This window comes from Zosterops lateralis, assembly GCF_965231275.1.
Source record: "Zosterops lateralis genome assembly, chromosome: 2".
Lineage (NCBI taxonomy): Eukaryota > Metazoa > Chordata > Aves > Passeriformes > Zosteropidae > Zosterops > Zosterops lateralis.
This window is the reverse complement of record NC_139763.1, coordinates 64,833,842-64,905,100: the sequence shown is the minus strand read 5'-3', so window position 1 is coordinate 64,905,100 and position 71,259 is coordinate 64,833,842. Positions and strand designations below refer to the sequence as shown.

The following is a 71,259-nucleotide window of genomic DNA, read 5'->3' as shown; positions in this document are numbered from 1 at the left end:
AAGAGGGGACAAGCCCACAGATCATGAAAGCACAAAGGAGAGAACCAGCACACAAACTCCTTGACAATGACACCAAATGATACATATCCAAAGCAAGGCAAAAGAAATACAGACAGAAAAATGAATTATAGAAACTGAAGATATATCTGCTGATCAAAGAAATGAAAGCAAATTTTCCTGATTTACTTTAATAATAATAAAATACCTTTATATTTTCAAATGTGCTTCTGAGAAAGCCTCATTTGTGGCATCAGCCCTAATCAGGAAATCATCTATTTAATGTCAAGCATTGCTGAATAGAAGGTTATTACTTGAATCAAAGTCTCTCTTGTGCATGGATTTTCCTAAATAGAGAAATGTAGAAGCAGGTTGTAGTTTTGTTTCTAAATTTAGTCCGAAGGCCCTTATTTAAGAAAACATGCATATTGGAAGTTAAATATATGTTTGAAAGCTGTACTGGGCCAAGGATAAAGGACAAACCCTTGTGCTTATTTATTATGCAAGTTTCTTCATACCATGTTTCTTTCACCACGTGTCCTTCATCTTTTTTCTCTTTTTTTTTCCTTTTGTTTTTGGTTCCTGGATCACATTCTAGGTGGTATACAATAGTGGAAAATACTACAACACTACAGCGGGGTGGTATGACTACAAATACTACAGCTGGGTGGTATGACTTCCATCACTGAGGATTAAGAAGACACTTGCCAATTCTCTCTTAGTTATTTCCATTCCCTCACTTCTTAAAAAATGTCTATTATTATAACTCTCCTTTGGCATGATTTTTCAGTCCTTGTTCAAGTGCATGCCCTGGCACAGTTAGGGAAAACTTGATGGGGATAAATGAAGTAGGGTAGGTATCTATTTCTGTTTAGTTTAGTGATAGCTCTAATTGGAAAGGAAAAATCTAAGGCATTGACTTTAAAAATACCCTTTTTACTGCTTTACATTGTATATGTTCTATATATTTTAGATTTTCTTGTTGCCTTTATTTTATATATTTCAGCAAGATGCCCCATTAGAGTCACATAAATTCATAGGTATCTGTTCTCTGTAACTTTCATTGCAGATTCTCAGTTGGTTTGTGCAGATCTCCTTGGGCTTGAAGCATATTCATGACAAGAAGATTTTACACAGAGATGTAAAAGCACAGGTAATAAAACTGGTACTGGAGAGGGGGTTATTTTGTCCTGTGAAACATATGCTTAAGAAGTTCTGCATATATTTAATTATCACATACTATTTTTGGGTCTATTTGCAGAATGTTTTTCTTAGCAATAATGGAAAGGTAGCAAAGCTTGGAGACTTTGGCATAGCAAGACAGCTGAACAGGTAAGCACGGTTTTTAGTCAGTCTGTGACCTGCACTGAACAGGAATGTTTGTGGATGTCCAGAATGCAGCCTGAACAAGCAGTTTATGGCTTGTGCCACAAGAGGCACAAGAGGTCTGGGATACAAAGGCTCTGACGCTACATTTTCTCCTGTTATCCTAAAACATGCTATCCTGCATGGAACCACAGATGTATCTAGCCTAGTAACTGGATTTTTGCTAGGTATAGGACATAGAGTGGAGAAGCTACAGCCTTTGCCTATTCTCTGGAACTGACATAAGAGATTCTGGAGGCACAGTTGCTGCCCATTCAGCTATTGGTAATAACTTCTGTTAGCAAAAGTGAAGAGCATTTAAAACTAAAGAGAAAGTAAAGGAAGAGAGTTTGTACAGATGTTGTGTGTCCTCCAAGAGTGAGCCTATGTTAATTTTTTTTAAAGACACAGAATGATGACCTGGGCCTGAGAACATGTCATGGCTGGCCTTGCATCTGTATTGTTCTCCCAAAAAGAGAGGCCTTATCTTTAAGGACTTTGGGGACAAGGTTGGCCTATCCTGGGCAGTGGCCAGGTGTGGCCAAAACATGTCAGGGGGCATGATAACAACAGGAAAATGCTTAGATTTGATCTCTTTTTGTGCTTTGTTTATTATCTTTGACAGATCATCTCATCATGTAAACAAGTGATACCCAAAGTGCCTTCCTTTAGAAGTGTTCAGGGCATAGTTGCTGTAAGGGTTGCTTCTACACAGCAGAACAGTGCCTAGCAGAGAGAAAGTAAACCTCACAATTTGAATGTCCAAGTATAGACATTTTAAAAAGTATATAATAGGCTTATACAACAATATAATTGGAGCGTGACAATACATTTCCTCCTCTAATTAGTGAATTAAGTTTCTGTGGTGAGTTGACACTGTCTGGATGCCAGGTGTGCATAAAAGCTGTCTCACTACTCAGCTATACAGAAGAGAGAAAATACAATGCAAGGCTCATAGGCCAAGACAAGGACAGGGAATTCTTGTGCTTTCTGTTGAAGTGTAAACACTTTCCACTATTAAAATAGTGGGACACTTGACACACAACTGGGAAATGCTGTAGTTTTTCATGGGATGTTCCATTATTCAACTGTTTGGAGAGCAGAAGTAATGTCCCCCATAGGCTTTTAATCTGAGGCAGAGAAGTCTCTAGTTCAGTTATGTGTAAACTTTTTCAGTGTGTAAGCTTTTCTGTTCATTGTGTTTCCTTAGTACTACAGAGTTTGCCCATACCTGTGTAGGGACCCCCTATTACCTTTCACCTGAGATATGTGAAAATCGACCATACAACAACAAAACGTAAGTCTCTGTCTTTCCTTTCTGTGTGTGAGGATGTGCAGGTGTGAAAGAACTCGTTTTAGTAATATGGTTTAAATCAGTATTTGTGCAGAGCGTGGGAATTTCTCATGGTCACCCTTTGTGAAGTTTTGTGTTATTGTGTACAATAATTGGGTGCATCATTGTACACAACAACTACCTTATACAACTATACATAATGTCAGTTATATTTTGACTTACAATGTCGAAAATATAGCATTCAGGACTTTGCTATGATTAATCTACAGGCTTAATATAATTATATGTTTTGGATTTGTAAAATTACTTATACTTTAAACTTTAATACTTTTTGTTAGTAGTGGTGGGAAATGTAAACCAGTATTTTTCCCTTTGCTTATCTGCTTCTTCATCAATTACTAAATTTCTCTCATTTCCAAGATGTAATAATCAATGCATCTTTACAATTCCAAGTTTGTGAATTTTTGATGCACTCATTTACAATTTATAAAAATACACTAAAATGAAAGCTGCTAGTTTGGCTACTTTAGAAATTTCCAGTAGCCACTTGCAGGAAAGACAAATAGGTCTGAGGTTTACCACAAAATACCACATGAGAAGCACTGCAAAGCCAGGAGGTGAGTGGGCCTAGACTTCCTTCTCTGTATGAGGAATATGATCAACACCAAATGGTCTGAAACTCAGAGTAGCATCTCAGCTCTGAGGTGCTATTCAGACAAGTTTATTCCCTTATTGTCTCCTCATCTATTAAATCAGCTTTGTCCTTCATCCTGCTAGAAATATTTAAGCAGACTTCCTGTATCATGTGCCTTTTCCAATTATAATGATAAAACTTAATTAGATACCATAGAAACATTGGTTCCACAACTAAAAATAAATTTCTAGTTGTTCTTTTTAGTGCATCTTAAGAAAAAATAAAATTTGCACCAGTCTGTGACAGAATAATGGTAATAAATGTGGGAGCTGAGAAGAGGTAGTGATTACATGGATGAAAATATTATAGACTTTTCACTGAAACTTTAATTACTTCTTATTCACAGAGATATTTGGTCTCTTGGCTGTGTGCTTTATGAGCTGTGTGCACTAAAGCATCCTGTAAGTACTGTACAATCAACTCATTACCATATTATTAGAAAATATAATGGTCACTTTGCAAAGCCTGTAGTAATAATAGTATTTGCAGTCAGCTACAAGAGTTATTTTCATCTTATTTATTGGTATTAAAGAATTACTTTTAGTGGTTAACTTTTCATGTTATATCTGTTTTGTGTGTAATAAAATAAAAAGTATTATGTTGTATTCCTATAACTTACATGTATGCATGTGTGTGTACTTATTTTGAACATATATTTGCTCTTTAAAAACTACTAAATTTTTTCAAGACTGATGAACAGTGCAAAGAATTAAAGACAGGCTTCAAGGTTAGGCTTAGGTATATAATTTCACTAATTTCTGTTTGAAATTACCAGTCTATATTTACTAATGAACCTAAACCCCACATTTCCCCAGAAAGTGATTTGAATCCCTGGAAGAATTTTCCTAAAAGAAATATATGTTTGAAAGCACATTTATGTCAGAAAATAACTGAGATAGTGTCTTCAGGAAGTTGTATTGTCCTCAGCCTGGTCTGAGCCTCAAGTAATCCTCAGCCTGTGACTGTTACATGGAGAAGGGAACACAGCAGAAACTAATCTTGACAACAGGAAAAAGATCAGATTCCTGGGACCAGCAGATGTTGACTTTTTGCTGAGCTCAGATGTGGGAGAAGGTAGAGCAGCACTAATAGAGCAGTTGTGCTGAGCTGGGAGCAAGGGGGACACTGCTCAGGAAAACTGCTGATTTCACAAAGTGGCAAAACATGAAATATTACTTTGTATGAATATTAGGTGTTTTGTTCTGTATTCAGTGTGAGGGCAGTGACTCAAAGCAGATGTAGACAGGAAATGCAAGTGAAGCTAAGGTACATTCAATTCTACCACCTTCAAAAAAGCCACAAAAATAAAAGGGTGATTTTAGAAAGAACTTGATGAGAGAGGATTTGCCTAAGGCCCTAAAAACTATATTGATACTGGCCTCTTAAGAGATCTAGTGAACTGAAGGGACTGAATTATCTGACTGGTATCACTTGTTAAAAAATCAGGATTGTGTCTTCATTCTGGAGGGAGCATAGAATGCAGAGGCTGTAGGGTGAAGTGATGATTTGAAAGTGAACCCTGTGAAGACAATGTGTATGTTCAACAGGTCTCTTTGAACAGCTTTTGGCAAATCATATAATGTTTCCTTCTGGAAAGAGGGGCTTCTGTGTTACTGTCTGACAGCAGAGGGTGAACAAAACTCTTCCAGATACAGAAGTCATTACACCTTTTAGTTGTGCAGCTGAAACTAGGAGAAGCAACCAGAAAACACAGTCCAAGAGTGGTTATAATAATTTTCCACAGCAAACCGTGGTTAGCAAGGAAGGATTTGTGGAGGGATTCCACAGCACAGGGCTTCTCCCCCCTACTCTGCTCTGTGAGACCCCACCTGGAGTGCTGCATCCAGCTCCACAAAGGAAGGACATGGACCTATTGGAATGAGCCCAGAGGAGGGCCACAAAATGGTCAGAGGGCTGTAGCACCTCTCCTGCAAAGACAGGCTGAGGGAGCTGGGGCTGTTCAGTGTGGAGAAGAGAAGGGTTCAGGGAGACTTTGGGCAGTTTTCCTGTGCCTAAAGGAGGGCTGAAAGAGATGAAGAAGGATTTTTGACAAGGGTATGTAGTGATAGGACAAGGGAGAATGACTTTAAACTGAAAGATGGTAAATGTAGATATTAGGAAGAAGTTCTTTACTGTGAGGATGGTGAGGCACTGGCACAGGTTGCCCAGAGAAGCTCTGGGTGCCTCATCCCTGACGTGTTCACAGCCAGGTTGGATGGGGCTCTGAGCAACTTGGTCTAGTGGAAGGTATCCTTGCCCATGGCAGGGAGGTTTGAATGAGATGATCTTTGAGGTCCCTTCCAACACAAACCATTCTATGACTGTGTCAACAATTACCTATTTTCAAGTTTGAAAAGTCCATCATTCTGAACTAGAATTACTTACTGTCCTCTATTTATTGTTTTCCCTAATTAAGTTTCAAGGCAATAGTCTGCATGAACTAGTGCTGAAGATTTGCAGAGGACGTTTTCCACCAGTGTCTCCTAACTACTCCTATGATCTGAGGATATTAATTTCCCAGTTGTTTAAAATATCTCCGAGAGATCGACCATCCATCAATTCTATTCTAAGGAAGCCCTTCTTGCAGAAAATTATTCTCAGGTATCTGCCCCCCGAGGTGAGTGACTGTACTGCTGCCTGCTGAGAGAAAATAAGTATGAAAGTAGTATAAACAGTTCTATCAGAAACTGCTTTTTCTGATAGGTAGCACAGGAGGAAGTCAGACACACTGTGATACATAGAAAAAGACCTTCAGCTTCTCACTCTGCAGCCAAGCAGATACAAGGTAATGATGATAATAATATTATGTATCATTACTGGTACAGTAACATTTGTTACATATGATACAACTGTTGGCTGTAACTTTCTCCAGCAGTCTTTACTGCACATTTGGATGAAGGGTTTCACCCAAAACTAAAAGTAAATAGATAACTGCAACAGCAGAAACATTCACCCTGGCACTCCACTGCTGTCCTATTCAGGGAAAGACAACTTTAAAACTTTAAAACTTTTAAAAAAAAGGTCATTAGCTATGGTCATCTAGAGGAGCTGCCATAGGAGAGTGATGAAACATTAATCTTAGTTCTTTAGAAACCAGAATTTCCAAAAGTGAGACTTTGGTCTAGTTTATTCCTGTCACATGAAAAACATCCTTACTGTGTGAAAAAAGCAAAAATCTTGGCAAAACACGCTCCACAGTATTTTACAAAGCAATAGAAAAGTATTTTACAAAATCTTATAAATTTTACTCATTTGTGAGACAGTGAACTCTATTTTGATTTAGTACCTACTGATAGACCAGATTATGTATGCAGTTTCTAAGAAAACATGAATGAGACTAAATGTATGTCTGTGAGCTGTTGAATATCTGGTGTGTTTCTGGCAGTGTAACTTTGTTCTAATTCTGTATTCTTCATTATATCACGAGTCCTCAAATTTATCTTTGGAATATCAAAACAGTTCTGTGAAAATAACCTATGTAGTTACTGCACTTGGGACTCCTCTCCCCTACCCCACTCTCCTTTCAAAAATATTCATTAGAATTGTAGGAACCTTTGTTATTTTGAAAATGACTTTCAATGAGATTTATCTGCCCACACAACAATGCAATTTGGACAGAAACCTGAGCAACTAAATAACTTAGGCACTTAAAAAATATCTCTGGTCATTTAATCACAATTTTAATACATTTTATCTCCCAAACATGGTACTCTAACAGTCAATACTCATGAAAGATTTAAAACTCACTTAGAAACTACTTAACCCAAGAAAGGACACTGCTTTTCATTACTGCATCTAAGATATTTGCAAAATACTGATTGACCAAACTAGAATGGTCTGTACTTGTATTCTCCTACACGAGAAACTGATAAGGTAGATTTTTTATTTTTCAGCCTTTCTTTTCAAATTTCACAAGTCCTACAACATTGCCTGGCAATTTGTAGAGTATGGAGGACTATTATTAAGGGAGTGCCTGAGCAGAGGCACCTGGAGCCTGTGAATTCGACCTCCTGCTTTGTGTTCTCAGAACTGGCATGTAACCAGTGCTCTAGTTTATGAAGGTCTCCCTCTTATTCAGTGTGCTGTGCAAAACTAATCAATAAGATCTTCTTTACATGAATGTGACAGACCGTGTTTTCAGAGCATTCAAATTTCATTCTCAGAATGAAAAGCAGAATGCTTAGGAGGTGTGAGGTATGGTGATGGTGAAAGGATGTAAGGAATGTTTATTAACCCAGTCTGTCAATATTAAGTGTGGGCATCCTACTATGGTTTGCAACCACATGGTCATTAATCATGTAGACAGAATGCAAATTTTTAATCTCTTATTGTTAAAAAGCATACAAACTGCAGGAAACAAGAGTTCAGGAATCTGATCTCTTGCTCTTGCCCTTCTTGCTCTGGAATCTGGAATAGTGATGCCTTTCAAGAAACAAGAATTATTTCAAAGAAATGAATGGAAGCCTCCTTCAAGAGTGCAACAGCCTATTATTCAGGTACTGTGCATCCACATTCTCATATATATATACGCACACACACACACACACATATATATAATCTTCAGAAAGCAAATACCTGCAATTAAAAAATACACTTTAAAGGCTGAAGACATTAAGTTGTATATTTAGCTTAATGCCTATACTAAGACAGTAGAGACAGTTAAACTTGCCTGAATCCTCAGAAGATATGTTTTGAAAACCTAAATGGGAAATACTTAATCTAGGCTGCTTTGGCATGGTTCTTTGTAACAAAAGGATTCAGGCACACTTTGAATTTATGTTTGCACCAAGGCAAATAAGCTCCATGTTTGCATTTTTTGCTACAGAGGCAAATACACTGGTCCTGTTACTTCAGCCCTTCTGAGCCCTTCAGCTCATTCATGGGCAAAATCACCAGCACTCACTGCCATTGCCTTAGATACTTGGTACTGGCAGCCTTCTCCCAAATGCAAGCCTGGTTTTGCACAACCACTTTGTCTCTCATTTGTTTTCCACCCCCTCCTTTCCTCAGGCAGGGTATGAGCTGTGTGCTATGCCCAGCCTCTTTCTTACCATCACTGCACACATTTATGTTTATCTTTAAGAGCATGCGGTAGTACCTTGAATGCTGGTGAACATAAACACAGCACATTTAGGATCTGGGAGCCCCCAGATCTGCACACTGCAGTTACATGAGCTTAACTGCTGATAGGGAACATGGAATTCCCAGAACTGCATCCATCACGCAATCACTAACACTGAGTGTGAATAATACCAGGTCTATGTGGAACACAGAACTTTGTTTTCCTCACAGTTACATTTGTGCCAATGCAAATCTAGAGATGGATTAAGTTGGAAATGTAGTTTCCTTTCACTGTGCACTGCTATAATCAAGGGCAGAATTTTGTCCACAGTGTTTTGACCTACACTGGGTACATTTCCACATTCTTTCAACATCCAGATAAACAGTGTGCAGGGTTTCAGGGATACTTGTGTAGTGCCATACTTTGAAAGTGTTGCTTCATGATTCACAGAATCACAGAATGGCTGAGGTTAAAAAGGACTTCCAATCATCACCTTGTCCACACCCCTGCTCAGGCAGGGCCACCCAGTTGTCCAGGACTATGTCCAGTTGGCTGTTGAATATCTCCAAAGAAGGAGACTCTAAATCCTATTTGGGCAACGTGTGCCCCATCCTCAGGCAACCTCCCTCACAGTGAAAAAAATGTTTTGTGATGTTCAGAGGGGACGTTCTGTGTTTCAGTTTGTGCCCATTGCCTCTGGTTCTGTCAGTGGGTAGCAGTGGAAAGAGTATGGCTCCGTTCTCTATCCTCCCTTCAGGTAGCTATAATCATTGATAAGATCCCACCTTCAGGCTAAACAGTCTGAGTTCTTTTAGCCTTTTCTCATAGGAATAATGCTCCAGGCCTTTCATTGGACTTTTTCAAGCTTGTAACTGTCTCTTTTGTTCTGGAGAGCTCAGAATTAGACACAGTATATCTTGTGTGGCCTCACAAGTGATGAGCAGTGCAAAAAGATCACCTCCCTTGACCTGCTGGGAATACTTTTACTAATGCAGGCCAGGATGTCATTCACCTTTTCAGCAAGGGCACATTGTTGGCTCATGGTCAACTTGTTGTCCATCAGCCCCCCCCCCTTCTTCTCTGCCAAGCTGCTTCCCTGCTGGATGGCTCCCAGCATATACTGATGCAGAGTGTAGGACTTTGCACTTCCATTGCTGAACTCCATGAAGTTTCTGTCATCCCATTTCTCCAGCCCTTTGTGGTCCTTTTGGATGGCAGTACAACCCTCTGGTGTATCAGCCACTCCTCCCAGTTTGTGTTATCAGCAAACTTGCTGAGGGTACACTCTGCCCCCCTCTCCCCTGTGATCTAAATCATTAGTGAAGATGTTGAACTCTAGTTACTGGCCTTCAGTCATGCTTTACCCGGTGGTCACTATCCTCTGGGCCACTGTTCAAGCAATTTCACTGCCTGCTCATCCCACACTCAATTCATCAGCTTCTCAATGAGGATTTTATGGCAGACAGGGTCAGTAGCCTCCATGAACACTGTTGCCTGATAGGAAATACCCCTTGCTCTTCCCCTTGTCTGTCAAGCCAGTCATGTAATTGTAGAATGTTAGTGAGTTGGTCAAGCATGACCTCTTGGTGCCTGCTTCACTAGTGACAGTTCTCAGTCCTCTAGCATTTATTTAGATAGGCTAATTTGTTCTCCCTGCTGCTTGGGATTGCCATACTGCTGGATACCATACTGTAAAACCTACTCAACAGAGAAATGAGATAAACACTTTTTGAGGTTACTTCTTCCTTGGGAACTTTGCTGACTGTTGGAAACTTTCTTCTTATACAGATATGAATTTATATTCCAACATAAACAGGGTGTACCACAGGTACATGGGCCTATTTTCAGTGTATCTATGAAGGAAAATGGGGAGGAATATTTAATGTATTTATCATCTGTGAAAGTGATACTTTTTTGCATTTATGTTTATGTAAGAAAGTAAACAAAATTTAGCATTTTTCTCATGCACCATATAGTCTCCCACAATGGAAAGGTTTGTGGATATCTGACCACAGTTATATCATGCAGTGGTAGCTAGGTGATCATCTTCTCTTCATTGTTCCTATGAGAAATGGAAACGACAGTCTTGTCACAAAGGAGAAATACAGGGATGTTTCATCACGGTGAGGGCTTTGAGAAATGAAAGCTGAACTCCCACATGCACGTAATCAAAGAGACGTGAAATGAAGCAGCACAGTGCTCCCCTGAAAGCAGCCATCAATGCCTGTACTGTCCAAAACTGCATCCCAGGTTCCCCTTGCTATCACATGTCAAAATGAGGCTCTCCTAGAAATAATTCAGTGCTTTAGGCTCCAGAACAATGAGGTGACTCTAGGACAAGGACACTGCAGAGTACAAAGCCCCATGCTGACTCACTCACACAACAATGTGGGCTGCTGCTTAATGACAGGAGCTGATGGAGATGGGGAAAAAGAAAAGGCAACGGTGAGATCACATAAGCCCTGAGAAGTTTGGAAGTTTCTGGCTTATATTTGAAAGGATTCGGAAAACTTACACTAATTAATTGCACTATAGACAGTTATATTACCAGGCAACTCAGACTGGGGAGAAGTGCAGGAAGCTAATTCAAACTTGTGCTGATAAAAATGAGTAAAATACAGGTAAAATAACATCCTTTATTATATTTTCAGCCACAGACCTCCAGATTTAATATGGCAGAAAGGGCAGAAAGCATTAGAGTACGTGGCCATTATGGTCATTTTTATGAGAAGCTTGACAACTTGCAAAGGAAAACTAGTGCACATTATGACCTTTCCCATATCAGCCAAAAAGTTGAAGATTACTATAAACTAAAAGGACGAGTTGCACCTCCACCTCCACCACCCGACTGGTAAACATTTCACTCTATTTATGTCTGTCTTGTGCATTTGGAGCTATCAGTCTTCCTGAGTAAGTAATGCTGGGCATAGCTGATTTAGTGGAATGCCTTCTCTGCTTCGTCTTTGATAATTTTTCTTTTTTTTTTTTTACGAAGTTTGTTACACAACAACAGAGTTTCTGTTCCTGTTCATCCAGAAATTCCATCTGATATTTCATTGTCAAAATGTCTCCCAAATCTCAGCCCAATCTTTTACTGGGTAAAAAGTAAAACATAAGCTTTCTGTAGAATCTCTGATTATACCAAGGATAAACACTGTCTGTCTTTCATACTAGAATGAGAATAACACAGGGATCAGAAGCTCTGCACTGAAGGGAACAGAGTGAGAGGAAGGCCATGAAAGTGGGTTTTTTCCCATGCAGTGCTTATATTTCTGTTCCAGATATAAAGACCCTTTTCTCTAGCAGTTTGTTTTCTTCAAAGCCTTTCTGTTACAAAGTAGAAGAGGTACAACCTTAGGAGATTTCCTGTCCATTCTGTGACTGGCCATTTTAGGTGAGGATGAACACTGAAGATGTTGAGAAAGAAATTTTGAATACTTCCAAAGCTTTCCTTTAAAGTTGACAGAATCATTAATTTTCATTCAACAACAGTGTTTAGAATGTTTCAGTTACGGATGTTCAGATTTAGAACATCTTTCCTGACCTGAATTTCTGGTGCCTTATTTAAAGACAGAGTCAATTCAGTTTGGCTCCCTGTGGCACAAATGGATTCCTGAGACAGGAAATGAAATAAATGGGAAACAGGGAACTCACAAGTGACTGATGGCTATTTTATATCAAAAAGCAAAGGAAAAGTTTAGAAACTACACAAAGTTTGATTGATAAAATTAGGCACAGAGGAGAAAGACTATAAAAAGTTTGCTGAATATATAGCCTCCATTCTGACAATTTTCACTCATTTTGAGGACCAGGGAAATCAATTTTGATTTAATTATTCTTTCAATACCATTTATCAAATAGAAGTGGAAGGGTTTTGCTGCACTTTTCAAAAGGCTTAAGTAACTGAAGTGATAGGAAAGGGAATGCCTGGAAAGGATGTTTCCTTATTTTACTGTTGTGCCATATTTATGCATATTTTATCCATATTTATATATTCATGTAGAACAAAGAAACCTCTGTTTGTCATATGTGGTAGAACCTATAGAGAATGATTTGTGCAAAGGTAGCAGAGTCTGTGAAATAAAATGTAGTATATGTACATCGCTTTCTTCTCTCAGGACTGCAGAATTTCTTCAAAGGCGGTTTGAAGCCCAGCAGTACAAGATTAAAGTGGAAAAACAGATGGTAGGTAAATGCCAAACCACAGAATAAAATCTGTAAAAGAAGGAGAATGAAAATCCAAAGATGAATTGATGTCTTTTGAACAGCAAACTGTAACACTGTCAGATAGAAGGTTTTGCTCTTGCAAATTCCCTGATCTGCTCTGCAATGTTTATCCTGAGGTTTTATTTTCTCATACAAAACTACAACAATGTAAAATTCTACTGTGACTTTTTCCTCCAAAAATGCACACTTGTATTATTACTGCATTCTTTAGTGGAACAGGGAGAGTGAATTGAGTGAGCACTGAAGGAGAGGATTCTAAATGAAAACTCATTTGCTCTGGGATTCATTTGTATATCCCTAGGGACTGAGACCATCCTCTGCTGACCCATATCATGACCAAATACAGCAGCAGCAAACAAAGGAAGAGCATCTCAAAAACCATCAGCAAAACATGGCTAGAAAGAATGAAATGAAAGAACAGGTAAAAGAATCTCTTCCTTAATTGGCCAAAACTCTCTTATTATACTCCTTCCTGGCATAAGAATTCTTTTTCATCAGATTCTCTTTTCCATCATCAATTCTCTTCCATTCTTTCCCCATCTTTTAATAGAGAAACAATATACTTTCATAGTTTTGCTTTTGGGTAACAGAGAAAACAAACTGATACTTCTATCTTATGTGAACATATGTATTACATTTAATCTTTCTGCCTTTGGTTTATTAAAAACATAGTCTACCCTACTGTTCTTCAATAGGAGTATTTGAAACAATTGCAGAAAATTCGGGAAGAATACCACAGTGATATAAAAGAATTCAGATTTAGAGCAGGAGTACTCCAGGTAACAAAGCTCAAATATATGGGTACTCATACTTACTTTTTTATGCTAGAATACTCAATTAGGAATTGAAATGAACATTTTTTAAAAATTTTCCCTAGGAGAACCAGAAAATACAAGATAAAACCTATCTTGTGAGGCAAGGGAAAGCTGAGCACCAGTCTGAAAACAAAGATATATCTGGAACAGGAGAAGAATCACTTCAGGTACCAGTACCATCGCCATCAAAATAGATCTTTCTGAGCAAGTCCCACACTGTCTTTGATTCATTCTCTGGGACAAATCAGCCAGTATCAGTAGTATCCTCCTCAGTGATCCTGGATCTGACTTTTATTAAAATGAATTCACACTACTCGATGAAATAAAGTAGGTTATAGGCAGTCAGAGCCACATTAGGAAAGAATTTGGATTCCCAGTGATTTAGTGGGAAATGCATGATAGTGAAAAAGAAACATTAGATTTTGGGCCTGCCTGGTGTCACTTTGTTTCATGGGGTCTCCATCTTTTGGAGAAACTGCATAAAAGTAAAATCTGTAAATAGTTGTGGTTTTTCCTGAGGCTGAAAGCATGCTCTGATTTTCACAGATCACAAAAGAAGCTTTAAGCTATTATTTACTTTGCTTTTCTATGAAACGTTCTCACAGGATGCATAATAATATGAAAATAAGTAATTAAATATTTTTAGGTGTTCCCAGAAAAAAAGATATTGCAAAACAGGGCTATACTTTCTACAGGCATAGGTTTCCACTAAAAGTCTTGATTTTAGTTACTTCCAAAGTTTTCCAGAATGAAATGGGTCTGAGTCATCTTGCATGTGATCATAAAAAATAAAAGATGTATTATTTATATCTTGACACATTACTGTATCTTTCTAACATGGGTTTTTGAAAAATCAGAGGCTTGCACTTTATACAAGAATTTCTGTTTTTCTTTTTGCCAGATAAACCAGAATTTGCAATGAATGGAATATTCTTATAGATCTATGTAAAGGAAATTCATGACTATAATTGTTACTTAAAGAAGTCTCTTTCTTTATGTGATATACATATATTCATTTACAAAGAGTGTAATTAAAACTGATTTTTTTTCCTCTTCTTCCAGGATATGGAGGAAAACTTTAAGCAAGTCAGACTCCAGGATAGGCAAGACCAAACAATATTAGAAAAGAGACATAACACAAAAGTATCCATCCTTACTATAGTTTGTTTTTTTTTTTTTAATTTCTCATTATGTCTGTACATTTCAAGTTACTGTGTTACTATGGTAGGTCCAGAAATGAAGTTATTTGAGAGTCAGTTAAGAGTGCTGCTTATCTGTTTGTTAAAAGTTTTTATCAGAAGAAAATAAATTAGCTTTCCTGATCATTTGAGGGAGATTCCCAGCAGATATTCCCTAGTAATCAATTTCTACCTCCTCCTTCTCCTTATATCAAACTGCATTGGTAGTGCATAGGAACTCATGTTTATTCAAACTCTAAGTCAAGTCAGATTGCTAATTTTAAAATATTTTGTTATAAAATGTGATTCCCTATACTGCTTTTTAAATCACAGAAGGAGATGGGAATTGAATTAGAATTGCACATAAGATACCAGGAACGTTTCTGACCGTAAGATCACTGTGAAGTGGACTAGAAGTCTTGTGAAATATTGCATGGAAGCAGTACAGTATTCAGTTTTAGTTCTGGTTGACAACCAGCTGTAAGAACCAACCCTGTGTATTGCAATGATTTGAATTAAATGTTTATCAAAGACCCTTAAAATTAAAAGTGGATGCAGTAATTTAAAAATATTATTAAAGGAAAAGGATTATATTTAAGGAAATCTATTTTTGTCCAATGTGTTCAACTTTGATCTTCTTAAATAGAATAAAAATGTTGCTAAATAGAAGTTATTTTCAATAGAAGAAAAATTTTCAAAATTGTAGTTCCATATAATCAGTGTACTTTTAATTCAATGCTTTTATTTATTAAAACAAATTAATAACATGTGAATTTTCTTTAGGGAGGAGTAAGATTTGAAATTAATTTAGACGTATGTTTTCCTGAGGAAGACAGCATTCAAGAAGCAGAGGTATGTTTTAGTTCTATTCAAAGCATTTACATGAGAAATCTGAAAACACGACAGCTCCATAATCTAAGATTTGTTTCCATTACCATCATTCTCTGCCTGTGATATAATGAAGCTTCCTACTGAGGATTTGTTGTCATGTTCCATATGTCTGCCCTTCTACAAGAGGATAATTGCTTACAAGAAAATTGGGTGATACTTGGGTCAGTCTTTCACATGGAAAAATATGAAGGAGTGCAGATATTTAAGTTTCCTAAAATGGACTTGAGAGGAAGAACTTATCTCAAAACTGAGTTAGTCTGCAAATGCTAAATTTGATTTGTAGATTGTTTTAGTACATTTCTGTTTGTTTTCAGAAATGCAAATTTTATCACAAAGCAAGAACAACTACAGACAATATTATGTTTTCATTTAGTAAAATTATATTTGTAGCTTATCAACATGTCATAGCTACCTATTAAGATTTTTATTAGTATATTAGAATTTTAAAAAATAACACTAACAGCAACAAAAAAATATTTCTAGTATATATATTTTAATTTATAAAGCACTGTTTGTTATTCTGTTGTTTCACATCTCTGTGGAGCCCCATGCAGCCCTCTGATGCACAAATCATAATGTGGCTTCTGAGTCCTGCTGCTCCACTTTTTATTACACAATTTTCCTGTGCATACATGAGGTTGGTTGGCAAACACAGTAAAAAGAGAAGGGGTTAGCTATTGTACCGTATTTGTTTACTGTTTCCAGAGTAACTTACTGTTTTTTCAGGTACTAGATAAACTCAATGAGACTTTAACTTTTGTGGATGGTGAGAATCTTAAGGAGAAATTGGTGGACGTTTATGAAAATCATACAGACAGAGCTTTGGAAAAACTGTCTGACCAACCAACAGGTATTTATTGGGGAAATGCAATGCTGAGTATTAATCCTGAAAATTACATAAGAGTTAGGTAAATTCAGTAACTCCAGGCTATAGCAAGTTTATCTCATGAGCTTTCTTTATGGCACATAGTATTATAATCACATGGACATCTAATTTACAAAAAAATCCAAAGAACTTTGCCTCTTCTTTTTCTTCCCCTTAGAGTCCATACATGATATGAAAAAACCCAGAAAACATTGGCAACCTGGAGCCCCTCAGACACTGATGAATTTTTTAGCTGGTGCTGATGTCACATCTACATGTCCTACCATGGCTGGAAATGAACTTGGTGAGAAAGTTCTGGCTTTCAGTGAAGCACTGAAAATTTTGGCAGTGAGAATTTAAAATTCAGACTGAATTCATCCATACCTGAATGTTCACATGATCCAGCAGGCTTTTAATTGCAGGACTTTGTAACAGCAGAGGTTATTGTACATGTTAAGCCATAGAAAACAGTTGTCACTTTCCCCTCTAACCCTGCAGTCATGCTGTGTTGCTCCTACGTATCAAGGGTGCTGTGTTTTATGAATCACTCTGTGTTCTGGCTCAAAATGCCAATCTATTCAAATAATCATCACCACTTTCTCAGGCCTTGAGCTGATGGCACACAGGAACGAGGGCAGTGAGTACTGATGTCGTCCTGGGGTGTGGCAGAGTTCTGTTTTCCCTCTGCACACGGTGATGGTGCCATCACTGTCACAAGTGCCACCTCAGCCAGCTGTGGCTGTGATGATGTTCCACTTTAGAAGAGAAAAGGGGGACCTAGGCTTTTTACAGTACCACTGTTTATATTCCCAGGCAGACAAGTGTCTCCAGTGACTGGTTTCTGCAAACAAGGAGCTCTTCCAGAATTTTGCACCTGAGATAGACAGCAAATAACCTGAAAGGCTTGTATGGATAGTAAAGACAAAGCAGAATAATATTAAAACATCCCCTTTTATTCATTCTGCCTTAGATGAAAGACTAAAGAAAAGGGCACAAAAGAAACAGGAACTTTTTTTAAGCTCTTTCAAACCAAGAAGCCAACAAGTTTCAGAGCAAGGACTGCTCAGTGAAGCTGTACCTGCCTATTCCAGGTTTAATAAGAAGTTACTTAAGCATTAAAACCTGTGTTAAACGTTTTTAGTGATGAGTAGTCCTGACTATTTTTTCCCTATCCATCAAATGAAATACTTATAAAAAGGATCAGGAGTATTCCATAAAGAGAAAAAAAAAGATTCCAGAATTACACAAAAGGAAGAAATCAGTGTTGAGACTAGAAAGTCTGAGTCTGACAAAAGACAGTGCTGAGCTACAGTAATGTGTTAGTGACCTGAGAACCTTACTGTTCTTCAGCTCACCATGTTATTCTGCCTGAGGACATCCCAGAAAACAGGAAGCAGTGGAAACAGACACCACCGGAGACACTCCTGAGCATCTTAGCAAAAGCAGAGCTGTCTGATGATTCCTTTATCTGTTTTGAGGAAGACAAAGGTAGGATGTTTTTTCCTGTAAATTCTGCATGTTATTCTTTAGTGTAATATTTCTTCTACCCTTAGCAGAGGGTCTGTGATAAGAAACACTTCGAAGCAGTTGGCAACTTGGAAAAACAGGGACAGAACTTCTGCTCTGTCCCTGAAGCACTGAGAGGCCTCTTCCAGGACATTGCTGTTTTCAAAAGCAGGGGAAAGGGCAAGCCCTACTTACTGGCTATTACCTTCACATGTAATTCTTTCATTTGCTTGGGTAGACAGAGGAAAGCCACTACTGCCAGCAGGCTGGTAAGTACTACAAACCTGGAATTAGCCCCTGTAACTGTTGAGGTTGAAGAACCCTGTAAAAAACATTTGTTCAAATACATACATGGAACAGTGGTGGCTTTACAACAGGGTCCATGCTGATACAGCTGACACTGCAATTGATTCAAACTCACCTACACTGCAGCCCACTTTCCTAAGATAACAGACTGTTAAAAAAATTACATTTTCTTTGCATCAACAGAAGTGTGACATTTACGTTGTAACTTGAACAACAAAATACTTCAAGATTTTTTTATTTGCTATTCCTTTACACATACTTTTATAATTTCCGACTATACAACTGAAAGGAAGTTTCTCTTTCTTTACAGAAGGGGGATTAACTCTGTTGCCTCCAAAAGAAAACAAGGAAGATGATTCAGAAACATACTCTGCTGTTGCTGTTGATGAAGGTAGACTTGAGCCAAGATCAGATGATGAAGACACGTAAGTAAAGCACATCAGAAGAAAAATCCACACAACTGGACAATTTTTTAGGTTGCATTGCCTAAAGTTTCTCTGCGTTCTTAAAAATTCATAAATAAAGAAAACTTACTTGCTAATTTAACTTTTAGTTCTGGAATTCGTCACAGCCAATGCTGTCATTAAAATTTACAGCAGAAATATTAACATAGTCTTGCAGCTCTTTTGCCTTTTAAATAGAGGTAAACAATCTGACAGAGACAGAAGAAGCAGTTCACAATTAGGCATGTCATTTGTATATTATTTATAAAGTGTTTTAAAACCCCTAAGAGTCCTTGAATTGAGAGAGGTTTGTAATAAAATTATATTTATTTAACTAATATAATTCTCTGGTTTACTGTGCAGAAATTTTGAAGATTCTGAAGATGAACTCAGACATGAGCTGGAGGAATCTCTGGAAAAATTGTCAACTTCTCCAGCAGAGAGAACCATGGAGTCTCACATCTTGTCAATAAATAAAGGTCAAACAGATGAAGAAAATATGAGTTTACCTCACAAACTTGGAAAATCTGACGATGATTTAGAAAATAATCATGGGTAATTTGGTGTTGATGGACATAATGAAAAAGAATTAAAATTAATAGAAGGCTGTAATTTTGCTTTAAAGGAAAAATAAATCAGGGTACTTTTCAGATGTCTGAACATTGAAAAATCCTCATCCAGACTGAAGTGCTGTTTCATCTATTATTCTGAACAACCTGGACATACCTGACAAGTCTTGCTTGAGCAAGTTTCTGATTGTGGACTGTGTTTAACCATTTTTGTATCATGTAAGAGAGTCTCCTAGTTTGTATGTTTTATTTCCCTAGATAAATCAGCTCCTTGTTTTAAGAATCTCTTCCAGCTTTTCATAACCAATGTGTACTGCCAGTACAGCTTTGTAATCTACAGTTTCATTTACACAGTACTGACCCTATGTAGTAACAGCAACTGCTCAGGAGTTTTATATAGTAGCAGTAAAAGGGTTTATTAGCACCATGGGAATTGTGCATACCCCAGTTCCTAATAAAACACATAGGTTCTTCCAACTGTATTTTTTCACATAAAAAGTTTCATACAATCTTAAATAAAGGAAAAACTACAGTCTGTAATCTAATTTAGCAGTTTTTTCAAAGAATCATTTATGTTGGAAAAGATCATTGAGTCAAACTGTTAACCTAACACTGCCAAGTCCATGACTAAATGGTGTCCCTATGTGCCACTGTCTTTTAAATACCTCCAGGGATGGTGAGTCCACTCCTTCCCAGGGCGGTCTGTTCCAATGCTTGACAACTTTTTCTATGTCCATTTTTTTTCCTGATACCCAATATAAACCTCCTCTGCTGCAACTTGGGGCCATTTTCTCCAAACACTTGTTACCTGGAAGGAGAGACTGACCCCAACTAGGCTCCACCCTCCTTTCAGGCACTTGTAGAGGGTAATAATGACCCTCCTTGAGACTCCTTTTCTCCAGACTAAACATCCCCAGCACCCTCAGATGCTCCCCACAGGACTTGTGCTCCAGACCCTTCCCCAGCTCTGCTGCCCTTCTCTGGACATGCTCCAGCATCTCCACATCTTTCCTGAATTGAGGGACCCAAAACCCATCACCAGATTTGAGGTGCAGCCTCACAGTGCCAGATACACGCGTACTGTGGATTCTGGAAAAAAGAAAAATCTGGGTACAAAGACTACAAAACAAAAATGTTGACTTCAAAAAGCATGACTGCAGGTAGAGAGTCATGAAACACGTGAAGACCAAAAATATTCAATAAATAAAAGAACTTCTTGATGTAGTTCTGTTACTGAAGCACTATCATGGTTTGTGAATCCAGATGGTTTTTAAGTGCACTATACTCTTGTGTAGTTAACATAGAAGCATTTCTTTCCCAGGAAAAAAAAGTCTCTGTTACATAAAGCAGACAGCCTGGCAGAAAGAAAAACAACCTTTTTATTGAATGGAACCAAGGGATCATAGCTTAGATATATTTACACGTGCCACACAGTCAAATATAAAAAGTTAATTTTACTCATGTTCATTTTGACTTATATACACTTATTTAAATAAGGGCTCCACAGATAACAGGAATGTCTCTTCAAAATGTTGGTCAGAAAACCTGTGCACAGAGCGACGAGCGTTTTCTCTGATCTCCAGTCTTTTCTCAGGAGGCAAGGAAAAGATGTAAGCCATTGTCTCAGCATAACCATCTTCATCTTCTGCTAGGAAGCCTGTGACACGTCCTTCATGGGGTACCACGATGTCTAATTTGGGGCCACCAGAATTGTGAGCCAGGATAACTGTGCCAGCTGCCATACATTCAACTACTCCTGTAAGAGACAGAAAAAATGCTGATATGAGTGTGCACACCATGTGCTTTGACCCTCTGTAAAACACTGGATTGTTAAAACAACAGTAAATTTCACTACAGACTGCCATTCCAAATCAGCTGGAAAAAACAGCAAAAAAGGTCCCATAAGAAACATAAATTTAAATTTTTTAGTTCTAAGGACTGAAATAACAGTTTTTCTTAAACACATAAAACTGAAATTAGGTATCAGATATAACTGATTAATTTGTGGGTCTTGTAACATACCTGATTTGAAAGGTTTGCAAAGATACTGAGAAAAAAAACTTGACTACACACATTTCAATCAGAAAATATTCAGAAGTTCAGTATTTTGCAGATGAACAAATCTTTATAGCTTCTGACAACTCAGCAAGACCCTAGTAAAAACTCTTATCTCCACATCTCTATTTTTGATGGAAGAAATTTTAATGAAATGGGAATCAGTAAGCTTTCCCCAGCCAAAAGCTGTGGGATAGGAACAACACATAATGTACACAGCAACTTCCATTCTCCTCCATGGTTTCTGAACAGACCTCAGAAATGCTGATTTTTCTCATTTCTGATCTGACTGTTACCAATTTCCTCAGCTCAAACATTGCCTACTATAAAAAGTGCTCCAAAGTTTTGGAATATGTTTTTTACACATAAAAAGCCTGTTAGATATAGGTTAAGTCCTGCTCAAATTCAAAACCACAGTGTGATTATATCACTTTCAAAAAAAATTTTTTTTTGAAACTAAACTGTTTGGTGGGAGAAAAGGAAAAAAGAGAACACATAATTTCCAATATTTTGCTGTTGCTTCTGAGAGACACTTCAGTGTCAATTATTTTATACCAAGCTCCAACAGACTGTAAATTACTACACCTGATACTCACCTAACCTGCTTTCTAACAAAGTCTGAACAAGTTACCTGCAGTTTAGTCACACTATAACAGAGTATGGCATCCATCTGTTTGGCAACTAACTTACCTGATTTATAACAGATGGACAATCTGGCATTCTCTTTCAAATTCAGGACTAATCTAATCTGAAAAAACTGAGCCCCATACCTTAATTCTGGGTCCCAGCTCCTCTCTGGAATTCTGCTCCATGCTACACCCACCAATTTAAGAGCTTCATACATTTGCCTCAGCAGAGAGGCCTAATGCAATGAGATGACCAAAGGTACCTGGCAGCATCTACCATATACCTGGTGCTTATTATCTCACACCCCTGAAACAGCAGCTGGAGCCCCATGACATACACTGGAAATTTCAAATGGCATTTGAAGCAGGTGAAACACAATCAAAATCTCTAACATGGGTATCTACACATGAACTGTCTCTAAGCTCTCCTTGCAGTCAGTGGAGCCACCAGGGCACAATTTAAGGTGCTGAAAGAGAAGCACCTGCAGCCTCTTGAAGCTCTGGAAGGTTGGCAAACCTAACCCAAAGACAAGAGGGTGACCCATGACCTTGTAGGGCGGTAGCTGGAGGTCAGCAGGACATCCTGGGCAGCACTGATGGGACTAGCTCTGTGTTCAGGTGACCAGAGGATGCACAGAATTAACAGCCTATGACGACAGCACTTCAGCTTGCACTACAGTAGCATCTAGTGGTGCATCATCTGCGCCACATCTGCACTAGTGCTGTAGGCTTTATGGCAGCTGCACTGCCTCCAATGGGAACAGGAGCTGGACACCTGCTTGGCATGCAGACCTCTATGCTTAGACACCTAGGGACGAGCAGCTAAACACAGGAAATGCACTGACCGATCCCAAAGTGCTCATTCCACATGGTGTGCAGGCCGATGGTGGCCTCAGCCAGGTGTCTCTTCAGCTCCTCAAAGGGAATGTTAATCCTGAACACCACATCATCACTAACTCCCAGCTCTTCACACAGGCGTTTCAGCTTATTGACACGCTCCTCATCTTGCTGGTTACGACAGCCGCCGATTAAGATCAGCTTCAGTGATGGCTCCTGCCCCACTCTCTTCTCTTTCAGCAATTTAGCAAAGGCTCTGATTTGCAAAGGATGATCTTTTTCAGGCCTGAACTGGCTGACAGAAACAATGGAATATTCACTGGTGCTCTTTTCCACTTCCAGTGGAATATCCAGGAAAGTCTGAACATCACATGGCGGATACACAACACTAGTGCAAGCCCCGACTCTCCAGACGGAAAGGATGTGATTCAGTGTCCAAGAAGAATTCACCATAACCACATCACTGCAGGAACCAACCAACCCGTACAAGAAAGCGAAGAAGTAGTAGTAGACAAGTTTAAATTTGCTGAAGAGAGGACTGCTTGTAATGAAGGCAGCGTTGTTAAACCTGGTATCCTGATTCCTCACGACAGAGAGCATATCCGTGCTGATAGTGGGATAATGAACGTAGCATCCAACGCGACAACCCCCCAGGTATTTGAAGAGGGGAATTGTGAAGGCATAACCCATTGAGTCAATATAAATATCAGGAGCGCACTTCAGAAGAGCTTCCCAGCCAAGGAACACCGATCCTAAACTTTGTCCCAGCAAAGTGAAGTGAGGATAAAGAGAAGCTTCCACAAGGAAGCGTTTTTCTAGAAATACAAACTTCACAGGATGGATTAACTTGATATTGAATCTTCTGAAAGCGCCTTCTACTATTTCTTCTCCAGTGGCATCTCTATCACCAGTGTAAACAACACAAGTTACATTTCTGTACCTGTAAGAAGAAAAAAAAAAGAATTTCAAATATTCTTCTCTTCCCATTTTTCAGCAAGAAACTAAAATATAATCCACTTGAAAGTACTCAAGAATGTGAGAACAAATGTCTAGCCTGGAAATTATTTTAACTGAATTATACTTTTCCTTACACTTCCACAGTTTTTTTTTTTCTGATCTGCAGAGAAACATATGGCTGAGAACTTGGGGAATATTTTGAGTAAAATATAGAAGGAGCTCATTATTATTCTACAGACTTCAGAACACCTTGCTCTGCATTAGGAGATACCTATTTAGTGCACAGCATGAGCAAAATGCAAATGATGGCAAATCAGTGGATGTACCCATGTTAAATCCACTTTAGGTATTAATTTGTTTTGCCTCTTGCACCAAGAATAAAGTATAAAGATGATCAGTTATCTGCTGAGGAGTTATAACTATACAAAGTTCCATACCTGAAACTGAGGAGGAAGGAGAGGCTTTCTCAAAGAAAGAAAGGAAAAAAGTGAGAAGTGCCACAGCAGGAAATATCAAAATCTAAATGGATGAAGTAGAACGCAACCACATGAAACTCAGATGTAAAATAAAAGGGAGATTAATGACACCTACTTAAATATGTAAAATGCCAACATATGCATAAAGAATAGCAACAGCAGCCAAGAATAAAATAGTGTTTGATAAACACATATGCTTACTTTTTCTGGAGCGTTCTGATGGCACACCACAAGACTCTCTCCCCTCCACCTCCTGCATTGCAATAGGGGTGAAAAAAGCCCACCAGCAGTGGCCGCTTCCCATCTCTTCCTGCTGGCCTCAGCTGTTTCTTCCTCTGTATCCAGAGCCGTACTCCCCACAGCAGTACCACCAAGCAGATGCACAAAATTCCACTTAGAAATAATGCAGGGAGTAACAATGAGCACAGCAATCTGAAACAAGCCAGAAATTTTAAAATATGTAATTGCTTTAAAGGATTACTGTGTATGGCATTGAGTGAGAAAGACTTAAATGTAGAGCTACAGGGAGCTCGACCACTTCTTGAGTTCTTCTAACCTCAGAAATCATGAATGTGTATGACTGACAATTACAGATACGAAATTACTACTCTGCACTGTTTATCCGGAGATCTCTTTTTCCCCATGCTGTTACCTTGCAATCATTTATTATTGTTTATTCATGCCCTCTATGTTATCTGTCTCCACGGGCTCTACACACTTTGTAAAAATTGCATGCCCTTAGCAACCTGCCACACAACCTCACACAACCACATGCCCTTACACATTGCATGCCCTTACACAACCAGCATAGTGACTTCCAAATAGGTTTTTAAAGTGGTTTTTTTTCAGCCCAATCTCCTGTTAGGCTCGCTCTACAGCGAACTGCTTTGGTGCCAGCTTACTGGGGCCAGGCGTCTCCTATTCCAGCCGGCACTTCCCACTGTCCGGAGGCACGAACAGCTCCGGGGCAGCTCCGTGCAGTGTCTGTGTGCAGAGAGCCGCCTCCTCTGGTCCCTCAGTCCCTGTCAGGGTGTTCCCTTGGCTCTCCCTGGCAGCCCCGCTATCCCTCACAGGGACAGCGCTGGTTCCCCCCGCCGCGCCGCTGGCCCTTGGGACAAACAAACAGCGTTCACCCGGCCGCTCCCGTCCACCAAAGCACTTTCATCTTGGGCCGGGAGCGGCGGAAAAGCCCCTTAACCCAGGGGAGCCCGCGGCGGGGCCGGGCAGGCCCACCCGGGGCCCGAGGAGCGCGGCCTGGCACAGGCCGCCCTGCCCTGCCCTGCCCGGCCCCGCCCCCGCGCCCCGGTACCTGAGGAGCCCACACAGGCACAGCCCTCCCGACACCATCTTGGGCAGCGCCGCGTCGCCTTCCCGGCGGAAAGGGAGGTTCCCGGCCGGCGGGGCGGGGCCAGCCGGGCAGCGGCTCCCGCTGGCAGCGCCTCCGAGGGCTGGGAGCGGCGCCTCCGCCTCCTTCTTCGCCTCCTTCTCCGCCTCCTTCTTCGCCTCCTTCTCCGCCTCCTTCCCCGCCTCCTTCTTCGCCTCCTTCTCCGCCTCCTTCTTCGCCTCCTTCTCCGCCTCCTTCCCCGCCTCCTTCTCCGCCTCCTTCCCCGCCTCCTTCTTCGCCTCCTTCTCCGCCTCCTTCTCCGCCTTCTTCTCCGCCTTCCCCGCCTCCTGCTCGCCCTCCGCGCACGCAGCAAACGTGGGCCCTGCGGCCTGTGGGAGATGTGCAGTGCAGTGCTGAAGCATTGATTTAGAAGAATTAAAGACTTTAGTCAAAATAGATAGTGCTGAGATAATGTAGCTAGGACTTCCCTTTTTGTTAACAGAAGCCAGGCTGAAGGAACTGATAAATCATGGAAGGAACTGATAAATCAGGGAAGCTGTCAAACTAGGCTTTTGCATCCTGAATAATCAATAGACCCCATGAATACAATACAGTCATAAATCAAACAGTCCTGGAAAACAGGATTCAGCTGTCAAAGGTTAAAAAGTCAAAGAGAGGAAGACCCATCTTACTTCATCATTTTGGGACCCCACCCCATAAAAAAGACCACTGACCCATTTCAAAGAACAAACTCCCCATGCTTAATGGCTTTTTGGGCTAATTACCATACAGAGCGGGGAATGGGATGTACCAGAGTTATGAATATGCATTTGTGTTTTGGGTATTCAATACTCCTGTACATAAAAGACCCTGTGATCATCTGTGGATTGTGTGTGTGTATTTGGGAGCGATCCCGCACGCTGCCCGGCGTCATGATAAACATACACTTTCTAACTTTAAACTGTTAGAGAGTCTTTGTCCCTCATAGTTGGATATTGGTATTAGATCAATATCCATAGTTTTTTAATAAATCAGTGCAGTGGGTTGTTGGGAGCCCTGTGCTGGTGCCTAAAGCGTTTTTCCCAGAGAGTGGCCAACAGCACATCCCTGGCGCAGTTTAGTCAGACATAACACCTGCTGCTCCTTGAATGGCACCGCATCCTCCTCCAGTGACGGATTCCTTGGGCACAATGGGAGGGCGGGCGCTCGGAGGCGGAGGCCTCCCGCCAACACGGCATTTGTGCTGCATCCCACACTTGCCCAGGTTTTGCCATGTAATGCTGCATCCCACACTTGCCCAGGTTTTGCCATGTAATGCTGCATCCCACACTTCCCCAGGTTTTGCCTGTGTTCTGGTTGGCCAGGAGAGGATGTCCTCGATGAGCTCCATGTCCTCCTGGCTTGCAGCCCTGCTCTAATCTCTTGCTCGCCAGTGCTCCTCGTTATTGGGAGGGAGCTGCCAGCGGCTGTGTGCAGGATCATGATGTGAGGCCGAGGGCAGGGTGTGCAACAGGCTGCGCCTGGCACCGTCTCCAAAATGATCCCATGATCATGGGGACAGTTGCCACTGCGGTTATCTCTATCTAATGTACTTCTTGCCTGTTTTGTCTTGATTGGAGATTATGTGCACAGACCAAATGGTGCTGGTTTTTCAAAGTAGTACTAATGATGCGTCAGTCCACATCAAGACTTCATGTTCCTAAAATGTCATCCTTGGAACAAGGTAAGGAACTCACCCTGATCTCTGGGGTCCTGAGAAGTGTTGAGTGAAACTACCAGACTGCCTAGATCAAGAGAGACTTTGAGAAAACAATCCAAAACATTTTTGATCTTCAGTCACACTGCTACATGCTTCTTTCCCCCCCAACCCATTCTCCATTTTAAAACAATAAAATGCTATATGTGGGAAGTTTGATCCAGATAACTCGTTCTTCAGTCTCTTTCAGAGTTGAGGCTGTCCAAAATTTGAGGGAGTTTCAAACCTTGTTTCTTTAAACAAGACCTTTCCAGAAGCTGTGATCCTTCAGCCTCTTTGAGGTCAGCATGATCTAAGCCATGTTCTAGCCACCTGTGCATTTTGAGATCTTGCAGGTGTTACTTTAGGATGAAAGTCATCCTGTGTCTTCTTTCTGCATGAGAAGAGTGCAGGTTGGAAAAGGATGAATCATTAATTTATGTGGCCACTGTTATAATCAGAAGCAGAGAGACAAAGGCTCTGCTCTAGTGGGAATGACAAAAGTCCAGCTTAAATGATGGTTATTTGCTTCTGACTTGCCTGGTTTGAGTTTTCCATTTAGGAGGACTCACCCTGTGAGAGTGAAACTGGAAATGTGGAAACTCAGAAATTTATTGGTTATTTTATTTAACTATTTTGACTGTCCTAAGTAGGTTTTACCAGGATGTCTCTATGTAAGCAGGTAAATTGGAAGAGGTCTGTGGGAGGTCCAGCAAGTATGGCCTAACATTTCATTTCTGAACCAACAGCTCTCATAAGGAGGATGCAACAGGTATTGATTTCTCCCCCTTAATCTTTTTCCTCTTTCCTGACAGACCAATTACCTTAAAAACATGTGGAATGTTTACAGAATAGATCTCTGCTGGGTTTACCTCTCTGAACACAAAACACCTTTCTTTCTTCAACATTTGAAGATTAGTGTCTGAATTCAGAGGAAGAGGCAAGTTATTCTTGGGAATGGGAAGTCCAGACTATTATAGATGATGAAATTTATGTTTCTCCCCACCGACTTGGAAAGGAGTCCGTGATCACTCCCTTGGAAGGTATGAATCTTACACCAAGTCTTTAAGAAGCTGAAGGACCACAGGTCACAGCTTAATTAAGATGAGGCTTAAGTAATAATGGTGAAGAGTTCCTGGAAGGAAGAACACTAATTAATGAGGGAGACACCTACATACCTGGCTTTTGAGTTTCACTTGCTCTTTTAGGGAGAAATCTGCTTGATGGTGGGAGTGTAAAATAGTTTTCTCAGCTCTAATAATTTATAGTTCATGGAATCACAGAATGTCTGAGGTAAGGAGGAATTGTTTGGATGGGTGCAGCCAGAGTTGTGGTCAATGGCTCAATGTCTAAGTGCTGCACCTGGACTGGGGCAATCCCAGACATGAATACAGAGTAGAAGAACTCATTGAGAGAAGCCCTGCAGAGAAGGATTTAGGGGTTCTCATGGACAAGAAGCTGGAGAGGAGCTGGCAATTTGCAATTGCAGTGCAGAAGGCCAACAGCATCCTGGGCAGCATCAAAAACAGTGTGGCCAGCAGAGCAAGGGAGGGAATTCTGCTGCTCTAGTCCACTCTGGTGACACCCCACCTGGAGTGCTGCATCCAGCTCTGGGGTCTTCAACACAGAAAAGACAGGGTCCTGTTGGAACAAGTCCAGTGGAGGAACATGAAGATGGTCAGAGGGCTGTAATATCTCTCCAATGAAGACAGGCTAAGAAGTTGAGGCTCTTCAGGCTGAAGAAGAGAAGACTCCAGGGAGAACTCATTGGAGCCTCCCTGCACTTAAAGAGGGCTTGTGAAAAAGAGGGAGCGTGACTTACTGCATGGACAAATAGTGATAGGACAAGGGGAAACCTTTTCAAATTAAAAGAGGAAAGATTCAGATTACATGTTAGGAAGAAATTCTTTACTGTAAGGGTGCAACAGGCTACCCAGAGAAGTTCTGGATTTCTCGTCCCTGGAAGTGTTCAAGGCCAGGTCGGATGGGGCCCTGAGCAACCTGATCTAGTGGGTAGCATCCTTGACCACAGTAGAGGGGTTGGAATAAATGATCTTTAATGTCCCTTCCAACTCAAACCTTTCTATGATTCTGGGGCCTCTGGAGGCCATCTTCTCCAGCCCTCTGCCCAAAGTGAGTATCTAGAGCAGATTGTCCAGGACTGAGCCCAGATGAGTTTTGAATATCTCCAAGGATGGATACTGCACAGTGTCCCTGTGTAGCCTGTGACAGTGCTTGGTCACCCTCACAGTGAAGAAGTGTTTCCTAATGTTCAGAGGGAACTTTTCATGTTTCAGTTTGTGCCCATCGCCTCTGGTCCTGTCACTGGACCCCAGTGAAAAGAGCCTAACTCCTCTTTTCACCCTCCCTTCACATGCTGAAGGCTCTGTCAACCCTTGTCAAGGCTTGAACAATCCCAGTTCCCTCAGCCTTTCCTCCAGAAAAACTGTCCCACGCTCTTAATCAAAGTAGTTGTTTTATTTTTTTTCCTAGTCCCTCTAGTGGTAATTAAAAACAGATGTATTAATACTTTCAAAGTTCTTCTGTTAGCTTTTCATTAATCACAGAGTTTTCAGCTGCTGATGTGAGCAGTATGAAACCTGTGTTGCTGACAGACTTGCAGAACTGCAAAGCTTACCTTTAATGTGTGAACGTCCAGCAGAGGCTAATTAATTGAGTCATCGACACTTCACAACTTCCCCACCTTCATTCATATGTAGCAGAGGATATTGCATGCATTCATTTCAGGTACTGACAAGAACTTTAGCAGGAGCAGTGATGACCTCTCTGTGGTGTTCCCACTCCAGCAGTGAGAATGCTATTCAGAATCTTGTCTGCAGAAATTCCACAAGGCTGACATGCCAGCGAAAGTAAACGAGCCTTGTTATGAAGTCAGTTTTGTTTTCACGTTCCCGGAGATGTACCAAGTTTTTAATCTTTTGTTGCCTCTGTAAGCTTTTTTGGTCCTGTTTTAATTGCTTTCCTTAGGAAGCTCCTTATTCTAAAGAAAGCCCATGCAAACAGGCTTTTTGAAGAGTATTTAGAATAGCAGAATCCACTCACTGTGTGTTCTCCCCAAGCCTGCAAGGCATTTGAGACAGTTTTAAAGCATATTTTTGTAACTCTCATTCTTGCTGAGTAGTCCATGTATGAATAACTCAGTAAGATAAAACTGCTGGCAAGTTATTATAGAAAGAAACTGGATTAATATTGTGTAAGGATATTCATATGACAGTCATGTGGTCTGTTATACTTTCTTGTACAGTTAGTTACTTTCAGAAATATTCACTGTGTAGCACCAAGAATCTTGTTCAGGGCTGCTGTCTGAGCTACAAACATGTCTGGGACTGGTTTTAGTAGATGGAATCTCAAATCATTCATATACAGAGTAAGTTTTTTCACTTTTCTGTGTGTCTTGTGATAGGCTGTTGAACATTGCAGTACATTTGCTCTTCATTGCATAGTAACAGGAGCAGAAATAAAGTTGCACTGGTTCTATGCTAAATATTTGTGAAGCAAAACCCAAGTATTGGTAAGAAACTGTGGCATTGATATACCTAGGGAAAACCACTGTGGGTTGTTTTTACTGATATATTGTAATACTGAAGTTGCTAACTATAAGCAATTCTAGTAATTTCTTTTTCACTGTCATCCTTAATTCTGAGTTACATGTTCTGGGGCATAGATGTTCATGCCATATATCTGTGAGCAAAAGCTCTTCTTTTTTTTTTTTTTTTTTTTTTTTTTTTTTTTTTTTTTTTTTTGCAGAAGCAATGAAGAATTAAGCAGCTTGGATCTACAAATTATGTTTGCAGGAGAGCCCATAAAGCATGTTTATTTGTATCATCAGGCAATTTATATAATTTAGTATCACCAGGTTGAACTCATATTTTGGATTAACAGATTATTTTCACACAAATTGTCCCAGTTGGGTAAAGACCATGAAGGAAAACGAAACAGTTCCAGGAGGTTATGACAGTCTTTTAAACTCCCATGGAACCTAAACATCTGCCATTTTTAGGGTGGCTGAAGGAAACTTTTTCAAGCAACTTAGAGCAGTGGCAGAAATGAGATGGCACATGATGTACCCCTAATGAGCATCATTGAGCTTGCAAAAGAACATTGTCTTAAGTTGGTGCTTTTTCAGGTGGAAGTTTGGGATTCTTGAGGAGCTAGGGACCATTTTTGAAGGTCTGTGATAGCAGACCCAAGCCCTTTCTGCTTTTCAACCTGCATTCTGCAAATAGATAGTAATGTATCTGTGGCCACCTACACCTAATTAGAACATGAAGGGGATCATGAAAGACCACGTCTTTCACTATCATGTCTTAACATCTGCTCAGATCAACTATGGAAGTCCTCAGGGAGCTGTAAAACTTCACTGTGAATCTTTTACTGAGTGAGTTACTCCCTTTTCAAATTTTAAAAGGTTCACATAACTTGTTCACTGCACTGGCTTGTTCAATGTGCATTTTGCCACATGTGTTTGTACACATCTCTCTGCCTGTTTCAGAAAGCAAGGAAGAGTGCTATTTGGATGAAAATCCAAGTTGTTTGACATGGAGCCAGGACAAAGCAGGATTTGCATTCTGTGCTCGTGTTTGGCTCCTTGGCACTGATTAGGAAAGAGAAAGGAGCCAGAAACTGCCTGCAGAGCAGGACAGAAGGGAGTTCAAGGAGACTTTGGCTAGTCCAGGCATGAGAGTTGTGTACACTGTGCTTCATCACCTCCTCTGACTTATTTCTATTCCAAGGATGAAAAAAAGCTTGAAGATTTTCCCATGAAGTAGATTCAATCAAAGATTCTCTTTCAGGAGGTGAACCAGGGCTGCTTAAAACTAGTTCCCTGCTGCACTACCTTTTCTTTCAATAAGCAGAGATACCAAGAGGGAATGGTAGATGAATCATGCCTGAATTTCCATGGCTAATGTCTGTGCTTTCCAGGAATTGAGAGCAGTTAATAAATCTCAGATGGTTGCTCAGCAACTCCCAGGGTTGGTACCTTCTTTTATGCTGAGCTGCGGAATGCATTGGTTTTGGCTAAATATGTCCTTGGAAGAAACATTCTTTGCCTAGAGAACAGACTGACACGACCTCTGGAAATGAGAGTATTGCCCAGAGCTGAATAAACTCAGTTTTAGAGTTAGAAAGCTTTTTGTGTTTTCCTTTTCTCACAGCTTCAGGCTTCAAGGAACTCTTTCTTCAGGAGTCAGATGTCCCCAGTTCCGTCTGTGTCCTCATGCAACAAATGAATGCTGTTTTGACCATGAGTTTGAGTCGTGATGAGCCAGTGTGTGTGTCACAGGAAACAGCCTGAGGCAACATGTCTGCATTTGAAACCAGGATTTTAACTGTGTATTTCAGTTCAGATGTTAAATATTTCAGATAAAAATACTTATAAACAGAAAGAGCATTGCCATTTCCCTTAGGTGCTTTTCAAAGCAACTGTTTGTATGAAAGAGATTGCATAAAATTAGCAGTAGTATCGTGTGTTGCTAGTTTCATCCCTGACTGTTGCTTTAGTTCTGACATTTGCACCCGAATTCTTACCAAATTTGGTAAGAATCTGTAGGCTGCCAGTGTTGTGTTATTCAATAAGGAATTATTATTAGCTGTTCTAGCAGAAAAAACCAAACAAACATTAAAAAAAGAGACAGAACAAACAAACAAACAAACAAATAAATATTATTATTATTTTTGTTTATTTCTCTTCTTAGTTTCCATAGGACTCTGCTGTGAATCAGTATGTCCCTACCCAGGCAAGTTCTACTTACTTTCATGGTCACTTGAAGTATGTCTTTTCCACTGATGGAAACTGGCAGCTCTGTGCCTTTGGCTCTTGCCTGAGAGTTAACTGTAAGTTTATGTGAGATATTAGACTTGGACAGGGCACTGTTATATAGTTCTGAGCCCTGGATAGCAAATAATTGACTGGACTTTTGTAGAAATGCAAGTTAGCTCACATTCGTTATAGTTTTGATCTCTGACAACTGGAAACAGAAAAGCCTCTACTCCATGTTATCAGCAGAGGTTCCCCTCCTCGCTTCTTGCCTGCTGTGGCAGAGCAGGCCAGCCAGAGAGCTGGCACATCCTCTTCCCTCTCTAAATTGGGAAGAAAAATGCACCAAAGGGCAGCACTCTATTTGGGGGGAGCCCATCTTGCCCCTCGTGTCCCTTCAGTCCCACCATGAGCACGGTGATGCTGTGCTCAGAGGCGTGGGAGCAGTGCTGTGGTTTGTTTGCACGTGGAAGGAGAATAGCCTTGTCTTGGTAGCACGTGGCACAGTCCAAAAGGGCAAGAGGTGGAAGGCAGGTGAGAAGGGCTCTCATGCCAGCCTAGCAGGGCTGTACCTGAGCCCTGTGACACACGGTCACCTGGGAGATTGTGCTGTCTCCAAGAGTGAGACCACAGAGAGGGCTCTAACACCATCTTGCCTTTTTCTACCCAGGAACTGCAATCAGTCCACAGGGAAAGCTGGGGGAAAGGAAGTGAAAGAAACAAACAAAAAGTGGAAACCCTTCTTCCCAGACAGAGTTTTTCCTGGACTAGTGAGAAAGCAGACAGGACTTTGCTCAAGGCACTGAGCAAAGCTGGAGGAGCCCAAGTGCTGTGGTGAGGAGTGCAGCTTTCAAGCTTACTTAGGGATTTGGGAGTTTCTGGAAACTCCTCTCTGTGTGTATGTAGGTGGTCCCTGCCAATCTGAGATAGACAGAAATCATTGTTACGAGAAACTGAATTTGGTCTTGCCTTTACATATCTAGCGTGCCCTAACAAGGGTAGTATGTTTGTATTTTAGATGTGGTATCTGTAATGCAAACACAAGATACTGTTCTGTCTTTTTTTTCTTGAATCAGCAGCTGAGCAGTTGACTGGCCATAGAACCTGAAATACAAGCTTAAATCAGAGGTTTCAGTTTCTGGGGTGTGTGTGTGTGTGTGTTCATTTGTTTGCAATTTTGGGGGTGTTTTTTGGGGGGGGGTTTGGTTTGGGTTTTTTTGGTATACTTTACAAATATGATATGCTTTATGCTGTTTATGTAGTCCCAGGTGCATCATCCTATTAGTTTGCCTGCTACAGCACGGTGAATGGCTGTTTACTTGAGGGAAAAAAAAATAAAAATCAGTCCTCTCATTTACTTAAATCACAATTCAGAGACTTATCACTTTATATAATCAAAGTAAGTATAGATGTTTTTTAAATGCCACAACGAATACTGAGAAATCTTCATATTTTAAGTACAAGTAACACTAATTATTTCCTATTTCTAAATGTGGACAGCAAATATTAGTTCACAAGTAATAGCCCATTCTGTTTTCTCAAATTAGTCTTTTAAAATAGTTAGTTTTGTAATATTACTCATTCTTAAGTTGTATTTTAAATATTGTAGTTCAAATGGGTAAAATGCAGGTCCCTTTTCTCTGCATGGAATTCTAAAAAGCTTTTTTACAAAAATCGTGAGGAAAAAAAAACCAGCTTTGAGTGAGAGCAAATCATGGACAAGATCAAAAAATTAACTTGGAAACACAGAAGTAAAAATACTGGGTTTGTTGTGGCACTGCCTGACAAGTTCTGCCAGCCTTCTTAAACTGCTTGGTGCACAAGCAGTAGTGGAAATCTTGACTCAAATGAATTCATGCAGAATGCAATTGTTCTTTGCACCTAAACCTTGACCTAAAGGTGTGCCCTTTTGTGTGATAATAAGATCAGCCTCACGGTTTCCAGGTCTTGAAAACATATTTCTGCAGTATAAACAGATAACAGAAATTATCATATTGAAACCAACACTTCTAAAAGCAGACAAAGTACCAAGTCCACACAATTTGCAATCATACAAAAAGCTGTGGAATGAAAAAGATCAGTACTCGTTTTGGGGCCCTGTTACAAAAAAGGTACTTCGCTGAGTTTTGCTGGTTTTGAGCAAACAAACCTTTTTTAAATATTTGGAGAAGATTGAGCTGCTTCCTGAAAAACTGAAGCCAAAGTCTGAACTGATTTGATTTGAAATTAGGTCATTAACTCTTAAGCAATTTTAATCCTGGCAGGTAGGAATTTGTTTCCTTGTATTCCAGATTTCAGTAGTTTCCTTTTTCCTTAAAATGTAAGAAATAATGATTATGCTTCTTCATCTGTTAAAAGAAATATCTATACCATTTTTGCTATAGAAACACTTGTGTATCTGGTTGCTGCCAATTTTCTTACTACTGTGGCAAAAGAACTCTTTCTGATTTTGTGGCTCAAAACTACCTGCAAGTGTAGGTAAAGAGAGAGTTTTGTTGCTTCTTCAATAAAAATGAGGTATGGCCTTTTTTTGTGTGTTCAGTAAGAATTATGTCAGTTAAGAGAATAAATGACATAGTTCTGTACCATGAATATGACTGAGCTTCCACTGAACTTTCAGGTGCAATTGATTGATTCATGGGGGAAATGGGAGGCTTGAGTTGCTTACTACAACAGCAGAATGATTGTGGAGCAAGCACAGGGATTTGTTTGAAGAAAAAGTGGATGCCTTTACTAACTACTTTGCTTTTGGCTTAAAGAGAGCCCTGACAGAGGAGAAACAGGTGTTTCACATAAGGACTGAGTGTTTCCCAGGTTCACTCTCAAGCAGTGTTTAAACAATTTGTTGATACCTGTGAGTTGCCAGTACTGTTATTTGTGATATTATTACAAGTTTTGCAATACTTAACTTCTCCTGTCTTCGCCTTTTTTTTTAAACTAAATGCTCCATTTCCTGCAGTTGCATTGCATGTGTTAAAACCAAATACAATCTAACTCTGCTAAAATTGGAGAAGGGGAGAGGAATTGAAACATTTTAGCTGACTGCATCCTGAAGACAAATTAGGAATAACTCAAAATACTGTCAAATATGAAATGACTTGTGGTTTAGCCTCATATCATTGTTTGTATGCCTCATTGTATTTTGGTGATAATTGTAAGACTGTAGGATTGTATCTTGTGATGATTGTATGATTTTATTTTGGTGGTTTAAAATAATGTCTGAAGAGGAGAGCGGGAAAATTATTAAATTTCAAAAGCAGACTGGATTTTTAGGGTGATGTATTAATACCAATACATCCCTCTTTGCACTGACATGAAGTGCACATAACTGAACTGATTCCTCTTGTCTGTCTGATGGACTGTTGCCTTAAAAGTAAGGCTAACTTTTCTGTTGCATTAAGAGGAAGGAGATTTGGCACAAAATAATTGTTCCAGCTTGATCTCAGGTATCACAGGGACTTGGGACAGCTGAGTGATAGCCAGTTCAGCTCTAAGCATCAGGAATTCAGAGCCAATGTGGCACTGCAAGTTCAGGTGTGCATTGCGGATACAATGCACAAACAGTGCAATTCACTATAAGTCTGGTTGTGCCTAATGAGCTTTTGCAGCCAGATCAGAAGTCTGGTGGCATTCAATAACTCTCATAGCCAAATACAAGACAGTGTCATTTATTGAGCAACAGAAATGCAGACTGTTACTGGATTGCTGGTGATAAATATACCATCTGAGAAGCATGTGTGAATACACAAAATAGGAGTAATACAGCTGGTGACAAAGACATTAAATTGCCACATGGCTTTGTAGGGCTAAAAAATGATCATAAATACAAGATTGCTGTTTTAAATTTCCCAAAGAAACACTCAATATAGCTGAGTGTTTGAGTCCTACTTCTTAAGCATTCACAGAGTCTCCTTTAGCCTCTTGCCCCAATTAAAGTCTATCTGTATTGTTTTCTTTGAGGGGAAAAAAGCAAAAGTTAAAGTCATGCCATGTTTAAGTGTAGTTTGAGAGACTACAGTCATACATGTAAAGCATGTACAGGTTTTAGTCTGTTAGCATATGCAGAGGCAAGAAAAGTAATATGTATTTGAGTCAGTGAAGGAAAAGTCAGCTTTTGCTCACCATTTGGGTCATTCCTGTAGCTTAGTTCCTGTTGCTTACACTGTCTTAAACAGGGCATGACCTCCGTGCTGCTCCACCCTTTGTTTCATGCCTCCCTTAGAGTAATACTTGAAGCTCCTTCAGTGTTTCTGCTCCTAAGGTGTGCAGCACTTTGTTCCTGTTGAACTATAGCCAACGTGTGTGCTCCTTCTCACTGAATTTTGTTTATTATTATTTTTCCCTACACAGATTAAAGAAATATGACCCTCTAACCTCCCAGTCCCCATTTTGTTCCTTCAACTCAAACATCTCATCTTTCAAGCCATCGTTAAGACTATTTAAGATGCTTTCTTTGGTCAAGGAAGCAGAGGATTAGGTGCAGACCAGGATATCTTATAAAGCCAAGGAAAAATGCTTCTTGTAAACAAAATTCATAAAAGAACACATTGTTCATTTGTGTTTATCATGTAGTCTGATAATGCAGTAATATAAAGGGAAAAACCCATGTTGGATCAGCTTTGAGCCTTTAAATCAAAGGGATTTGATTATCTTGGACTGTCCTGTGTTTTCTGACATGAAAATGCAAACACCATTGCCAGACTCTTGCAGAAAGCTGTGAAGACAGCGGGCATGTTTTTTATTTGTGATCTGATTTTCATACTACCAAGCCAGAATGATTCCTCCTGGTGAAAATCCTAAGCTCTGCAAAATCCTGCCTTAAACTAGAGTGGTACTGTTATCAGATGAGAAGGGCAATACTGCCTTTCCTATTTCAGCCTTAAGTACAATGCTCACCCTCAGTCTGCAGGTGACACAATTAGCTTAGACTTTAAGGGGCAATTAATTGAGATAAAATGGAGAAAATAATTTGGAAGCCAGTAGCAGTCTGTTAGAGTGCAGCAGCAGCAGACAATCACAGATATTAATTCCAAGCATCTGCCTCACTTCCCTGGCAGATGTTCCCAGCCTTGAGGTGACAATATTGGATTCCTTCCTGAAGTGTCTCGGAACCTTAAGAGAGTTGAGCAGTGACTGAGGTGGGGCAGAGCCTCTGAGGTTTCAGTCTCATGTATTAATGTAAATAGGACTTAGCTTTAAAAGATTTTCAGTGGTTTCTGCTTGGTGACTGGTGCCTCTTCTCCAAGAGCTGCTCGAGACTGTCAGCTGCATAGGTTTCTTTTGCCACTGCTCTGCTCCAGCCCACAGCTAAACTAGGTACTTAAAGTGGTAAAATATGTCTTATGTCCCTTTTGTCTGAAGAACTATAGCAAGCCTTTTTTCCCCAGCTAAATCCTTCTTTTTAATGTGGATAAGTATCTTGTAAACTGAATGTGCTCAAAGCACAACTTCATGTGTTTCTTTTCCATCTCCAAATCAGTATTCAGGACTCTGCTGAAGGCAAAGGACTGTGGGGCACTAAGCAAGAATTTCTCTCCATTGCTATTAGAAACAAACAGATTTTTATCTTAGGGTTGCTCAGGATTTGGGGGGAAACCAGTGATTGAGGAGAATTGGAGAGAAGATACTTACTCAACATCTTCTTACTCTGTCAGTTTAACCTGAGCTTTGCTGGTGAACCTGAAATGAAGAAAAAAACCCCAAACCCTAAGTTGTTGTTACAGTCTTTTTCATCACAGCATATTTTTGAATATTCGTTACCTGCAGAAACAGTAGCGTTTGGGATATTTTTAATAGCAAGGATATTGTCAGAGATGACTGGATCAAATATATGCTTTATTGATGGCCAGAAACTGGAATTCCTGTTCCCTTAGAAAAGCAAGAATTTGAAATTGACATTATTTGGAATTAGAACACAGAGCTGAATTTCTGAATACATTTGATTTGGGACGAGAAGCCTGTTTTGTTTTAGAAGGATGAATAGTAGTTGTAAACTTTATATATGTATTTAGTATGTAGACTTAGCTTTGGTATTTAAACATGGTGTACTGACATTTTTCGCATAAGTCAAATTGTATAATTTTCAATTGCTAATTTCAAAACCAGTTTAAATCAGTAATTCCTGAATTATTTCACCTTTAGCACAATGTTCAGTAAAGTGTTCAAACTGAAGTCAGATGTGGCTCTAATTGATTTGATAAATGCAGAACAAACGCAGACACTTTAACCTTTGTAGTAATTCTCTTTAGAAGGGCCATTTCTCAAAATGCTTTCAAAATAACCCTTTAAAAAAGTTTAATGTTATCGCTGTCTTTTTGTATTAAGACAAAGGTAAAGAATAGTGCTCCAGCAGTATTTGGAGTTCTGCTTCTCTGGCAGAAAACCTCCTTTTTCCAAGAACTGAGGATCCATAATTGTGGGGAAGTTATGACAGAGAGACAAACTAGGAGGCTAATGTCCTGCATAGTGGCTTCCTGGACCACTCTCTACGTGACAGGGCTGTGAATGGTGTACCTCTGCCTTTGGAAGTAAGAAGATTCTGAATTTGTCCTGTCATTGGTTTTTAGTAAAGCTAGCTGATGGCAAAGAGACACATAGAAATTATCAATATTATACTAATTCTTTTATTAGGTGAAATGTCATTTATCCCTCAGGTTTTTGTGATGTGACAGAGATATGCTGAGGTTTTGACCCTGTGTGCTAACCTCTGCATAGGAGTAAATTTGTTACTTTTTCCAAGCCCAGAAGATTCTGATTAAATTTAAAACAAATATTTTAAGGCTTGCATGTGCAGTGAGTGGAAATTGCTAATGAATAAATTATAACATCTGTTATATTTTATAAATTTAATATGGCCCTGTTCAGCAGTGCCTTCAGAAGTGGACTGCACTACTGTGGACTTGGGGACAGGAGATCCCACTTTCTGCATTAGCATAGTGCTGTGAATTTGCTGTGGGGAATCCCAAAGAAATATATCCAGGCTTGGCTCAAGGCACTTCTAGTACCTGTCATGTGTTTGGCTGTCTAAATTAGATGTCCCTGTTGTTGCCCAGAGAATTTAAGGAGAATATATTTTATTTCTTGCTCTTCTGGCACTAATTGCTCATTTAATTTTGTTTGGTTCACTGGTTTTTAGTAAGGCTTGCTGATGCTAAAGAGGCATATTTTAGAAAGTGTAAATATTGTACTGACTCTTTTGTTTTCCCTCTTGAAACAAAGAATGAATGTTCTTGTGCCCTGAATGAGTGAAAGACCTTTGGTCTAGGAGCCTTATCTAATTAGGTAATTGTGGGCATGTTTTCAGTGTTAGAAGGGACTTCTTATCCAAGCAACCTCCGGTAATTTCATAGGAGGGGGAAATGGAAGAGCGTTTTCCCTGTGTAGAGGCTGTGTTTGTGCCCATGGCCACAAGGAGCTAGTGCCTGTCTGTGTGGGCTGGTTACAGGCTGGCTGCTGCACACAGGTCATGTTTGAGCAGCTTGTGAAAGGCAGCCTTGGCTGAGCCTGCTGCAACGCCGTGTGCAGAGATCAGCAGTGCCGAACGCAGTTGGGAAAGCACCAGGGATGCCAATTGGTGGGAAACATTTGAACTGGCAGAGAGAGCAGGTAGCTGAGTGCAGCAAGCAGCCTACATAAGGATCACAGGTTCCAGCTGGGATTTCGTGATGAATGCCTAATAAGCACATGGATTAGATGGGCTGAACTCTTTGAGCTGTTGTAAATGTAGCTGAAAGAAGCGTGGCTTGCAGGACAACAAATAACTGCTCTAGTAAAACTTTTGTTTGGCGTTGCAATATTTAAAGTCCAGAAAAATAATGGAGAGAAAACTGGACAATAAAATGAAAAGGGAACTGTCCTATGTAGCTACTTTAAACGACAGAAACATATCCCTGGTGTCTATTCGTAAGCAGCAGGCAGCTTGTGATGTGCCTGAACTACTGATTATTGCTGAAAAGTCCAAGACTGCATCTCCAGTAAAAGCAAGCAGTAACTTGCAGAAAGAAGAGAAACTTTTGCAGCGTTACTCCATGGGAATGACAGAAGTCAATACAGTTGAAAGACAGGTCAGTGAGCGCTGTTTTGTGTGTGTGTGTGTGTGTGTGTGTGTGTCTTGGGAGGGAAGTAGTGTTTCTCAACTAGTGAATTTAAAACAAAGCATGTTGGACATGAGTTGTATATTAAAGGAGGTTAAACCTTCTTTATCTAAATTGTCTCAATCCCCAGCATGGATGCCAGCCCCATAACAAGCAGTACAAATGCAAAGTCCTCTGGGGATCCTCTGAAAATAGTCTTTGAAACGAGATGTTAATGATGACTTATGCCATAGAAGCTAATGAGCATCGTTTCAGCTCCACCTCCAATAATATACAGCGTGGTGATTCTTAGGAAGGAAACATAATAGTATTTCTCCTTTTGAACTCCAATTGCTCCAGTAGTTTGACAGAAGCTCATACTAGTTTGGAATAACAGACATTGCAGAAACATTAAAAGGTCCTTATTGTAGGTGAGTAGTTTATTTATATCTACTAAGTGGGTGCTAGTGAAGTTCTTGATAAATAGATCTGTGCAACTTTTTCTAAATTCAGTTGTGTATATAACTGCGGTATTTTTGGAGACGTAGGAAGATCAATACTGATAGAAACATGGTGAGGTTTATTATTTTAAAAGAGTTTTGCTGATTAAAATGTATGTACACTGCAGTAATGTAGTTTGGATCAGTGAATATTGTGAATATTTAAGGAAAAGAAACTCTCAGAACAAAGCTCAGTTGGTTTGAGCATGGTACTAATAATGCCAAGGTTGTAGGTTTGATTCCTGAATGAGCCATTTGCTGAAGAATTGGACTTGATCCTTTCTAACTCAGAATGTTCTGTGATTCTGTGTTTTCATTTTCTTTGAAACTATGTATGCTTCAAATGGCTCAAATAGTGTCAGACAGGAATGAAATAACAGCCAGAAGAGACCAAATATACCTGAAGGCTTTTTCTGCCTCAGATTACTTCTTGAATTACAAATGTTTGCTAGAAAACAATCACGGTATAAATTACTTTGTTCTACCAAAGGATCTCTTCTCTGTATTCAGTTCACTCGGATATATGTTGCTTGTACTGGTGCTGTGAAGACCATCACAAAGAGGTTTGCTTTGTTTTAATTCTAAATTAGAAACATTTCATTTACAGCAAGCTTTTCCCCTTTCCCATTTCCCATAACAGGCCCATAACAGTTGAGGCCTGTTCAGGTCTCTGAGTTTTGTCGACTACAGTGTAGGTGTCATCTCAGTACGACTGGCTGCAACTGCCTAAATCTTTCCCTATCATCTGTACTGTTAGAGAAGTCTGATCCCAGATGGGGAATAGCAGTTCCTTGGCAGAAGCACCAGTATAATTAACTGAGTATTTTGGAAACAAAAGCCACATAAAGGCTGTTTTGTAGTAATAATCTCCTTGAATCTTGATATTCAGGTTTAGAAGGTGTTTTTTTTTCCCTTGTTTAAGACTCAGGAACTGTTTGAAAAATAACAAATTGTGTTGCAAGTTACTGAATATAGTAGCTACTGACATTTGTTAATCTTTGTTTGGGAGACGAAGGGAGAAAGAAAAACCGGTTATGATCTAATGCATTTAAACAATATTCTCTAATGAGAAGCACTGAAAAATGTTAAGGAAGATGAGGAATGAATTTCTGGCTACTCTGTGCGCCAGAGTGCTGCTGTTACAGGCACAAAATTGAAGACTTGTGACCTTTGATGTTTTTGTGGCTGCTCTGCCCTCATTTTGTTTTTCACTGTTTGCCTGTAATAAACTGGGGAACATCTGAAGTGTTTAATTATTAGTGTGTGGCTTTTCAGTTGTGTGCTGCTGCTGCCTGGATCCAAAACCATGAATCAGGCAGTTGTGAAAGAAGGAAGTAGGGAAGGTAAAACACAGATGAGATAATTCTTCAGCAGTTGTGTGCTCAAAGGTAAGAGGGCAATAACTGATTTCAGCCCACAGAGGTACAGGGAAAAGAGCAGCCCAAAACTTTGGGACATAGTGGATGAGAGGTTCAGTGACCTCCAGCATTTGTGGATGAGCAGGCACGGAGAGGCAGAGGAGGAGGTGCTGAGTGGGCCAGACCCCATCTCCTCCCCAGTTGATTGCCTGGCATCACTGAGGAGCCTGGTGCTTGAATTTTAGGATGTGAGAGCTGCCATCCCTGCAGGCCAGGCAAAGGCAGGAGAGCAGTGCCAGCCAAGTGGGGAGAGTCTTGCTGGATGAGCAGAGAGGAGAAGTGGTGTGCTGGATCTTGGTGTGGGTGATGCTCAGGGAGCAGTGGAGTGCACCTGTCACAACCTCAGCCTTGTGCTGCAGGGGCCAGGAGTGTTATACTGGCATTTTGGAGGTGGCTGCACCTCTTGGGAAGGGGAAAGGGGTAGAGGGATGGTTTTCCTGGTGACAGGCCACCCCACGAGATGACCATGAAACACAGCAATGGAGGCAGGATGGGGACTCAGCCAGGGGTGGCTGGGGTCTGGCTGTGAACCCAAGGAAGGCACAAACCTTGTTGAGTTCACAGCCATTTGATCCATTCTCAAGATATGGGTCACCATGTGTGGATATGTGAGGGTCTTACCCAGTGCTGTGGTTTCCTTGTCTTTGGGTTTTTTTCTGAGTTCATTTGTTTTCTCAGATTTATTATGTATCCCTTCACTGCTTGAACTCTCAGCCTTTGCATATTTGAATGGGAATATCCAAAAGAAGGACCATGTTTTGGAAGACCATGGGTCAGCAAGATGCTAAGCCTCTAAGGGCAGCCCTCAATGGTGGGGATTTGCCCCACCAGCCATACAGACCATGGGCAAGGACTACCTTTCCCAAATGGACCTGCCATGAACTCTGGATGCTATGATGCCAAAAGCTCTATGACAAACCAGGGCTCTCGAGCCTTGGTGCTTCCAATCCAGCAGCATCTCCCTGTCCTGCTCCACCTCCATGCTTTCACAGAAAGTTAGTTCACCCCCAGGGCATATTCCTGTTGGATGATTTTCCTGCTGGCTGGAGATAGTCAGAAAGGAGAGCATGGGCCTCTGCCAGCTGTTCCCAAGCCCTGCTTTGCCCCAGGACAAGGCATGAGTGCTACAGGTCCTGTCTGGGACATCAAGGGTTGTTCTTCATGCCTTGTTTCTTGCTTTGAAGTCCTCATAATGGGACTTGGGCTTGAGATGCCACACTCCTGCACAGTTGCTACTCATCTTGGATCTGGTTCAGACCTTCTCCTGTAGATGTGTTTTCCAACCAGTTATGGTGCTTTCTTTAAAGCTCTCTCCATCTACTAATGATTGTGTCAATGATTTCTCAAATTTCTTCAAAAATTTTTTTGCATTGTTCATATGAGCTTCATACCTTCTTTTTGTCACGAATCTTAACTTTTGGAGTAGAGACTTGCTCTGCTGCGTGCTTTCAGTTCCAACTTTTACATGCAGAAAAAAAGGAGGGAAAAAAAATTGTCATAATTTAATGTGTAATTATTTGCATATTCTTCACATAGATACTGTAAAATTATGCATGAGACTGGTAGAGCAAACAGACTTGGTATAAACCTGTCCTTAAAAGTGAGCCCTTCACCTTTGGTGTGAGAGACAAAAAAGTAACCACAGCCAGTTCTTTCACACATTCCTGTGGCAGCTCTAACTGATCTATAGCTGCACAAATAATTTGGCCATGACAGACAGATACTGGACCAGCCTATCTCCTCAGGGAATTGCAGTAAACCAGCCCCTGGACAACACAGATTGGCTGGATTCAAGCTCAGGGGGAGCCCAGCCAATCCCTTTGAAGCAAGGATGCACCCCCCCCCCATCACTGGCCAGTGAGCTGGGCAGGGCTGAGACCCTCACCCAATCGGGTGCCTAAGAGTGGGAAATTCAAAGCCCCTATAAAAGGAGAACCCCACAATAAAAGACGGTTATTGCTGCTTGAACTTTGGTGTGTGCATGTCGTGTTCTTGTCTCAACCAACAATCCCTTCTGGATGTAGGGTCAGATGCATTTCCATTATTTTGCTCATATTTCTCTCTGGGCTGAAAAAAGCAGAAGGGCCAATGCCTGAGACTCTCAAGCACCTTTTTGGGCATCTTTGATGGTGATTGTTTCTCTGATCCTCTTGCAGATAGTGTCTCTGAATTACTATACAGCCTCATGGATGCCATTTTATGTGTGGGTGATATCTGGTATCAGGAAACCCTTTCCTGAGACCCAGCGTGTGCCTGAGGAAAACTATGGACAGGTTTCTGTGTGCCTCATCTTTGTGTCCTTGCATGAATCTGCTGTTTTCTTCTTGTCCGGTGTAGAAACACCCTTCTTGTAAATACACACGAAGATGTATTTCTGCCTATTCTGTTTCTGGGGTCTTTTTGAAGCTGTTGAAAACAATACTACAGGCTTTGTAAATATTTTTTTTTATATCTATGCACATTTCATGGTTTTGGGGAGAGATTCTTCAATGTTATGGCACTTGTGGGTTTTGTGGGGGTTTTTTTGACTTTTTTTTTTTAAAGAGAAAGAAGCTTTTTAGTTTTCTTATATCCACATATCCTCTCTATTTTTTCCTTGTCATTTAAAAATTTGTGTGCAAGGATTTTTCTCCTACAGAGCATAAGCATCTAGTTTTGACAAGCAGCAAAAACCCCCCATTTTTACCAATTCTTCTGAATGTTGGGATAGCTTTTTATGCAAAACAAAAAGCAGTGGCCAGGTTTTGAAGTTTTCGTGGCTTACAATGCATTGAGATAGTGGAATCAGTCCGGCTTTTATGTTTTTCAAAAGACTGGATAATGAGCAATACCCTCTAATCTTTTTACAGGATTAATTTGAATTGCTTTTAAGTCACGGGGTACTGAGGAAAACAGACAGTTAGTGAGCATGAGGGTGGAGGGAACATGGTGAAGGACATAAGGCCTGGGATGGTTCCTGAGTTTCACCTGCAAGTGGTGGCCAGACAGGCAGTGAAACAGAAAGTGGAGGATGCTTGTCTCCTCCACTCATGGTCTGTTTCACCAAAGGATGCAGAAGGCAAAGCACCTTTGTCTTGTGAGCCAAAGTTAGGTGCACAGGGTGAGCTTCTGTAACTGACACAGATTCCACCAGCTGTTTTTGATAGGAGTAGGCCACTGCTAGCAGTGTCCTTGGGGGACTGGGGACAGGGAAGAAAGCATGATGGACAATATTCACATAACACTTCTTGTGGCAGAATTTGCAATAAATACGAGTTTGAGTTTAGGTCGTATTTAAGATGTAGTAGTTGGGAGACTGTTTTCAGATGGGCTTTTTTCCTATACACAAGGCCAGGTTATTACTTCAAATTGTGGGAAGGAGGACAGAAGAATGAGGGTGTGTTGATTGTCTTTGTGTGGTGCTTAAACAGGGCACCACCTTAGCAGGGAAATCTGATTAACTTGCTAATGCTTTGTTTTGAAAGGAGGTGCTTGTGGCACATTTCCATATACTTTGGGATTTCACTAACTTGTGGGAAGGGAAGTGCAAGGAGAGCAATGTCCTGGGTGCTGCCAGGCCAGGACAGGAGGAGGCAAAAGGGGATGCCAGGACTAAAATATTCCTCTGACTCTTTTTCCCCTGGTTTTCCTGGAGTGCAGCCATGAGGCCAAGCAGAAGGGGAGGGAGCAGGAGGGAGAGTTTGCTGTCAGGATAGTTGAGGGGCTGCACCACAATCTTGAAGAGTTGAATTTGCTCATTCCTCCTCCTGTTCTAACAAATACAGTGTAGGAAAGGCTGAAAGCAAATTTCTCATCTTAAAGTTTTGCTGTTTTGGTTGTGACCCCAGACCTCATTATTCCCAGACTGTCTAAGCGTGAAACAAAATCAAGTTAATGAATTTTGAATACTGCATCAAATGAACTGGATGCAGTCTAGTGTTACTAAGCAGCCTAAATGCTTCTCATCCATGCTGTGGTATTGAGAAGGGAGTTTTCTTGTGGTCATAGGAACAGGATCTGCAGTACTGAGCCTGATCCGGTGGGCCCTTCTCCAGGCTCTCCCTGCACTAATGTCCAGCATCAGGTGTTGTATTAAATGTCAAAGAGCTCAAGGCTTTCCAGGCAAGAGAATAGATTTATCCTAGTAGCTTTCATCTAGATCTTTAGTACTTAAAGTTGCCTTAAATCATGAACATGAATTTTCATGTTCTTTCCATGAAATCTGACAATATAGGACTTGTCCCTGCCCTTTCAATCTTTCTCATCATGTGGCTCCAGCAATTGTAGACAGTCTGTGCTCTCAACACTTGTTCTGTGAGAAGCATTGCCACTTTTTTATATATATATTTTTTTTAATATTTCATTTTCAATTGAATTGAGTGCATTCAGCTGTAGAGTTCCAGTATTGCAATATCGCCTGTGATCTAACTGAGAGATAGTTCACTTCTGGCTGGCCTATTTCAGTACTGGCCATCCTGAAAATCAGTGAATTACAATTATAGCACAATTTATAGTCTTAGGTGCCTCACAAGTAGGTAAATAAAATTAAACCATAGTGAAAATATCTTCTTAGAGTTCTGTGTCTTTCATGGTCTTTGTTAGAGATAGATTTCAAGTTAAAAGGATTATATATTAAATGCAGAGAGTCCAGGCCTTTGTGTGCATGTGTATAGCTCTTCAAATATCATGCAGCCGACCCTCCCTGCACCAATTTGTTTCAGGCTTCTGGAGAAGTCATGATTCTGTTTTCCTGGGCATTTTGGTTTTCTTTGGTTTGGTTTGAAGTCCTCCTGGGAAAATAGCAGGTTGGCCAAACTGGGCCAGTTTATGACCTTTTTGGAGAGTCACTCAGCACACTCTCTATTGTGACCCACTGTGGCAATGTCAGTGTGCTCTGAAGAGCAGCTCAGGCTGTGTGATGGAAGTGACCTGTGCCTGCAAAGAACTCAAATTTTAAATTACTTGGTTGGGGTAGGAATATTGAGTTGATTCTGCTTTTATATCCCTAGTTAGTATTTTCCAAATTGCTGCTCAAGACACTGTCAGAAGCCTAATTCATCATCATGGGCATAACTCACTGGTAACATATTCAAAGTGTAAAATGATGCTGTAAAGGATTTTGGCCATATAGACTAACTTGAGAGCACTTCTAGTATGTACTTGAGAGCATATGAAGACTGTTGTTTCTTTTACAAGACTGAAGATACATGCATTTATTTTTACTTTTCCACTTTCTCCTTAGGCTTTGTCCAATACTGATTCTCCTCCTGGTTGTGAGCTGAAGCCTACAATGAAACATAATTTTGCTTTTGACAACATGGGCTATGAGGAGAGCTCTGAAACCATGCCCCCTCCACCTTCCCAAGAGCAGACTGTGGTAGTCAACATTGTGGGAATGACTTGCCAATCATGTGTGCAGTCGATAGAAGGCCGAATTTCCAAGGTGAAGGGCATTTTGAGAATTAAAGTCTCCCTTGAACAGAACAATGCTGTTATCAAGTATCTGCAGTCGGAAATAAGCCCTGAACAGATTTGCCAGGAAATTCTGGATATGGGCTTTGATGCCAACATAGCAGAAGAGAAGTTGACAACAGGGACTGTAGATTTGCCAAGCTTGAAAGAAGCAGTAGTTAAGCTTCGTGTAGAAGGCATGACATGCCAGTCCTGTGTCGCCAACATTGAAGGAAAGATTAGGAAACTGCACGGTGTAGCAAAAATCAAGGTGTCACTTGATAACCAAGAAGCAATTATTGCTTATCATCCTTACATCATTCAGCCTGATGACCTCAAGGGACATATCAGTGACTTGGGGTATGAGTGTACCATTAAAAGTAAATCAGCCCCTTTGAAGCTGGGTGCCCTTGATCTCCAGCGCTTGCAGAATGCAAATCCCAGGGAAACACCTGCAAGTCTCGAGAGCGCTGGGCTGGATCCACTGGCCACCGAGATGGGTAGCACAGCAACAGTGACTCTACAGATAGAGGGCATGCACTGCAAGTCTTGTGTCAGAAACATCGAAGGAAATACATCAGATCTTCCTGGCATAAAAAGTATTAAAGTGTCTTTGGAGCATAAATGTGCTGTGGTACAGTATAGCCCAGATTTAATCACCCTGTCAGCTTTGCAGCAAGCTATTGAATCCCTTCCACCTGGAAACTTTAAAGTAAGTCTCCTTAATGATTCAGAAGCAAATAAAGCAGCATGTCCCTCAGGTGCTTTCACATACAATGTCGTCAGACAGGCACCACAAAGCACGGCACATGTGGCTGTTATTAAGATCGATGGCATGACCTGCAATTCTTGTGTACAGTCCATAGAAGGGGTTGTATCACAGAGGCAAGGAGTGCAGCATGTGGCAGTTTCTCTAGCTGGCAGTACTGGGACCATACACTATGATCCAGCTGTCACTAGTGGAGAAGAGTTAAGAGCTGCCATAGAAGACATGGGATTTGATGCCTCTGTGCTGACAGGTAACAGTATTTTTTCTTCTGTGGGTAGCCTGCCAAGGTGAGTCATGCAACGTCTGCATTGAGATTCCTTTCTGGAGAGAAACTGTTAAAGCATCACATTGGCATTGTCTCTTCTGAATGCATGGCCTGATCTGACCTCTCTTAGCAAGGGAGAGAGGCTTCAGCTGTAAAGCACCTTGTTTCAGCCCTTAATAACTGCAGCAGTGGGTGTAAGAGCTGAGTTACATTATGAAGTCAAAACGTCTGAGGTACAAAGCCTTTCAAATAGCTCATCCCATACCCCCCAAAATAGGTTTCCTCCTATGTCTACAGGCTGCTGTAAGTAGATCTATCTAACCAAATGTTTGCATTTATGTTTCAAAATACTAAAACCTACAAACTTAGTGAAGTATCTTTCATTTAAAACCACTTTTTACCTGGCTAAACCCTATTTTTAGTGTCTTTAGCCTTTGACTTTTATTTCTTGAGTATTTTTACCTGCCTTACTTCACTAAACCTTTCCTTTTACAAGTCAGCTGCAGCAGTGTATGCATTTTGTACATGTGCTCAATGTTTAAAAAGTTGTTTTGATGCACAGTCTCCTCTCTCGCAAATTTTGAATGTGGCAATTTTTACCTGCTTCAGCTAAACCTGTTTGCTTTGAAATACTGATGTAATTTACATGAAATTAAGTAGTTTAATCACAAAAAACCACATCCTGTTCACTTCTCTCATGGGTCCAATCCCTCTGAATCTGTGGTACTACTACAAATGAGGAGGGGCCTGTATGTGGTGTTTAACTATAATTTGTTTGGCTTGTAATTTGTTGGTAAGAGACCTTCCATTCCATCTGGAAAAGGAGGGAGTCCCCTGTGTTTAACTGTTTGGAAGCAACTCCTGCTCTTTTACACAAACCTCTGCCCAAGGGTTGTGAACACAGCTGGGGCTGTTGTGTGCCTGTTCAATATCTGGCAAAGAATAAAAATGTTTGCAAGAGGCCTGTTTGTGTTCAGGTCTCCAGGGTGCTTCCAATACTCATTTTGCAGTACTTGCAGTGTGAATACTGTGCCATAAAGAGAAACCTGTTGAGAAACGTATTGTTTTCCTTGTTTGAGATGAAGTGATATGAGTCCTGCATGGATGGCAACAATGACAGAATGGATATGACTGTTCTACATTCTCTGTGCTGGATAAGGACCCTCTAGATACCAATATATCTTTATCAAGTGGAGGTAGCTGACAGCTCTAGGCATTGAAATTGGAGGGAATAATTTGCCATCTGAATGTGGAAAGCTAGTTCTGTAGAGTTAGATGGTCATGCAAGTGGTACTGGTGAATATGTATTTTTATATGCATAGTAACAACCTGTATTATTTCCATATAGAGACCAAGGTTATTTTGTCACCTTCTAAACAGCTATGAGAGTTTGTGTGGTTGATAAATGTGGCTTGTTTGTACTTTTGCGTCATCCAGTCACACTGTCAATAGTTGAGTGTATTGTGCATTTATTCAAGATACCGCCACTGGAGAACACAGGCGCCAGCCTTATGCCAGCAAAGCTGCTGTGCAGCCTCGAGCTCCAGAGCCTCCTTGCCAAGGTGATCCCTCCGATGCTCTTCCAGACAGTCCTCACCCTGGTGGGTCAAACCAGCTCAGCGGAGCCACGGGAGAAAAGTGTGTTTTACAAATCACAGGCATGACCTGTGCATCGTGTGTGTCTACCATTGAAAGAAATTTGCAAAAGGAAGATGGTAATAAATTTAAGATTCCTATAATGAGTCTAATAGTAAGGGATGATGGGATGGAAAAGATATTCTATGAGATTAGTGGAAGAAGCTATCATACAACATCTGGAAGTTAAATAGACTTAATGCTCTTTCTTAGTGCTAACGTAACTATGTCACTGTTTAATTATCCTATTGCATTAGTGGACAAACATGATGAACATACTTGTAACAGCCTGTAAAGTGATAAAAAATTCAAATAAGTCTGAAGACAAGAACAAAGAAATGGTTGTCATTTAGTTTTCAAGGGTTGATTTACACAGCAATCCATCTCCTCCAGAGCTGTGAGAGCTCAGGCATGCTCGGGCATATTTGCACAAGCAGGTGCAAACAAATGTATGGCCCCACTGCCAGGGTAAGCTTAGGCACAGTGCTGTTTACTGGTCTAGAAGTCTGCAGGCTGGGGCTGCCTTTCCTCTAGCCATGTAGAAGATTAACACATGAGCCTTAGCAATGTCTGATTTCATTTGTGTCAGCATGCCTTTCGGAGGTTTTGTTTATTGATTACTCTCTCCCCAGTCTCCCAGTGGTGGTCTCGCTGTCTTGATTTAGAAATCAAAAAAAGCATTAGCTCTTCAAAACAATTTTTTTTTTGGCCTTGTGACCTTTATGTTTTGATTTTCAATTCTAAATGTAGATTTCTGTGGGCTTTTTATTTATTATAAAAATAAGGAGGGGTGGAGAACAGGAAAATAAAAAGCTCTAGCATTGTGCTGCGGGGCTCATCCCAAACTACGAGTCTAGGGTAGATCTTGCAGCAGTGGATGTAAAGATTGCTTCCAAACATCTTTTTTGTCTCATTAGATCAAAGCAAAACTCAGCTCCTTCCATGTGTAAATTTTGCAATTCTTCTCGTTGCTAAAGTGAAACTCAGTGTGGCTGAGTCTCTGTAAAAACTTAGCTGTTGTGACTAGGGAACAACACTAGAAGGAGGAAGAGAGAAATCATTAGGCTTATAATATCTCTGAGTTGTTACAGTCCTCACTGACAGTCACTTGTAGTATTTTATTTTTCTTTCCCTCAAAGGAGCTACATTATCTAATATTTTTGTTATTGCCACTGCAGGAATTGTTTCAGTGTTGGTAGCACTGATGGCAGGTAAAGCAGAAATAAAATACAAGCCAGAACTCATACAGCCTCTTGAAATAGCACAGCTGATCCAGAATTTGGGTTTTGAAGCTACCATCATGGAAAATAATGCAGAAACAGAAGGGCAAGTGGAGCTTCTTGTAAGTCATGTGTATTTGAAATTATATGTTTGTTTTGGAAAAGTCAGGTCTGGAAGACTCATTTTCTTGCAAATACCTTTGCTTGGGCAGTTGTGGCTTCAGCAGCTCAGTTCTGGCTGGTGACACTATTTTTCTTTCATAATTGCTGAAAAGACAAAATCAACTTGTCTTTAGAAAAACTTATCCAAAAGCACTGAAATAAAAAGCAATAGCTCTATGTACAGATTAGGCTTTTCTTAGCAAGCAGAAATGGAACAGAAGTTTTCCATTAAGGCACTTCAGTACAGACTCTGACTAAATGAGAACGTGTCAACAAATATGTATTGCTAATGGCTTTGCATAGAGGTCTAGGAACTTTGGGTAAAATCAGTAAAATTAGTAAATTGCTTATATGAAGGATGGATTCCTCAAATACTAATTTTTATTCTCTGACGGATACTTACTGCAAGACAGAGAACAACAGCCTGCTGCTGTGTTAATTGATCGTAAAGTGGTAACATGCCTTATTGAAACCACAGGAAAATCTAAGAGATGAAGTTACACATGCAGAGTTTGGCTTTGGCAATGTTAATATAGGTGTTGATAGAACCATATTAGTTATACTTTTACAGTTAATAGCATGTCTGAGTGCTACCATGCAAATAAATACCTGGCTGTGACTATATCTGCTGTCTGCACAATTTTGTAGTGAAAGTGGATAGTTATGTTTTTATCTTTGTATCATTCAAGACAGCTTTATAAAACCTTTATGCTGAGGCCTTGTCTCAAGTACACCTAGAAATACTGGGTGAATGTGGGGGATTTCTGACTACCCAAACATGTCTTTTCTTCAGATTACAGGGATGACTTGTGCTTCTTGTGTTCACAATATTGAATCCAAACTCATGAGAACAAATGGCATATTCTCTGCCTCCGTTGCACTTGCAACTAGCAAAGCTCACATCCAGTTCGACCCTGAAATTATTGGACCTCGAGATATTATAAAAATAATCAAGGTAGGTTTTGGAAACTTTTTATGTACGGACAACTACATGGTGAAATTTAGAAGGAAATAAAGCAGCTGATATTTGAGAGGTTTCACTGATTTTGTAGATGCCATAGTTATTGCCATGTTTTTGTGTTCTTCTGGTGAGCCTCCTGTTCTCCACAGGAATGCATAGGCTGTTACTCTAAAAATACACACTAAAAACTACAAAATGAACCTTTTTTATCTTTATCTGGTAAAAGTGTCATATATTCATTTCTTGGGATTCTGTGTGTAGAATCAGTCATTTAAGTGAAGTGTTGCTAATTCAGAAAAAAATACTTCTTTCTCTTGACAGTGACAAAGGCTGTAAAAAAAGTTTTGCCATAGCTCATGCCACAAGTATTACATATCTCTGTACACACTTGCATCTGTTCCCACATCTTTTTGGATGGAAACAACTTGTGATATAGCCTGATATTAAATGAAAAAATCCTGGTATACCAGTAACCACACAGATCATAAAATCTACTGGTATCACAGCCCAGATGTGGACAAAACTTTTTTTCTGTTTTTGTCCCACCAGAAGGGAAGAGATCATACTTTATGAAGTGCATGCAGTGAGTAGTCAGACAGCAGAGATTTTGCCTTCTGTGCTCTAGAGTATTTACTCAGAAAAGAGCTGCTAGACCACAGAACTTATGCAGCAGCAGTTATTAACGTGTTAACTAGTGGACTGTTCAGGCTGGCAGAGTAGTTCTTTAAAGCATACTTTGCCACAGAAGCATTTCATAATGCAGGTAGGAAGTGTAAGTGTGTTCTTGCAAGTGTGCTTTGTGTTTTTAGTGTTTGGGCAGGAAGCATGGTTCTACTGCAATAACTCACCCAAGTGTCACTCAGAGGTGGATTTTTGCTTGTATTTGTTTCTGGGATGCTTTGCCTCGCAGTTTGTTGTCCTACGGATTTGAACTAACTTTAGGTACTTTAATTTTCAACTTCAGGTGTATTTATTAAACTGTAGTGCTAGCGACTTGCTCACAAGGTTGCCTAGGTCCTAGTGGCTTGTGCATTTTAACTTCCTTTGTGGTATGTCCCATATCTCCTGATTATTCCAATGGAGGTGAAAGGGCATATATTTTCCTTTAAGAGGAGTGCAGTAGAATTCCACCTGTCAGTGGAAGCTCCCCATGCCTAAAAACTTGGACACTTACTGCATCTGTTCACTGTTCATGTACCAGAAGTCCTTTGCAGTCCAAATTTTGAGTACTGACTGAAATATCCTCTCATTTTGGCAGAATCAAAAAAAAAAAAAAAAAAAAAAGGGTTGGAACTTATTAGACATGGAACCAGTGTCCTTTTTTGACATTTCTTCTGAAAGTAGTGTAATTTAAATGTGTTGTAAGTAATATGGTTAGCTTCATCAAAACTAACTTATCTTTCCTTCCCTTTCAATAAAAAGGAAATTGGCTTTCATGCCTCTGTGGCTAAAAGAGCTCCAAATGCACATAACCTGGATCATAAAAAGGAAATACAGCAGTAAGTATTTCTTTTCTCTCTCACTAATGAACATGTCTAGATCATATCTTGTAACTCCACTCCCCCCAGCACTCTTCCCAGCTAATTAGATTATTCTTCTGTAAAGCATATTTAATTTTAGTAGTCACTATTCAGTTCAAGTATTTTTATTACTTTCATTAGTTTTGGTTTTTAACTGCCAGAAGTCTATACACTTAAACATGTTGCAGACACCGAAGCTGTTCCAAAATACTGGATCTTTGCAAATATCCCAAAGCTGTGTGTTAGTAGAGTGCTAATAACCCCAGCCCTGCACTGCCAGCATAGTTGGGCCTGAGTGGAGTGTAAAAAACCCATGGATTTACAGTTTTTCTTTTTCAGGTGGAGGAAATCTTTCTTGTACAGTCTAGCATTTGGTATCCCTGTTGTAGTCATAATGATTTATATGCAAATACACAATAGTGAAGACCATGGATCTATGGTGCTGGACCAGAACCTCATTCCTGGGTTATCTATTTTGAATCTTCTCTTCTTTATCCTGTGCACTTTTGTTCAGGTATGTCCATACTACTTCTAAGGGGTTTGCTTTCTCTTCATCTCCCATTTATGTACTCTGATGTGATGAAGACAGGCTAATGGGAAAATGTAGTAGATTAGGCCTGCCCTCTTGTCTGTATCACATATGCAGAACAAAGTGGCACTTTTCTGCAGGTTATCCATTCTGTATTTACCCATAGCTCTTACTCCTGCCACAGTCGCATCAGATAGTTTCCAAGCGAAGAAGGTAATATTAAAATAAAGAGATAACTGATCATCTGCAAACTAATTGGGTAGCTGTAGGCATATACTTGCATTTTCTATGCCTTGTTTCCTTTGCCTTGCTGAGGAAAAGGATGGTATTTGCTGGTTTTGAGAACAAGGAAGGGCAAATGAGAGGATATCAATGGAGTTAGTCTCCTAGTAGACCTGAAGTTGTATCAGTATCAAATTTGCTTGGGTCAGCAATGCCTTCCCTTAATGTACTACATGGTTTTAATTCTGCTATGGGCAGTATTATGTACTCTGTGGTTACTGATCTTAATATGAGTCTCTCCCTGCTTACACCAACAGTTCCTTGGTGGATGGTATTTTTATGTACAAGCTTACAAGTCACTGAGGCACAAGATGGCCAATATGGATGTGCTCATCGTACTGGCCACGACAATTGCTTATCTGTATTCCTGTGTGATCCTGATAGTAGCAATCATTGAAAAGGCAGAGAAAAGCCCTGTCACTTTCTTCGACACTCCTCCAATGTTGTTTGTGTTCATTTCACTTGGCAGATGGCTGGAACACATAGCCAAGGTAACTCATCTTCACACAAATATTGTGTATTTATGATATGAGTAGAATAAACTATTCAGAGAAATTTTGAATCAGCTGTTTCTGGTGTAGTCTATAATATGAAAGGTTGTTTAGAGTTCATTGTGTTAAGTATGTGTCAGGATTTCTGTATCTCAGTGTATCTTAAACATTAATTTCTGTTTCTTAGGGCAAGACCTCAGAAGCTCTTGCTAAGCTTATGTCTCTTCAAGCCACAGAAGCCACTGTGGTGACTCTTGGACCTGGCCACTCTATTGTCAGGTATGCATTTATGAATCAAAATCCCTTCAGCCTGCCTGGGTCACAGCCTGGGCTTGATCCAGCTAACCTGAAAGCTGATGGCATAAGTGACCTGTCTGCTCTACTTGTGTCTTTTGCAGAGAGGAGCAAGTACCTGTTGAACTGGTTCAAAGGGGTGATATTATAAAAGTTGTTCCTGGTGGAAAGTTCCCAGTCGATGGAAAGGTCATTGAAGGCAGTTCTATGGCAGATGAGTCTCTCATTACAGGTAACTTCCTTTATCTTGAAAGAAGTGAAATCTGGAGCACTTTATTACAAGAAAAGAGAGCAGACCCAACCCAAACACTGTGATCTGAATAGCCTCACACCTTAATGGATGCTGTGGCTGTGGCTTTGTGAGCTTGAACTCAAATCCTGCATCTGTGCACACCCTAAAAAACTGAAGGTTTTTCTCTCACTTTGGCCACTTACTAACCTACTGGTGGGATGGGTAGAGTCATAACAGTATTGTCATTATTCCAGCAATCTCGTTGGAGTTTTCCCTGGAATGTATTTGTAGAGATGGTATCTTCTCAGAAATAAGTTCTAAAGCATGATGTGGAAATATTGAGGAGATGCTGGAGTTTGTATGACAGGGCTGTCTCAATGAGCAAGGAGGGGGAAAAAAAGCCTCAAAATTTGATGTTTATTATTTACATAATCTGAAAATTTTATTTCATTTTGTAAATATAGTAAAAATTCAAAGTATTCTATAATTCTTATAAATAAAGTAAAAGATATAAAAAAATTACATTGGCATTGGATTACTTATTCTAGTTCTGTTTTTACTTTACTTGGGAACAGGGACACCTTTTAGCTTCAGAGAACAAGTTGTTATCATTACCAATAAAAACAGAGAAAATAAAGATGTTCTAGAGCTAGTATTCTTGCAGAGTTAGCAGGAGAACAGGAGGTTTTCCACAAAAAAATCCCTTTCTGGTCTTTGAAAACTGAGGATCCTGAAGATAAAGACAGATTTCTCAAACTCCCACTGCTAGGCAAGGTGTTAATGGAGAAATTCCTAGAAGTATCTTTTCCAACCAATTTACTCCTTGCCCTTTTGAGGGTGGGTACACTGAAAAGTTATGACCAAGGAAACAACATTTGCTTTGAAATTAATCCTATAAAAAGGTTTATAAAAGTATGACACTACTTATCCATGTTTTCAGCCAGAGATACACAGTATGTGATTTCTGTTCATTATTGCTTAGCATACTGATCTTGCTAACATAGAATGAGCTGTGTGCTAATAGATTATGCTGTTAGGGGTATTAGATTATTAATTCTTAGTTTTTCTTTCTAGGGGAACCTATGCCAGTCACTAAAAAGCCTGGGAGCACAGTGATTGCTGGTTCTATAAATACATATGGCTCACTTCTTGTTAATGCAACTCATGTTGGTAGTGATACCACTCTGGCACAGATTGTGAAATTGGTGGAAGAAGCTCAAATGTCAAAGGTAAAAATAATGGAGAAGAAAACCTTATTCACAGATTTTGGTTGAATATTAAAAATATTCTATTTTTGATACTTATACGGTTCAGCAAACTGTATTTTTCCAGAACTATTCTGTATTTTCATGAACTCTGCATATTTATGTGTTTTGACCATGAGTATGCAAATAACTGGGTTTATTTTTTATAGGCACCCATCCAGCAACTGGCAGATAAATTTAGTGGATACTTTGTTCCATTTATCATCACCATTTCAACTGTGACATTGATAGTATGGATCACAATTGGTTTTGTAAATTTTGATATTATTAAAAAATATTTTCCTGTAAGTAGTTTTATTATTATAACTGGATTTTTGTGTTAGGATGTCTTCCAATGTAATTAACATACTTTTCCTAGTTAGGGATTGATATTATAATTACCCTGAGAGGAGCTCAGTTGGTTAGATAAGAACACCAAGGTTGTGGGTTCAATCTTTGTATGGGCCTTTTACTTTAGGAGTTGGACTTGATGATCCTTGTGAGTCCCTTCCAACTCAGAATATTCTATAAATACTTCTGTAAAACATGGTATTTTCTCCACAAAGCAGATAATTACTCTATTTAAAATCTCACTGCAGGTATAAATATATCTTTGCTTTTACCCCTTAGTTCTGCATGGAGTTCTTACAAATGGAAATTGACAGCATTTCTGGCCTATTGCAAGAGGCTGAGCCATTCCTGTTATGTTTGAAATTTTTGTGAGCATTCCTGTTTCTGATGGCAGATAGTGCTTTTGGCTTGGGAAAGAAGCTGAGCTTCTGTTATCTTCAAGATGTGTATTTGCTCTGCTCAGCAACTGGGGGGATCTGCTTTAAAGGAAATTCTAACAAGTTATGTTGACATCTGGGAGACTCAGAGCAGAGACAAGCATTTTTTGTATGCTTAAACAGCAAAAAATCCAGAAAATACTGCAATAAACAATTAATAACACTGACCTTTCTTTAGCATTGCAGTAGCAATAATTGATTTATTTCCTGTACTGAAATTTTCCAGATAAATATGTTTTCTGAAATGATTGTGATTGATTGTACACCTATGTTATCTGCTGTCGGCAATCTTATGTATCTTTTTTTTTTTTCCCTTGTCTTCCTTCTTCTTGCAGAATCAGAGCAAAAACATTTCAAAAGCTGAAATAATACTGAGGTTTGCATTTCAAACCTCAATCACTGTGCTGAGCATTGCATGCCCTTGCTCTTTAGGCCTGGCTACCCCCACAGCTGTAATGGTGGGCACAGGAGTGGCTGCGCAGAATGGTATTCTCATCAAAGGTGGAAAACCCCTGGAAATGGCACATCAGGTTAATAGTTCATTCTGTACTTTTGTAGCTTACCCAGCTATGGCTACATGAAATATAATTCCCCAGGAAATCCTGCAGGTCCAAAGAAAGACTGTGGAAAGTTGTTCCTTTTTTTTCTTTAGTTGATTGCTGCTCGTTAAGGTTAAGACAAATCGGACCTTCTTCAAAGTAGTCACAGCAATGTGTTGAGCGCCAACATATCCTACGGTCTCATGACTGCTGCTAATGAGGTTGCTAATCCTCTTCATGGTTTCAGAGGTTTTTGATTTTGCACTTTGTTTACCTCTTCTGCAAAAGAGCCCAATAATCTACTGGGTTTTTTTTCCTTTCCTCTGAGACCTGTTGTGAAATGCATATTGTTCATGATCAGTAGTTTGCAATGTAGAATGCAAGGAAAAAAACCAATTATTTGATGTTGTTTTAGTGTATAGACAAGAAAGATAGAAGGGAGGCAGAAAAAAACCTTCAAAGACATAAAAATTATGCGAAGAGGAGGAAGAGGTTGAAGGAGAAAGCGATTTGACGTGTCCACAGCCGCTGAAAAGAAAATTAAGCAAAACCAGGCTGTGATAGGCTGTATTAGACATATGCCGAACATTTTAAGGGAGGAGGAGGGTAACAGCAAGTTAATCAGACTGATAATTCTTGTTCTTACTTAACCAGAAGTTTTTCAAAGACTCGGAGAAAAAATAAAAATATTTGCTAATTATTGCTAGGACTTTTTACCTTTTGGATCGAAGCAAGGCTGTAGTCAGGGCTTTGAAAATTAGATATCTGTTGGATTCTGCAAAGTTGGTGTTGGAATAGCTGGATATGGAAGAAGTGCCTACTTTGCTAAGTTTGTGGGGTTTGTGTTTCTCTCTGCTGTGTTTATTTTCAGGATTAGAATTGACTTTATCTTTGGGTTCCAGTATATGTGGGGCTGTGGTTTTGGTTCATTTCTGATTCCTCAAGACCCATTGGCCTGGCTGACAAGTGATGGCTGAGTTTGGTGAATAGCATGACATCAATTTTGCTTAGGTTGTTGTTTCTTGAACTTCTTGCACTCTACATCTTCTCTATCACCAAACCACTGCCTGAATCCTCTTTCCTCAGTATTATTGTTAATTGTTTAGAACTGCATTCAAAAAAGCCCTTTTTGCATCACATACCTTGTGGGAAAAGCGATTATGGTGCCATTACATGAATCTTGCATGTGAATGCATGTACTGTCCTTTGTGCATGCATCTCAGTCCTACAATTACACTGTTGTCTGAGATCCTGATATGGGCACAGGATGATCTTGTAGCTTTATGAGGAATGAATAAGAAAGGATAAGGAGACTTACTTTACAGATAGTTCAAGGTACCTACAGGAATCCCTGCTCCTGTGGATTTATTCTGTCTTTGTGTGGATATAGTCAACTGTTTATTAAAGTCTTGACTGTATTTATGTGCCATAAATATACAAGCATCCCTGTGTTTGCAGGGCTTAGGAAGTAACTGTGTTTTTTTCTTGCAGATCAAGACTGTGATGTTTGATAAAACTGGGACCATCACCTGTGGAGTTCCTAAAGTCATGAGGGTGCTTTTGATGGGAGACATAGCTGTGCTCCCCCTGAAGAAGGTACTGGCTGTTGTTGGTACAGCAGAAGCCAGCAGCGAGCATCCTTTAGGAATGGCTGTCACTAAATACTGCAAAGAGGTACTTGGCTTTCCTGTTTCATCCAGGGCCTGAAGGCATCTGTGAAAATGCAGCAATGTTGTATAAAATGATCAGGTCCCAGAGGAAAAGGCCTGCCTAAACAGTAACAGGCTGGAAAACCGGGAGATTGCATGGTTGTGCATCTCGGTCTGGATGTTACCGACAATGTATTCTAAGCTGTGCTTTTCTGGTAACAATGTGGAGTTCTGAAGGGAGATCTTGCTAAGTTTATCTTGAACAAATGAGAAAATAAAGAATATATGGAGGATGAATACTTAAAATAACCTCATGAAGCAAATGTGTGTGATAACATTTCATATTACCTGACTATAGTCACTTCTATTAGTCACTGCTCATTTGAATAAATTAGGCAAAAGGCTTTAAAGCTTGAATATTAAACTGTAATATTTGTGAGTTTCGCAAATGAATTAAAGATTACTCAAGTCTTTGCAAATTTTACATATCCTCAGAGGTCATTTATATATGTCATGTGTTCCTCAAGCTTCAGGAAGAAGTAAAACAAAAATCATAGTGAAAATAGGAAGCCTATGTAAATAAACAATTTATGTCTGCTAAGAAAAATTATTAATTGATTAAGGGAAAAATAATTTTTTTAAAATATCAAATTTGCTAGATCTTTCAGTGATAAAATTCAGAAGTAAAAGCATTACTTTGGAACAAAAAAGAGAATATAAGAAACAAACCAATTGCCTTTCTTGTATTTTACATTTTTTATTTAAAAATTGTTTTTGTACCCTGACAGTTCTATAGTTATCCCATGCAGCAGTTATTACTGGATCATAGCTTATATGAATTGTAATGCTATACTGTTGACTGATGTTCTTACCACCTGCCTTGCCATCCCTGTATTTTAAGATCACTGAAAAGTACATATAGTTCCAACTTCAAGAGACAACTTGTTTACAAACTAATATTTTCTCCATTATTTTTGTAACTCATAGAGTCCTGATAATCCCTTTATCTCATCTTGAAGTACTCACTGACTTCTCTCCCTAACTCAAGAGAAAAACCCAGTTTCCCTAACATCCAGACAGATCCCTCCAGGAATTAGATACAGTTTTTCCACTGTACTCCTATATGTATACAAAAGGTCTGATCCACCACAGCCAGTTGTCTGTGAGGTTAATTAGAAGTTGCATCTTTTATAAGATGAATGTCTTAATGTTGAAACATTTCTCTTTCATTCCTAGTCTTGGCTGAAGTCATGAACCACCAATCTAATTTTTTTAATCCTTGAACTACCAGAAAAAGCTGTTCCTTATGGCTTGCTGGTGCTAGGGCTGAGACCTGGTTGTGATCTGTTTGGCTACCCCTTTCTAGAAGTCTAAGCCACAGCACATCAGAGCATCCTTATTTTTAGTTCTGTGCTACTGATACTCCTGGCCAGTTTTCAGTTGGTCAGTCACTGTCAAGAGGAGGAATGAAGCCTCCTTTTTGGCAAGAGTTATCTAATATTTGTACCCCGCGTGGGCAGCATGGACTGATGATGGCCTCTGGTTACATCTTCAGGAGCTTGGCACTGAGAGCCTGGGATACTGCACTGACTTCCAGGCAGTCCCAGGCTGTGGTATCAGCTGCAAGGTTGGAGGAGTTGAGGCCATCCTTGGCACAGCTGAGGAAGGTCCCAATAACCTGAATGCTAACAGGAGTGGGGACAGCAGTGCTCCTCTGGGAGATAACGCAGTGATCATGCTTTTGAAATCACAAGGTAAGTGATTATCTGTGCCAGCTGCTACCAGACTATGTATAAGAGAAAGATGGATATGGGGCAGAAGAAGGCAAAGAACCGGAGGGACAAAAATGCGTCTTAACAAAAATTGAAGCTCTCTCCATAACTCTTGATCTCCCTCTGCAATTCAGAAACTTAAATGAGAATTAGGTACAGTGATGGGTACTTGAAAATTCCATACAATACACAGACAAAAAGGCCTACCCAGCAATGTTCCTTTTGGACAGAAGAATGGTGCAGCAGAGAGCAAAGTTTGCCATTTAGCATTATCTTCCCTTTTAGAGCAGTTACCTTTAACATATATTATCTTACTTCAACTTTTTATATCCTACATTTAAGTTCCATATTAACTTGGATCTTTTGTTTTCTGTTCATGTACCCCTCAAGGCACTTAATTAAAAACAAAAAAAACCCAAACCCAAACATATTCAGCAGATGTAAAACAAAGTGTGCTATATCTGAAAACTGATTTTAGTGTCTGATATTTTTGATTAGGCCAATGCATTCAGGATTATTTCAGGCTCTCTGGAAGCCGCTTTGCTATTTTGTAGTGTAGGAGAGAAAGAAAAGGTATTTAAAGCCTTTCTTAGGGAGCTCATCAGTTCTCTTCAGAAGGCTGTGATGCTCTTGACCTTTTTGAGACAGCTATTAGAAGAATTAAATAGAATGAGAACTTCAATCATCAGAACTGTGCCATTTGTGAGTGGTGCTAATGTAATATTTTCTCACCTGCTTATATGGTTCTTGTGAAGTTGGATTGAATTCTTAATGAGGTGCATTGTTTGTTAGAGGTACACTACTCTTTTCTTGTCAGAAAGAGCCTTTATATTTGAAAGTCATTAGCTGTGAGAACAAAGCAGGATGGCATTTACTGAATGTGTGTACTGTGCTAATTCAGTGAAACCATGCTGGCTGACAAAGGCAAACACGAGCACGTACTTCCATTAAGTCCTGATGCAGTTGTGTGTGTAAACAGGCACAGATTGAGACTTGAAACAGAAAAATTTTATGAGACTGTCTTCAGGCAGTGCCTCCACCTAACTTGTCTTCCTCAAACATCTCTGCTTGTGTACACTGCTTTTGAGATGCTAATTTTTCTTTTGTCTGTGCACAAAGGTCCATCAGCCTCTCAGAAATATTCGGTGTTGATCGGAAATCGTGAGTGGATGCGGCGCAATGGCTTGAATATTACAAATGATGTAAATGATGCAATGACAAACCATGAAATGAAAGGACAGACTGCCATACTAGTGGCTATAGATGGTAACTGTTCTTCCTTAGAGTGACTTAACAGAGTCAATCCTACTGCAGAACAGATGAAAACAATCTGAAGCAGTTGATCACTGGCTTAGTGTCAAGAAACTACTAATCTTTTAGTGCAGAACTGCTTGTGAACTGTGAAATATCAGGGTGTTCTTAAAAGAAGCTTGTACCACAGAACAGTGTTTATGAGGTTTTGCTGTGTAGTTTTTAATTTAAGAATTAATTTTTGAACCTCCTGTTGTCTAGGATCACGGTTCAAACAAGCAGTGCCAACACGGTGCCATGATTGCCACACCAATCCATAATTTACATCAGTGAAGGATCATGGACCAACCTATCACAGCACTGCTTTCAAAACATGCAGTGAATAAAAATGGCGATTCATTATATCAGTCAAGTATAATAGATTAGACTAAATGAGTTTTGCCAGTGGGGTTCTGTTCTGTGCCATGCAGAAAGAGATCCCAGACAATACCTTGATATGAGAAATGATTGCAATGGTGAGAGATTGCCAGTGCACCTGTGATCTTGAAATGAGGCCAGTGATTCATTTACTGAACAAATATTCTTGGTGCTCCTAGAGGGCAATTTTGAAAGGCATTTGCTTGTGAAGGAAGTGTGGATGCACCTTTGAGCCAATGTACTGGAAGGCAGATGCAAAATTTTTCAATTAAAGTAATTAATTCTAGTAGAGATCCAACCCTGAAAGACTAGGAGACATAAACCAGACTCTTTATGCTTCCTCTTGGAGGAGTGGCTTCAACATCTGACCTGGGCACAAATACCAACACTTTCTCTGACCCACTATCATATTTGTCAATACCATAAAACATAGAGGTCAGGCTTGTTTAAAAGCTACTCTCCTCCTCATCTTCCTGATCCCTAAATATCAAAGGTATTGTTTGATCTGAAACAGGCAAATGATAAGAAGAAGAGACCATAAGTGAGAAAGCTGCAGACATGAGTGTCAATATTGCTCAGAATGTGTTATTTCAGAAGCTACCACAGTGTGATGGAGGGGGAGCTCTGTTCCCTTGCTGCCACTTTGCCCCCCACAGCTCTCTCTGACCGAGGATGGTTTTATTTGTGCAGGTGTGTTGTGTGGAATGATCGCAATAGCAGACATTGTCAAGCAGGAGGCAGCCCTTGCTGTGCACACGCTGCAGAGCATGGGAATAGACGTGGTGCTCCTAACAGGGGACAACAGGAAAACTGCAAAAGCCATTGCTACTCAGGTATCTGCTTCTCTGTGTTTCAAAAAGCTACATGATAAGGTTCTAAAACTCCTGTTTGCCCCAGTGAATTTGAAGCAGGAGTTTCAGTTTCCCTGGAACTGTGGTTTCCCGGGATAAATTAAATGAAGACAATTTTTTCTTGAACTGGACTGAAAATCAGGTCAAGTCCTATGGCATAGTAGAGGCCAGTGGCTACATTAAGATCCCACTGACGACATACAGTCAGTGCTTCTGCATAGTAATGGAGTTTCTTGCAGTAATTGGTTGCTAAACTGAAGCCTCCAGTTTCCCTTCACTGAAAGGCAGACCTGTTTGGTTAGTGATGAAGGAAAGTTCCTTGAAGGTCCAGCCCTGGCCAGTTAGGGAATCCACAGTGTGGATTTGTGATTATCTTAAAGGCGTAATATCACAATAGGAATTATTTTTAAGAAGCATAGCAATCTAAAGGAGGCTTATATGAGATTTCTCCCATCTCAAACTATAAATGAAAAGCAGATTTTCACTCCACCTTGCTATTGTTTCCACCCTCTCAGTCTTCATTTCCCTCTTTCCCTTTGCATTGGTCTACTTTTAATCTTACCACGTGTCACTTTGCTTTCCTCAGGTATCCCACCACACAGCTGACTCAGCCAGCACTGTGGTGTGTGCACGTTCTTCTGTGCTGTGAGGTCTGTTTTGTTTCTCTGTGTGATTTAATCCTCCTCCTATTGGGTTTCACACTTTTACTTTTGTGTTCAGTTTTGTGAAGCGCTTTCCCACCCAACTTTCTTTGTCAAGGGAAAAAAGTCTTTCAGAAACAAGCTTGAATTTATGGTTCCAGGAACACAGATGAATTTTATAAACAAGCTTAGTTTGTGTCAGCCTACATTTTCCTTGAATTTTTGGAACGTACTTTCCAATGGAAAGAAATGGTAAGCAGTTTTAAAAGCGTTATAAAATGTTACTTTTTAAAAGGTTAAAAGAGAGCTTCTATCTTATGTGGTGAAAAGCTGCTACTGCCTCTTGAGGCAGCCAAATAAAGGGCATTATCCCATCACTATTTAATGCACTCATCTGTTTTTTGATTACAACACTAGAGCCATTGCTAGCAACTCCACATAAGTTATAATGTGGATGGGTAAAAGCATATAGCTAGCCATCTGCTTTATTTTTATAATCTCCCTGAGACCTGCACGTACTTGTCTCTGTGTTTCCCCTGCTGTAACTGCTTGATCATACATGTTTCATGTGTTGCATTATCTGCTTGAAGGCTCTGCAGAGGGATCTGGACAGGCTGGATTGATGGGCTGAGGCCAGTTTTGTGAGGTTCAAAAAGCTGAAGTGCCAGGTTCTGCACTTGAGCACTTGAGGCAGTGCTACAGCTGTAAAGCTGCTCAGCAGAAAAGGACCTGGGGGTGATGATCAACAGCAGCTGAACCTGAGCCAGAGCGTGCCCAGATGGCCAAGAAGGCCAGTGGCACCCTGGCCTATATCAGCAATAGTGTGGCCAGCAGGACCAAGGGAAGTGGTGGAGTCACCACCCCTGAAGGTATTTAAAAGACAAATCTTTATTGCTAGGGCAGTGGAGCTCCAGAAGCCATGCAGGACATGATGCTCAGGGCAGAGTATGGTTTGCCAGTATCTCTGCAGTAGGAGGGTGCTGTTATCAATCTTGTTCTTTTGCCAAAGGCATGTTGCTCTTCAGTTTTCTGTGTAGCTTGCAAGTGTTGCCTTCATCAGAATCAGTTTGGTTGATGGTCTTGTTTCACCTAGAACAGCAAATGGTTCTTCCTTCCAGCATGAAGCACATCACCAACAGGGTGTCTTTCTTTGTACATAGGTTGGGATCAAAAAAGTCTTTGCGGAGGTTCTTCCTTCTCACAAAGTTGCAAAGGTCCAGGAACTCCAAAGTGGAAAGAAGAAGGTTGCAATGGTTGGTGATGGAGTCAACGATTCCCCTGCACTGGCCAGGGCCGATGTTGGAATTGCAATTGGAACGGGCACCGATGTTGCCATTGAAGCTGCAGATGTTGTTCTTATCAGAGTGAGCACTACAGTTTTGGCCTGTCCTCTTTTATCACTGACACTCTTCATTTTGGTTTAGTTTTCTGAAGATTGCATGTGGAAAACTTTTGGTGCTCTTATGTCTTGCAGAATGATTTGCTGGATGTAGTTGCCAGTATTCACTTATCCAAGAGAACAGTTCGAAGAATACGAATAAATTTGATTCTTGCCTTAATTTATAATATGCTTGGAATACCCATAGCAGCAGGTATGTGACTGCCAGAGCTCAGCTTGTCAAAGACAGCAGTTGATATCTGTGGTGCCTCTTCTAGGATCGATTTCCCCGCTCAAGGAACCAAAGACAAGTTCCTAAATTATTTAAAACTTCGCAGAAGGAGGGCAAAATAAATACATTCTCTTTTTTCCATATTTCTTTTTCTCTTTACTTGCCTCTTAGGAATAAGTACTTGTAGATGAAATTAAAACTATGTTCTTACTTCATGTAGCAGTACTTGGGGATTAGTTTCTGTATACTCAAACCCAGTGCTAATCAGATGTACCATCCTACCCTAAAAAAGGGTGCTCCCTTTTTTATTTGCCCTGAATCACACATTTTCTCTCCTACTGCTTGTATTCTTTATCCCTCTGTCAGACATCTTCTCATGCTCTAAATTCCTCCTTGAAATTTACTTCAAATATTCCTAGTTTTGTTTATGAGTAACTTCTCCCTCTTTTCCCATATTATTGCCTTGTCTTTCTGTTGCCTTTGCTGTGTGTCATACGTGCAGAATATCTGGAAGGGACAAATAGTCTTGCCCTGTGGGTTCAGTCTTGTACCTATACTGGTGCAAAGGTCATGCCTTGCAATGGAAGTGACATGTTTAGTAATAAGTGAGTAAATACATATATTGATCTAGTTGTGTTTATAGAGGTCTCAGCAGGCTGTGTTGTAGAACTGCTGATCTGTTCTATGATATGCAGGGGTGGAAATGCATGTGCTGGGACGAGCAGCTCTGGCTCATGTCCGTGTGGTTTTTTGCTAGGTGCGTTCATGCCTTTTGGCCTCGTGCTTCAGCCTTGGATGGGATCAGCTGCAATGGCAGCTTCTTCTGTGTCTGTCCTGCTGTCTTCCCTGCAGCTGAAATGGCAAGTTGTCTTGTGTTTATCAGCTGGGAGCTGAGGCAGTACTGAAGCTGGGACTCACATGAGACACTACTTTGGGCTTTCTACACCTAAAAGTACCTGAAAGTCCATTAGCTTGGGGTTGTTCTGTCTAATCCTTGGCTCCAAAAGAGACAGGTGTCACTATTATGAACTTCCCTGGATTAAGACAGTATGCAGTATGCTCTAACTAGCAGCTAAAAGTGTGACTGGATGTCACCTGGGCCCATGTGGTGGAGATCTAGTTCAGTATCAAGTAAAGTAATGATCGGGAGGTTTTGCTGTGAATATCAAATGAACAGTTAGTTTGAAAGATGATTCTCCATAATGTAACAATAAATTTTTGGAAAAGTATTTGTACCTCTATGATTTTTATTTTTGTCTATTTAAATTAGCCAGAGAGAAATAGGGAAGCAGTGTATTTATTGTTTTGTACCTTGCTGCAGATAAGCTATCTTTTTTTATTCTTTTGGAAGCAAACCAATTTCTGATCTATAACAACATTTTTCAAGTTCTATTCATTTTAATACTAAATTTTTTGGGTGCCCTTTTTGGGGGTTGCAGTGGACCTGTTCTTAACAGCAGAGAAAGTAAACACCTTTCAAGAATACGACTTTTTTATGGTGTCTGAAATTGGTCCAAACCTTTACATTTTTTTACTGTAGCTGGGGTCTTCTGTATGTTACAGTACAGTTAATACAGGAAATCTGTTACTACATCTAATCCTGCAAATGCTCAATGAGATGACAATATAAATACAGGTAACATACATGAACGTCTGCTTGGAGAATCAGCCCTACCACTACAGGATTTTCATCCTAAAAGGTTTCACTGTATAGTTTCCAAAGGATGAGAAATTTTTATAAAGGGATTCCTTAATTCTCCATTTCTTTTGACCTTGTGCTGATTGTATTAAGTGTCACATACCATTTTGGGTAGATACAGAGAACACTCTAAAAAATATTGGGCTTCAGATTTATGGAAGCTGTATTACAGTATACACTTTAGGACAATAATCTTTCTTGAAGCTCCAGATCAGGTGAATAGAACTTCAGGTTCCAAAGAACACAATAGTGCATATATATATAAAGAAGACCACACTTACTTGCCATTGCTGCTATTTGACTTAGTATACATTGAATCAGAAAGTGATTTTTGTGTCATTGAGTCCATTCACCTGCAATTGTGTTCTATGAACCTTCTAATAATTTGGCAAGCTCGTAATTTTTATTAAAGAACCTCAATTTGAGAGTCCCTCTCTTTTACTATTGAAGTGTCTTAATGCATTGTGACATGTACTCTTAGCCATGTAACCCTGTGCCTAAAGTGCATGGAATCATAGAATCATCTGGGTTGGAAAAGACCTTTAAGATTGAGTCCAACCATTAACCTGGCACCACCAAGTCCGCCACTAATCCATCTTCCTAAATGCAACAGAAGAATGCTCAATCAGTGGTATGTAGTCTTGAATGACTGAAAACTCAGATCAGAAACATCTTGAGGGGTGTTCTGCATTTCTCCATCATCCTCCCTTATCCTTCTGGGCTTGTGTTGGATTGAAAGAATTGGCAGGGTCAAAATTCAAGTAGTAATAAAAATTATTATTTTTGTAACTGATTTTTGAGGCCATTACACTCTTGACAGCCCCTATTTTAAAATAATTGTGAGTTATTAGATAGGAAACTTAATTTAAACATATGTAATTCATCTGTAAATGTATTTTTTCCATATAAACACTTCCAATACATTTAGATTATCAGAAGTTTCTGATTTGTTCTAATGCCAGATGCTTCTACACATTGACTTCTTGTTAATATCTTTTCTCTTTCTCTTCTTAGTTACAAGAAGCCAGACACAGAAAGTTATGAAGCACAAGCTCAAGGCCGCATGAAGCCACTCACTCCTTCTCAAATCAGTGTTCACATTGGAATGGATGATAGGAGGAGAGATTCTTCCAAACCATCTCCTTGGGATCAGACTAGCCAAGTGTCCCTCTCTTCCTTGGCTTCAGACAGGCTGTCGAGACGCAATGGTTTCATTGAGGAGGGGGGCAAGTGGTCCTTGCTCATAAATGGAGCAGATGAAGAACAGTACATCTGAAGCACTAGACTCTGTGCAGGGGGAAATGTTCCTCCTCCCCAGTCAGGGGAGGGACTGACTTATTTCATCAACTGCTTCAGTGTTGTAAGTGAAGTATTCCTTCAGCTCATAAGACAATTGCAACACAGCTCAGTGTTGGGTTGTATGGATTATGGATTTTTTTCAAGTCACCAGTTATTTCTAGTTATGGAAATAATCTGTGGCACTATAATGAACTGGCTTGTTGGCACACAGCATTTAGTGAAATAATGTAAAATTGTAATTTTCAGAGTCTAAAAGAGTTTATCTGTGACTCTTTGCTAGGAACCAAATTTTATACTTTTCACTCTTTCAAACTTCATTACTTCAAGACCACATGAAGCAAAAGTATTTTCAGAACTGCCAAATATTAGTTTCTGTCTAAATGAATTTAGCAATGCCATAAGGAACTCCGTGGTCAGAAGCTGAATTTTTACACAGAATCCTAACTAGTCATGTCACTGTGAGAACTTTGTAGCTAGATTCATGGCATCTCCTGGGACCAAAAGTGCTTTGTTGTTCCACCTGCTATAGCTCCCTGTAAGGTCCTTTTCAAAGATTTTCACTTGCTTTGAGGTATTGCATCCTTTTGATGCACATTTCTACTGCTCTCTTTGATTTTCTCTTTTGCTCCATATCAGCCCTTTTCTCCTTTTTCTTCCACAAGAGACCTTCTATGAGTTATCATTATGTTTACAGAAATTCCTGTCTGGGACAAACTCC

The 71,259-nt window shown here is 40.0% G+C and overlaps 3 protein-coding genes across 3 annotated transcripts in view; 2 read left to right on the top strand and 1 right to left on the bottom strand.

Moving 5' to 3' along the window:
* The window catches only part of LOC310906002 (serine/threonine-protein kinase Nek5-like), a gene marked incomplete at its 5' end in the record, with an annotated part of 24,059 nt that extends 4,439 nt beyond the window's left edge, over positions 1–19,620 (top strand). Inside the window, 17 exons of the mRNA XM_083854967.1 lie at positions 1,067–1,150; positions 1,259–1,329; positions 2,573–2,659; positions 3,697–3,751; positions 5,767–5,967; positions 11,064–11,263; positions 12,531–12,597; positions 12,941–13,060; positions 13,335–13,418; positions 13,517–13,621; positions 14,517–14,597; positions 15,416–15,484; positions 16,250–16,373; positions 16,567–16,692; positions 17,739–17,876; positions 18,511–18,625; positions 19,007–19,620. Of these exons, the coding sequence (XP_083711093.1) occupies positions 1,067–1,150; positions 1,259–1,329; positions 2,573–2,659; positions 3,697–3,751; positions 5,767–5,967; positions 11,064–11,263; positions 12,531–12,597; positions 12,941–13,060; positions 13,335–13,418; positions 13,517–13,621; positions 14,517–14,597; positions 15,416–15,484; positions 16,250–16,373; positions 16,567–16,692; positions 17,739–17,876; positions 18,511–18,625; positions 19,007–19,202 (1,923 nt within the window). The 3' untranslated portion in view covers positions 19,203–19,620. The remainder of the gene's footprint in view (positions 1–1,066; positions 1,151–1,258; positions 1,330–2,572; positions 2,660–3,696; positions 3,752–5,766; positions 5,968–11,063; positions 11,264–12,530; positions 12,598–12,940; positions 13,061–13,334; positions 13,419–13,516; positions 13,622–14,516; positions 14,598–15,415; positions 15,485–16,249; positions 16,374–16,566; positions 16,693–17,738; positions 17,877–18,510; positions 18,626–19,006) is intronic.
* Positions 19,621–20,573: 953 nt separating this feature from the next.
* Positions 20,574–25,533, bottom strand: ALG11 (ALG11 alpha-1,2-mannosyltransferase). Its single transcript, XM_083854986.1, has 4 exons — positions 25,473–25,533; positions 24,365–24,595; positions 22,739–23,670; positions 20,574–20,968 (listed from the first exon to the last, which is right to left on the bottom strand). Exons 1-4 carry the CDS (start codon positions 25,508–25,510, stop codon positions 20,697–20,699), a joined length of 1,473 nt encoding a protein of 490 aa, XP_083711112.1. The 5' UTR covers positions 25,511–25,533; the 3' UTR covers positions 20,574–20,696.
* A 15,282-nt stretch (positions 25,534–40,815) lies between these two features.
* ATP7B (ATPase copper transporting beta) lies at positions 40,816–70,518 on the top strand (the record flags this gene model as incomplete). Its single annotated transcript, XM_083855768.1, has 21 exons — positions 40,816–41,064; positions 48,213–49,440; positions 50,934–51,170; positions 52,269–52,432; positions 53,266–53,427; positions 54,856–54,932; positions 55,293–55,467; positions 56,022–56,255; positions 56,443–56,534; positions 56,654–56,781; positions 57,856–58,010; positions 58,196–58,330; positions 59,149–59,343; positions 60,844–61,026; positions 62,557–62,755; positions 63,893–64,039; positions 65,132–65,274; positions 67,094–67,297; positions 67,408–67,525; positions 68,301–68,415; positions 70,257–70,518. The coding sequence occupies 21 exons, from the start codon at positions 40,816–40,818 to the stop codon at positions 70,516–70,518; spliced, it is 4,602 nt and encodes a 1,533-aa protein (XP_083711894.1).
* Between the last annotated feature and the right edge of the window lie 741 nt (positions 70,519–71,259).

Coding starts and splice junctions, on each gene's coding strand:
- ALG11 (XM_083854986.1), bottom strand. CDS start 25,510: ATGGTGTCGGGAGGGCTGTGCCTGTGTGGGCTCCTCAG. Junction 24,596..25,472: donor TGCCTGTGTGGGCTCCTCAG/GTACCGGGGCGC, acceptor GGCTTGTTTCAG/ATTGCTGTGCTCATTGTTAC. Junction 23,671..24,364: donor ATCAGAACGCTCCAGAAAAA/GTAAGCATATGT, acceptor TTCTTCTTACAG/GTACAGAAATGTAACTTGTG.